The 72,089-nt window shown below is 46.7% G+C and overlaps 1 protein-coding gene across 1 annotated transcript; it reads left to right on the forward strand.

Moving 5' to 3' along the window:
* The first annotated feature begins 2,706 nt into the window (after positions 1-2,706).
* On the forward strand, positions 2,707-17,840 carry LOC147092036 (putative G protein-coupled receptor 139). Its single transcript, XM_085976409.1, has 2 exons — positions 2,707-2,917; positions 16,939-17,840. The coding sequence occupies exons 1-2, from the start codon at positions 2,707-2,709 to the stop codon at positions 17,838-17,840; spliced, it is 1,113 nt and encodes a 370-aa protein (XP_085832535.1).
* Positions 17,841-72,089: the final 54,249 nt, after the last annotated feature.

A 72,089-nucleotide genomic window follows, 5' to 3' on the forward strand; every position in this document is an offset into this window, starting at 1 on the left:
GTCCCGTGTGTTGCGTTAACAATCTTGTCAACTTGACCTGTCATCTTCAAAGGTTTGTGTACATGAACTCCCGGGTGTCTTTCTTTCAGTACCACCTTTGAAATTGTACAATTTTGTTTATATAGCCTCTCCTCATTTTCCTCCCACGTTTATCCTTCACACCTCTCTGCATTAAATTTCACCTTTCTTTTTATCATTTTTATTAATTCCAGGGATGTGGCCATGGCTCGCATGGCCAGCAATTATTGCCCATCCCTATTTGCCCTTGAGAACGTGGAGTTGAGCCGCCTTCTTGAAACGCTGCAGTCCGTGAGGCGAGAAGTTTCCCACAGTGCTATTACGGTAAGAGTTGCAGCATTTTGACCCAGCGACGATGAAGGAATGGCGATATATTTCCAAGTCAGGAAGGTGTGTAGCTTGGAAGGAAACTTGGAGGTTTTGATGTTTCCATGCATCTGCTGCCCTTGTCCTTCTAGGTGGTAGAGGTCGCGGGTTTGGGAGATGCTTTCGAAGGAGCCTTGCCGAGTTGCTGCAGTGCATTCTAGATGGTATACACTGCAGCCACAGTGTTACAGCGGTGGAGGGATTGAATGGTTAAGTTGGCGGACGGGGTGCCAGTCAAACATGTTGCTTTGTCCTGGATGAAGTCGAGCTTCTTGTCTGTTGTTGAAGCTGCACTCATCCAGACAAAAGGAGAGTATTCCATCACACTCCTGACTTGTGCCTTGTACATGGTGAAAAGGCTATGAGTTGTCAGGAGGCCCGACACTTGCGGAAGAATATCCAGTTCTGACCCACTCTTGTAGCAACAGTTCTTATGTGGCTGGTCCAATTATGCATCTGGTGAATGGTGATCCTCAGGATATAGATGGTGGGGAATTTGGCGATGGAAATACCATTGAATGTCAAGGGGAACTGGCTCTTGTTGAAGATCATGATTGGCTGGCAGTTGTGTGGAGCGAGTGTTACTTGCCACTTATCAGCCCAAGCCTGAATGTCGTCCAAGTCTTGCTACATGCGGGCATGGACTGCTTCATTATCGGAGGAGTTGCGAATTGCAGTAAACACTGCAAACTTAAGTGGACATCCCGACTTCTGACCTTATGATGGAGGGAAGGTCATTGATGTAGCAGCTGAAGATGGTTGGGACTTGGACACTGCCCGGAGGAACTCCTGCAGCGATGTTCTGGGACTGTGCTGATTGACCTGCAACAACCACAACCATCCTCATTTGTGCTAGGTATGACGCGAGCCAGTGGAGAGCTTTCCCCCTGATTAACATGGACTTCAATTTTATTCGGGCCCTTTTATGTCACTCTCAGTCAAATTCTGCCTTGACTTCAAGGGCCGTCATTCTCACCTCACCTATGGAATTCAGCTCATTTGTCCATGTTTGGACCAAGGCGGTAATGAGATCTGGAGCTAAGTGGTCCTGTCGGAACTTAAACTGAATTCCAGTGAGCAGGTTATTGGTGAGTAAATGCCATTTAATAGCATTGGCGACGACACATTTTATCACATTGCTCATTTTAACAGTACATGTCCTCCTGAAGCCTACTAGTATCCCCCTCAGTATTTACTACATTGCCGATTTTCGGGTCATCTAGAAAATTCAAGTTATGCCCTTCATATTCAAATAAGACTAGGTGATAAATATTTATCAATAGAATCAGTGGTCCGAATAGCAACCCATGGGGAACACCACTGTTTACTTCCCTCCAGTCTGAACAACATCCATTCACCATTCCTCATTGTTTTCTGTCGCTTAGCCAATGTCTGCTCCTCACTGCCACTGCCCATTTGGTCCTAACAAGTTTATTCAATGGACTTTATTTAATTATGTTTTAAAGGCCATATACACTACGTCAACCACACTACACTCATCAACCCTGTACCTTACTTCATCAAAAACTCAATCAAGATTGTCAGACACACTTTGCCGTTAACCTGTCCATGCTGGTTGTCAGTTATTAATCAATGATTTTTTTCCCAAGTGACAGATAATTATCTCCGAGAATTTGGCTTCTAGAAGTTTCCCCACAACCTTCGTTAACCTGACTGGCCTGTAGGTACAGGGTTTATCCCTCTGTCCTTTTTTAAACAGAGTTTTATCATTTGCATCCCTATAATCCTCTGCCACCAGTCCAATATCCAAGGAGGATTGAAAGATTCTGGCAAGCTCCTGTGCCATTTCCACCTTTCCTTCCCTCAGTAACCCTCATACATCCCATTCGGACTGCAGAAATGTTCTACTTTACTGTGGTACAAAACGTGCTGGATTGAAAGGAGTTAACTGATGTTGTTTGTTCACTGACTGTAATTAAGGCCAGTCTCTAAGGGTTAACTGAAGTTGTTTGTTAACTGACTGTAATTAATGCCAGTCTCCATGGGTTAAGTGAAGCTGTTTGTTCAGTGACTGTTATACACTGTATGAATAGATCTGCGTTTATGTGTTCAACCATAAATGTTTTTCGATGCTTTAGCAACATAAGATGTACCTTACATTGCCAATAAAGCGATTTGAATTGAATTGAATTGACTGTAATTAATGACAATCTCCATGGACCCTAATTGCAACAGTGCAGGGTTTCCCGCTTCTATTAATAAGGGATTCCTTTCAACGTGTTATCCCGCAGTGACAGTGAGAGCAGCACCTCTGGCACTAACAGGGATCAGCACGCTGCTGCACAGAGAGGTAGTCGGAATATGACAACAGTAGACTGGAATGTTACAAAACTGGATCAGAATCTGAGAACAATAGATTGGAATGTTACAACCATGGACAGGATTTACATCTGGGAGTTTAACCAACTTTCTGCATCTTATGATTGGCTAACATTAGAATTGCGGATATATTTCACACTTAAGATTATTCAACACTTTTACTATCCGCTCATTGCTGCTGTTGGTGTTCCTGGTAAGTCTTTCTGTCCAGCTTTTATACTAACCATGTTTAACTGCATTACTGTTCTTGCCATTTACTCTCCCCTCCTTGTTGCTGTTGTTCCCGGTAAGTCGCTGTATCCAACTATTAACTCTGCAAAGTGTTGCTAACTGCATTACTGTTCTTTTAATTTACTTGCTCATCTTTGCCTTGTTATGTCTCCATATCCAGCAATCAGATCTGTAATCCTCTGAATCACCACCTCCAGAATATCACCCGTCTTGGCCCCATCTCAGCCATTCCGCTGCATTAACCCCATTTGTTAAATCCAGGCTTGACTATTCCAATACTCTCCTGGCCGGCCTCCCAATTACAAGCCTCCATATACTAGAACACATCCGAAACTCTGCTGTCCATATCTTAACACGCATCATGACCCGTTCACATATCACCCATGTATTCGCTGACCTACATTTGCTCCCAATCCGGCAACACCGTGAGCTTAATATTCTTCTCCATGTGTCAAATCCCACCATGGCCTCACACCTCCAATTAATCTCATTCCCCTGCTCTTTTCCCATAGTCCTGCAAATTGTTCCCTTCAAGTCTTTATCCACTTCCCCTTTTAAAGGTAATTTACTTTTTCACTGTACCTCTCCCAGTCTTTCAGTCTCTTTTTTTCTTTCTCTCCTTCTCTTTCACACTCTCTATGTCTCCTTGTCATATAATCATAAAATGGTTTACCACAGTAGGAGGCCATTCGGCCCTTGTGTCCGTGCTGTCTCATTGAAAGAGCTATCTAATTAATCCTAATCTTTAGCCAGTGCCCTGTAAAAATTTCCCTTCAACAGATAATCCAATTCCCTTTCGAGACTTACTCTTGAATTTGCTACTATCACATTCTCAGACAGTGCAATGCAGATCACAACAATGCATAAAGACAATTTTCCTCATCTCTCCTCTGGTACTTTTGCCAATTACCTTCAATCTGTGTTCTCTGGTTACCCACCATTCTGCCACTGGAAACAGTTTCGACTTATATACACTATTAAATCCAACATGATTTTGACCATCATTATTGAAGCTCCCATTATGGAAAAGGACAAAGATAGACCATGGGTATAATGTCTGAATTGGGGAAAGGCTGATTTCACTAAGCTGTGATGTGATTTAGCAAAAGTGGACTGGAAACAGTTACTTGAAGGGAAGTCAATGCCAGCAGTGGGAAGCGTTCGAGGAGGAGGTATTGAGGTTTCGGAGCATTTATGTTTCCAAAAATAAATAGGATGTGACCCCTAATTCTAGAGTCCCCTGGATGTCAAGTACCATACACGTTCGGATAAGGAAAAAAATGGAATCATTTGACAGATACCGAGAGCTCAATACTAAAGAAACCCTAGAGGAGTCTAGAAAGTGCATGGTCAAATTTAAATTTGAAATTAGGAAGGCAAAGAATGGGGATGAAAAAATATTGCCAAGTAAATTTCAGGAAAACCGAAAGATGCTTTATAAATATATAACGAGCAAGGGCATAACTAAGGAAAAAGAAGGGCCTATTAGAGACCAAAAAAGTAACCTGCGTATGGAGGTGGAAGACGTGTCTCTGGTTCTTAATAAGAACGTTGCCTTTGTCTTCACAGCAGAGAGGAATGCTGCTGACATGGTAGTTAAGGAGGAGGAGTGTCAAATATTACATGAGATAAACATAGTGAGAGAGGAAATATTAAGGGGTTTAGCAGCTTTGAAAGTAGATAAATCACGAGGCATGTATTACATGGATCTCAGTCTGTTAGGAGAGGTAAGACAGGCAATAGCAAAGGCTCAGACTATCAATTTCCAATCCTCTCTCTCTACTGCCGTGCTGCCAGTGGACAGGAGGGCTGCTCAAGTTGTAACATTGTTTAAAGAGTGAGAAAGTGATCGTACAAATACAGGCCAATCAGCCTAACCTCGGTGGTGGACAATACTGGAAAAATTCTGAAGGCCAGTATACATCAGCATTTAGAAAGGCACGGATTAATCAAGGACAGTCAGCATGGATTTGTTAAGCGAAGCGTGTGTCTCACTAATTTGATTGATTTTTTTGATGAGGTAATGAGGAAGTTCGATAAGGGTATTGTATTTGATTTATTCCACATAGATATCAGCAAGGCATTTGGGAAGGTCCCACATGACAGGTTAGTCACAAAAGCAAATGTCCATGGAACCCAAGGGAAAGTTGCAAGTTGGATCCAAAATTGTTTCAGTGGCAGGAAGCCAAAGGCAATGGTCGACAGGTGATTTTTTGACTGGAAGGCTGTTTCCAGTTGGGTTCCGCAGAGCTGTGTAGTAGGTCCGCTGCTGTTTGTGGTATATGTCAATGAATAACTCTTCAAAGCTGATGCCATGTCTAAGAAGTTTCGAGATGAAAAAAAATTGTTCCAATGCTTGACGGTGAGGAAGACAGTTGTAAACTGCAGGAAGATATCAATGAACTGGTCCAGTGGGCAGAAAAGTGGCAAATGGAATTCACTCCAGAGAAGTGAGAGGTAATGCATTTGGGGAGGGCTAACAACGCAAGGGAATACACAATACATGCTAGGGTAATGAGAAGTGCAGAGGAACAGAGGGACCATGAAGTGCATGTCCATAGATCTCTAAAAGTAGCCGGACATGTAGATGGGGAGGTTAAGAAGGCATATAGGATACTATGCAGTATTAGCCTAGGCACAGAACATAAGAGCAGGGAAGTTATGCTGGAACTGTATAAAATACTAGTTAGGCCACAGCTAAAAGTACTGCATATATTTGTGGTTACCACATTACGGGAAAGATGTGACTGCACTGGACAGTGTACAGAGGAGACACACGAGGATATTGCCAAGACTGGAGAATTTAAGCAATGAGGAAAGAATGGATAGGCTGCGGCTTTTACTTTGAAGCAGTGGTGGCTGAGGGGCGATTTAATTAAGGTGCATACATTTATGAGCGGACTCGATCGAGTGGATAGACAGCATCCATTTCCCTTAGCAGAGAGGTCAATCACAAGCGGGCATAGAGTTAAATGTAATTGGGAGAAGGATTAGAGTGGAGAATGAGGAGATTTTTTCACCCAGATGGCAGAGCTGCAAAGTGGGATTAGGCTGGGTAACTTTTTCAACCGAATTACACAAGATGGGCCGAATGGCCTCCTTCTGAGCCACTAATGCCTATGATTCCATTTTTCTATTTCCTAACCCTCTCTGCTCTAAATAAACATCTCTACTTCACCAGTCTTTCCACGCAACTGAAGTCTCAGATCCCTGGTAACATTTTGGTAAATCCCTACAGCGTCTGTAATCCTTGACATGCTTGCAAAAGTGTAGCTCACAGAATTGGAAACAATGCTTCAGCTGGGGGTTAACCAGAGATTTATAAAGGGTTAGCTTTTCTAGCTGGATTTTGTTACACTGTATCTCTCTTTGTAAACCCAAGGACTCAATATGTTCTTTTAGCAGCCGTCGCAATTTGTCCTGCCAGCTTCACTGATCTGTGTAAGTACAGCCGACGTCTCTCTATTCGTACAGCCGCTTTAAAATTGTACCATTTAATTTATTTTGCCTCTACTCATACCTCATAACAAAATGTATCATTTCGCCCTTCTATGTGTAAAATTGTATCTGCCTTGCATCTGCCCATCTGTATCCACCTCAAGTCTGTTGCAGCCCTTCTGATTGCGTATTAACATTGCCTGAATTTGCTGACATCTGCAAACTTTGAAATTATGCACTGCATACCCAAGTCCATGGCATTGATTTATATGGAAAGAGCAATGCCCACTACAGCGGCTCCTGGGGAACACCACTGTATACTTCACTCCAGTCTGAAAAACAACTGGGAACCACTATTCTCTGCTTTCTGTCTCTTAGCCAAAATCCGAAACATTTTGCCACTGCTACTTTAATCACATGGACTTCAATTTTGGTATCATGTGGTACTTCATAAAACACCTTTTGAAAGGACAGCAAAATTGGGAAAATATGGGCGATAGCAATCATAGAATCATTGAATTTGTGAACCAAGTTCTGTTGATGCCCTGCTCTGATCATCGACCGTGCCTGGTTTCAATCAATGAATTACTAAATAATTAATTTCAATCCCATTTTATTATTTATATTAATTTATTCTCAGGATATGGTAATGCTGTCAAGGCAGGTATTACTTGCCCATTCCTAGTATCCCTTGAGAAAGTGCTGGCCCTTCATCTTGAGCCACTGCCGTCTGTGTGGTGAAGGTGCTCCCACAAAACTGTTGCAGATGGAATTTCAGGCTTATGATCCAGTGACGATAAAGGAATTGCGGTATGTTTGAAGGATATGGTAGCATAATGGTTATGATGCTGGACAAGTAAACCAAGATGCCTGGCCAAATGATCCTGTAGTTCAAGTCCCACCACCCGGGGAATTTAAATTCAATTACATAAACAATTCAGGAAGAAAAACTAGTGTCATTAATGGTGACCATGACACTATCAGATATTTGTAAACCGCATCTGGTTCACTAATGTCCTTTAGGGATGAAATTCTGCTGCCCTTACAGATTCTGGACGATATGTAACTCCAGACCCACGGCAATATGGTCGAGTATTAACTGCTCCTCTGAAATGGCCTAGCAAGCCTCTCAGTTCTATACGCTGGCTCACCATAACCTTCTCAATGGCAGGTGGGGAAGGGCAATAAATCCTGGCTTTGCCAGCGATTCCCACACCCCAAGAATGATGTTTTTTAAAGTCCATATCTGGATGCTGTGTGATTTGCAGGGAGAAAGTGGAGGTGGTGGTCTTTTGAGCTCCAGTCCGAGCCGAATTCCACCCCCTCACCTGTGCCTCGTCCCACTGATGCCAATTGTAGGAATCCAGCTGCACCCCTGGGGGTGAAAGGTACTTACGGTAAAATACTGAAAAGAAACAACCTAACCTTTGTCATTTGCTGGATACAAGTCCTTTACTGGAAACTTGGCAATGCTTTGGGGCTAAACACGAGGATGAGAATTTTAAAAACGAGGCATTGCCAAACCGGGAGACAATGTATGTTAGCGAGCACAGGGGGGATGAGTGAACTGGACTTGGTTTGAGTTAGGACACGGACAGCAGTGTTTTGGTTCAGAAAGAAATGCTAGTTATTAATTTTAGAGACAACTTTATATCTCTGCACCCCTGGAACATCTGTCATGGAAGATAACAAATGACTCAGAATGGTTTCAAACCGACCATTTGAGATGCAAAGTCTAAGCCCAAATCGTCAGCACGCTGTGCCGTTTGATATGTGCCGATGCCGGAAGACTTGGCCTAGAAATTCGTCTCTGGTGGTGGCACTAAATAAGCGGTGGCGCTAAACGGGCGGTATTGGACTATAACAACATAAGGAATAGGAGCAGCAATAAACCATGCGGCCATTCGAGCCTGCTCCGCCATTCAATTTTGATCATGGCTGATCTTGTAGCTCATCTCCACTTTCCTACACTATCCTCATATCCCTTCATTATCTTAATATTCAAAAATCTATCGATCTCTGTCTTGAATATATTCAGCGACTGAGCCACCACAGCCCTCTGGGGTAGAGAATTCCAAGTACTCACCACCCTCTGAGTGAATAAATATCGCCTCATCTCATTCCTAATTGGCCAACACCTTATTCTGAGACTGTGACCCCTGGTTCTAGAGTCCTCAGCCAGGGGAAACATCCTCCCTGCATCTACCATGTCAAGCCCTGTAAGAATGGTGCATGTTTCAATGAGATCACCTCTCAATCTTCTGAACTCTAGAGGATAAAGGCCTAGTCTGCTCAATCGCTCCTCAAAGGTCGAATCCCATAGAAACATAGAAGATAGGAGCAGTAGTAGGCCATTCGGCCCCTCGAGCCTGCTCCGCCATTCAATGCGATCATGGCTGATCATCCAAATTCAGTACCCGGTCCCTGCTTTCTCCCCATACCCCTTGATCCCTTTAGCCTTAAGAAATATATCCAACTCCTTCTTGACCATACTTAATGAACTGGCCACCACCGCCTACTGTGGTAGAGAGTTCCACAGGTTCACCACTCTCTGGGTGAAGAAATTCCTCCTCATTTCTGTCCTACATGGTGTACCTTTTATCCTTAGACTGTGTCCCCTGGTTCTGGACACCCGACCATCAGGAACATCCTTCCTGCATCTAGTCTGTCCAATCTTGTCAAAGGTTATAAATTTTATTGAGATCATCTCTCATTCTTCCAATCTCCAGCCAGTACAATTCCAATCGACCCAATCTTTCCTCATACTTCATTCCTGCCATCCCAGGTATCAGCCAGCTGAATCTTCGCTGAACTGCATCTATGGCTTGAACATCCTTCCTCAGATAAGGCGAAGAAAACTGCACACAATACTCAAGATCTGGTCTCACCAAGGCCCTGTACAACTGCAGCAAGATATCCTTGTTCCTGTACTCAAACCCTCTCGCTACGAAGGGCAACAAACCATTTGCATTCTTAACCGCCTGCTGCAGCTGCATGCTTACCTTCAGCGACTGGTGCACAAGGACATCCAGGTCTCGTTGCACTTCCCCTTCTACCAAACTGTTGCCATTTAGATAATAATCTGCCTTCCTGTTTTGCCAACAAAGTGAATAACCTCATATTTACCCACGTTATATTGCTTCTGCCATGTTTCTGCCCAATCACCCAACATGTCCAAATCATCCTAGAGTCTCTCGACATCCTCCTCACAGCACACACGCCCACAACCACAGCACACACGCCCATCGCAGGAGTCACTCTGGTGAAACTCGTTGAACTCCACCGATGAGGAGTACATCCTTCATTAGGTAAGAAGACCAAAACTGTACACATTACAGGTGTGGTCTCACCAGGACCCTATATAATTGCAGTAAGACGTCTTCACTCTTAAACTGGAATCCTCTTGTTATGAAGGCCAACATTCAATTTGCTTTCCTAAATTGTTGCTTTTCCTTCATGTTAACTTTCAGTGATTCATGTACTCGGACACCCAGGTCCCTCTGAACACCAACATTTCCCAATCCCTCGCCATTTTAAAAATGCTCTGCTTTTCTATTTTTCATACCAAAGTGGACAACGTCTCATTTCTCATCGTTGCATTAAATTTGTCATGTTCTTCCCCACTCACATAGCCAATCTACATCCCCTTGAAGCCTCTTTGCATGCTCCACACAATTTACAGTTCCACCCAGCTTTGAATCATCTGCAAAATTGTATATATTACATTTGGTCCCCTCTTCCAAATCATTGACGCAGATTGTGAATAGCTGAGGCCCAAGAACTAACCCTTGTGGTCCCCCACTACTTACAGCCTGCCAACCCGAAAATGACCCGTTTATTCCTACTCTTTGTTTTCTGTCCGTTAACCAAGCCTCAATCCATGCTAGTATATTATCCCCAATCCAATCCGGCCTAATTTTATTTGTTTACCTCTTGTGTGGCATATTATCGAATGCCTTCTGAAAATTCAAGTACACCACACCCATGGTCCCCTTATCTATACTGTTAGTTACAATCTCAAGATTTCTCAAACACAATTCATCTTTTATAAATCCGTGTTGACGCTACGCAATTCTATTATAATGTTCTAAGTGCCCTGATTTGACTTCCTTAATAATAGATTCAAGCATTTCCCTGCTACTAATGTCAAGCTAACGGGTCAGTAATTTCCTGTTTTCTCTCTCCCTCCTTTCTTACATAGTGGGATTACATTTGCGACCTGCTTTACACGCAGCTCCTGATATTCATTTCCACCGCAGTCAATGACGGATTTCTAGGCCTAGGTCTTCAATTCTTAACACTAATTTTCCAGAAAAGATTTCTCCGAATCCCTTTGAAGCCACTTATGTGTGAAAGAACTAGTCTCACTAATCTTGCAGCATCAACGCCCCTGTGGTCCCATAATGCAAGGTTCGCTGTTTTAAAAAAAATCCATTCCAGCTCTCTGTAACTTTCAATGAACACCTGAACAAGAGGCAGGAGCCACAGCCAGTGCCTCAGAATCATTCATAATGTATTTTTGAAGAGACTAGCAGTAAAACAAGTTTTCTAAAGTGACAAGACGAGTCAGACAGTCTTTTTAAAGAGAGAGGAACAGTCGCACGGGCTTTTTACAGAGACAGGACCAGTGACACTGGGTTTTTAAAGTGACAGGACCAGTCACACAAGCGTTTTACGGAGACAGGACCAGAGTAATAGTTGATAACATATAGAGCATCTTAATTTTTATGGTTATAATTTCTAATGCCTCCGTTGTGTATCAGGGAGTGCTAGAAACCAAGGGCCATTCAGTATATCATTTAATTGTAGTGTAATTAGTTTTATTGATTTAATTTAAATTAATTTAAATTAACTAAAGGTAAATCATGGCTGGACCACTCGGCCCCATGGCATGCTCCTCCTGCACTATGTGGGAAATCAGGGACACTTCCTGTGTCCCTGACCACCATGTGTGTGGTAAGTGTATCCAACTGTAGCTACTGACAGACTACAATGCAGCGCTGGAACTGCGAATGGATACATACTGGAGCATTGGCGATGCTGACGACATTGTGGATAGCACGTTTAGGGAGTTGGTCACACCGCTGGTAAAGGCTGCACAGGCAGGAAGGGAATGGGTGACCACCAGGCAGAATAGTATGCGCAGGCTGGTAGTGCAGGTGTCCCCTGTGGCCATCCCCCTCTCAAACAGATATACCACTTTGGATATTGTTGAGGGGGATGGTTTATCGGGGGAAGGCAGCAGCAGCGAACTTCCTGGCACCATGTGTGGTTCTGCTGCACAGGACGGGGGGGTAAAAAGCAGGAGAGCTATAGCGATAGGGGATTCCATTGTAAGGGGAAGAGATAGGCATTTCTGCGGCCGCAGCGAGACTCCAGGATGGTATGTTGCCTCCCTGGTGCAAGGGTCAAGGATATCTCGGAGCAGCTGCAGGGCATTCTGCAGGGGAAGGGTGAACAGCCAGTTATCGTGGTGCATATAGCTACCAACGATATAGGTAAAAGCGGGATGTGGCCTAAAATGCTGAATATAGGGAGTTAGGAGGTGAATTAAAAATAAGGGCCTCAAAGATAGTAATCTCCGGATTGCTACCAGTGCCACGTGCTAGTCAGAGTAAAAATAGAAGGATATTTCAGATGAATACGTGGCTAGAGGAATGGCGCATGGGGGAGGGATTCAAATTCCTGGGACATTGGAACCAGTTCTGGGGCAGGTGGGACCAGGAGAAAGTTTGCACATGGGCGGGACCGGAACTGATGTCCTAGGGGGAGTGTTTGTTAGTGCTGTTGGGGAGGGGTTAAAGTAATATGGCAGGGAGTTGGGAACCTGTTCAAGGAGACAGAGGAAAGGAAAGCAAGGAGAGAAACAAAAGACATGATGGAGAAAAGCAAAAGTGGAAGGCAGAGAACGCAAGGGTGTAAATCAAACAGGGCCACAGTAAATAAGAATTCTACAAGGACTAAGAGTGTTAAAAAATCAAGCCTGAAGGCTTTGTGTCTTAATGCGTGGAGAATTCCTAATAAGGTATATGCATTAGCTGTGCAAATAGATGTAAACAGATATGATATAATTGTGATTATGGTGACACGGCTCAAGGTGACGAAGACTGGGAGTTCAACATCCAGGGATATTCAATATTCAGGAAGGAAATGAAGAAAAGAAAACCAGGTGGCGTAGCATTGCTGGTTAAAGAGGAGATTAACACACTAGTAAGGAAGGATATTAGTTCTGATGATGTGGAATCTGTATGGGCAGAGCTGAGAAATACCATGGGGCAGAAAACGTTAGTGGGAGTTGTATACAGACCAACAAAGAGGAAAGCTGAGTTTTGGGATGGATTTAACGGGAAATTAGAGATGCATACAATAAGGGCACAGCAGTATCATGGGTGACTTTAAACTACATATAGATTGGCAGAACAAATTAGTAACAATACTGTGGTGTGGAGATGCCGGTGTTGGACTGGGGTGGACAAATGAAATAAGTCACACAACACCAGGTTATAGTCCAACAGTTTTATTTGAAATCACAAGCTTTCGGAGCGCTGCTCCTTCATCAGGGGAAGTGGAGAGATGCATAAAGACACAGCTTATATAGTCAGAGAATAAGGCCAGATGATTAAAGGTAATCTTTCTAACTCCCATTTATCACACCTCGGCAGAGAGATAGTCACAGCAATCAAAGGTGTGAATGGTATCCAAACAGGTTAGTCAGGAAAGCATTACATCAAAGAACAAAGAGGTCGGGTCAAAAGGGGTCAAATGTTGCAAATGCTGGGGTCTGTATGAAAAACAAAAAACAGACAAAAAAACATTTTTGGAGGAGGAATTGCTAGAGTGTATACGGGAGGGTTTCCTGGACCAATATGTCGAGGAACCAACTGGAGATCAGGCCATCTTAGACTGGGTATTATGTAATGAGAGAGGATTAATTAGCAATCTTGTTATGCGAGGGCCCTTGAAGGAGTAGCGATCATAATATGATAGAATTCTTCATTAAAATGGAGAGTGAAGTACTTAATTCAGAGCCTAGGGTCCTGAATTTAAATAAAGTAAACTACGATGGTATGAGCCATGAGTTGGCTAAGATGGATTGGGGAATTTTATTTAAAGGGTTGATGGTGTATAGGCAATGGCAAACATTTAAAGATCGCATGGATGACCTACAGAATTTGTTCATCCCTTTTTGGCATAAAAATAAAACATGAAAGGTGACTCAACCATGGCTAACAAGGGAAATTAGGGATAGCATAAGAACCAAGGAGAGGACAAATAAATTGGCCGGAAAAAGCAGCAAACCTGAGGATTGGGAACAGTTTAGGATTCAGCAATGGAGGACAAAAGAATTAAGTAAGAGGAGGAAAATAGATTATGAGAGTAAGCCGCAGGGGACATAAAAACTGACTTTAAAAGCTTCCATAGATATGTGAAGAGAAAAAGATTGGTGAAGTCAAGCGTAGGTCCCTTGCCATCAGAATCAGGGGAATTTATAATGGGGAACAAAGAAATGGCAGACCAATTAAATACATACTTTGGTTCTGTCTTCACAAAGGAGGACAACAATAACCTCCAAGAAATGTAGGGGAACATAGGGTCTATAAAAAGGGAGGAATTGTATGAAATCAGTATTTGTAGGGAAATGGTGTTAGGGAAATTGACGGGATTGAAGGCCGATAAATCCCCAGGGCCTGATAATATACATCCTAGGGTAATTAAGGAAGTGGTCCTAGAAATAGTGGATGCATTGCTGGCCATCTTCCAAAATTCTATAAACTCTGGAACAGTTCCCATGCATTTGAGCATAGCTAATGTTACCCAACAATTTAAGAAGGGTGGTAGAGACAAAACGGGGAATTATATACTTTTAAGCCTGATATCGGTACTGGGGGAAATGCTAGAGTCCATTATAAAAGATGTAATAGCAGCGCACTTCGAAAACAGTAACAGGATCGGACAACGTCAACATGGATTTACAAAAGGTAAATCCTGCTTGGCTAATATACTGGAATTTTGTGAGGATGTACATGGTAGAAAAGATAAGTGAAAACCAGTGGATGTGGTGTATTTGAACATTCCGAAGGCTTTCGATAATGTCCCGCATAAGAGATTAACGTGTAAATTTAAAGCACATGGGATTTTGGGTGAGGTACTGTCTGGGATAGAGAACTGGTTGGCAGACAGGAAGCAAACAGTTGGAATAATTGTTTATTTTTCCGAGTTGCAGGCAGTGACTAGTGGGGTTCCGCAGGGATTGGTGCTAGCACCCCAGCTATTCACAATATATATACATTATCTAGAAGAGGGAAGTAGATGTAATATCTCCAAGTTTGCAGACGACACAAAACTGGGTGGGCGTGTGTGCTGTGAGGAGGATGCAGAGAAACTCCAGTACGATTTGGACAGGTTGGCTGATTGGGCAGATGCATGGCAAATGCGTTATAATGTGGATAAATGCGAGGTTATCAGTGGCAAAAACAGAAAGACAGATTATTATCAGAACGGCAATAGATTGAGAGAATGGGAAGTGCACGAGACCTGGGCGTCCTTGTGCACCAGTCGCTGAAGGTAAGCATGCAGGTGCAGCAGGCGGCTCAAAAGGCAAATGGTATGTTGGCCTTCATAGCGATAGGATCTGAGTGCAGGAGCAAGGACGTCTTGCTACAGTTGTACAGGGCCTTAGTAAGACCACATCTTGAGTACTGTGTGCAGTTTTGGTCGACTTATCTGAGGAAGGATGTTCTTGCCATGGAGGGAGTGCAGCGAAAATTCACCAGACTGACACCTGGGAGGGCAGGATTGACCTATGAGGAGAGATTGGGTCAATTAGGCTTACATTCTTGAGCGTTTAGAAGAATAAAAGGGGATATCATTGAAAATTATAAAACTCTAACAGGACTAGACAGACTAGATGCAGGAAGGATGTTCCCAATGGCAGGGGAGTCCAGAACCAGGGGTCACAGATAAGCGGTAAGCCATTTAGGACTGAGATGAGGAGGAATTTCTTCACTATGATAGTGGTGAACCTATGGAATTCTCTGCCACACCGGGCAGTTGATGTCAATTCATTAAACATATTCAAGAAGGAGTTGGATATATTTCTTGAGGCAAAAGGATCAAGGGATATGGGGAGAAAGCAGGGACATTGTACTGAATTTGAATAATCTGTCATGATCTCATTAAATGGCAGAACTCCTGCTCCTATCTTCTATGTTTCTATCCGCAGTAATTTGCTTTTGTTTTCACCGGATGCTCGGTATGGTTACTGACAGAGCCACAGGAACAAATCCTGGCAGTTCACAGGCACATCGGTAAATGTCTTAAATATCCATCAATCATTCAGCTCCAGTCACGGTCTCCTTCCCTACCATCTCTAGATCTGCATTAGTGCCACTTCTTCTGATGGTTAAATAAGGATTACAAGGATAATTTACATTCTCAAAAAACGTTCAGTCAGCCATATTTCAATGCGCTTATTTCCAATCTTTGTTTTGAATTTACAATTGAAGCCCATGCCGGTCTGTCACAGTTCAGTGGATCTCTCAGTGAGGCCCAGACTGATTCTCTATTGCCTCCTGCTGTACTGCAGGATAAACAATCCCAGCTGATTGTAACTGAAGGACTGAGGATAAGAAAATCCTTTCACATTTTCCTGAATAATATCCTCTGCTCAAATTGGATAGCAACAGGTGAAAAAGTACAAGGAATAGTCTCTTCCATTTCTGTTCAGATACTTTACAAAAACATTCGGCGGCTCGTTGCCTGTGGGATAATCACGTGATTATGAAACTAAAAATTGCAATTCGTGGGATATTATCTGGTCAATGATAACTATTTATTTTAATTCAGCATCCAATTTTGCAAAGTTATTTGGAAAAGCTTCCTTTCAATGAGCTACAATTTGAGTATTTCAACAAAAGTGTAGAAAGCTCAAACTTCAAAACACTTCTCACAGCCGAGTTATCATTATAACTGCAGTGCACTTGTATGTATTATTTTACATTTGCCTATTACAGCCGTACATTTTAAATAAAATTGCCAGTAATTATTGCAACCAATATTGCAGTTTCTCTGTTTTGCCGTTGCATTGATTTTCAGTTCTAAATATAATGGATATTCTAACCAGTACCAGGAATTAAAGCGGGATTTGCTCCTCCCTAAAACAGTGGCACAGAAGCGAATTGCACCGTTCCAAATGCTGACTGATCCCGGGACACGAAGGCTTCCTGAGAGGTTCTGGTCCTTTGTTTCCCTGGTACCTCGGGCGGTGCATTTATCTTCTGGGCTATAGGCAGATCTTCCATTTAATCTCACATTGATCAAACATATGTTACTCTCATGTTATATATATCCCCGTTTCTTTTATTAATTCCAAAATGCATTCCAGATAATTCTTAAAATAAACCCTATATTCAGCTCCACGAGTAATAGAATTATATATAATTAAATGTCTGTATTGAGTTGCAGATTTCTCCCCGAATTCCATCAATTCCTGCTCCTGCTCCCAGCCTGATATATAATTTCCGTCTTTAATTCCCTTGCTCACAGTGAACCTAGTGACGATTGTGATCCTGTCTCGGGGAAAGTGCGGTCTCTCCAAGTGTGTCACTCGTTACCTGGTGGCCATGGCAGCGGCGGATCTACTGGTCATTGTCCTCGACCTGATACTGAAGCAGATTCCAATTGTTTATATGGAACATTTTCTGTTTTTGCTTTCACTCCCCGTGTGTAATATCCACGCCATCCTGCTTTATGCAGCCACAGACTGTTCTGTCTGGTTCACCGTCACTTTCACCTTTGATCGATTTGTGGCCATTTGTCGCCAGAAGCTGAAAACTAAATATTGCACCGAGAAAACAGCAGCTGTAGTTCTGGGAACAGTTACTGTGCTGAGCGGTTCAAAGAACATTTTCTGGTATTTTATGTTCACAGGTCTGTATCGCCTTCAGAACCTCCCCTGGTTTTGTCATATAAGAGGCGCTGTTCTGGATTCACGGGTCTGGGCAGCAATCGAGTTCCTTCACAATATTCTCACCCCGGGGTCCCCATTTGTCGTGATTCTGCTGCTCAATGCTCTCACCATCAGACACATTTTAGTGTCCAGCAGAGCCCGCAGGAGACTCCGGGGTCCCAGCAGTGGGGAGAGTCCCAGAGACCCAGAGATGGAGAGCCGCAGGAAATCCATCGTTTTACTGCTTGTTATCTCCGGCAATTTCATCCTGTTATGGGCAGTATTCGTCGTGTTTGCTATATGGAACCGGATGCGGTTTATGAGAATTCTGTCTGTAGATCCACCTCTTTATGTACAGGAATTGGGTTTGATGCTGCAGCTGCTGAGTTGCTGCACAAACACTGGGATTTATTCCGTCACCCAGACTAAGTTCAGAGAGCAGATGAAGAATGTTGGGAAGTATCCGTTCACTCTTATTGTAAAACACATTAAAGGATGATGTGAAGCGGAGAATTTGCAGACTGAGTGCTCCCTAGGCCTGATATAGTGGCGAGCCGCTCACCCCCGGGCAGGGCCACCCGCCGGCGGGGACATTCACATAACACAGATGGCGGCCCCGGTGCCTCACAGAAAAATGGCGGCCCTGGCGCCGCTAACAAAGGTGGCGGCTCTAGCGTCTCCTACAAAGATGGCGGCCCTGGCGCCCCTACCAAAGAGGGCGGCTCGAGCGTCGCTTACAAAGATGGCTGCCCTGGCGCCCCTATCAAAGAGGGCGGCTCGAGCGTCCCTTACAAAGATGGCGGCCCTGGCGCCCCTATCAAAGAGGGCGGCTCGAGCGTCCCTTACAAAGATGGCGGCCCTGGCGCCCCTATCAAAGAGGGCGGCTCGAGCGTCCCTTACAAAGATGGCGGCCCTGGCGCCCCTATCAAAGAGGGCGGCTCGAGCGTCGCTTACAAAGATGGCAGCTCTGCTGGCCCGCACAATGATGGCGACTCTGTTTACATCATTATAACCCTTTATAAATCATTATGATATGATTGTGTTACTCATTCTTGGAACATGGACGTCGCAGGCATATCCAGCATTTATTGTCCATCCCTAATTGCCCTGTAGAATTTGGTGGTGAGCCGTCTCAAACAACAGCGTGGATGGCTAAGTCAATTCAGAGGGTCGTTAAGAGTCAACCACATTGCGGTGGGTTTGGAGTCATATTTCGTCCAGAATGGGTAACGACGGCAGATTTCCTTCCCTGAAGGACATTAGTGAACCAAATGTGTTTTTAACGACAATCCAGTAGTTTCATCGTCACCGTTACTGACACTAACTTTTTACTCCAGATTTGTTTAATTAATTAATTTAAATTCCCCAGCTGCCGGGATTTGAACTACAGGATCATTTGTCCAGGCATCTGGTTTACTAATCCAGCAAGATAACCACTATCCCACTGAACCCTTCAAATATCTCAACGTTCCTTCTTCGTCATTTGGTCAAAAGCCTGAAGTTCCTTCCGTTATCGTATTGTGGGAGCAATTTAACCACATGGACTGCAGCGGTAAAGAGGAAAGCTCCCCATTTTATCATGGGTAACTGGGAATAGGCAAGTAATACCGGCCTTGAAAGAATCACCTATATCCTGAGAACAAATAAATATAAATAATGAAATGGGAATAAAATCACCGATTGTGAAATTTACTGATTGAAACCAGTCGAGGTCTGTGGTCAGAGTCGGGACTCAAGTTCCGCTAAACAAATTATCAACAAAGCTTGGCTCACCAATTCTATGATTTTCTGATTGATATTACTCACACTTTCACAATTTCCCTATACTTTGAAAAGATGCTTGAAAAATTAACACATATTACCAAAATTGAAGCCCATGGGATCAAAGTGGCAGTGACAACAGTGAGTGATGCGAGTTATATCAGTATTACAGTGACTGGTGTGGGGTGTAACGATGCAGAGTTTGGTGTGCTTAAGAGAGTTAACGTGAATGATGTGAGGTAAAGCAGGATATTATATTGAGGGTTAAGGATGTATCAGAGTGTCACATTGTGGGTTGCGGGGTATTTCAGTGTTATATTGAGGTGTGTGGGGTGTATCAGCATGGTAAAGTGAGGGGGGTGCGGTATATCAGAGATTTTTACAGTCAGGATGTGTGGTATATCAGAGTGTTACAGTGATGGGTGTGGGGTATATCAGTCTGTTACAGTGAGGGTTGTGGGGTATGTCAGACAGTTACAGCGAGGGGTGTGGGGTATGTCAGAGTGTTAGAGTGAGGGGTGTGGGGTATATCAGAGTGTTAGATTGAGGGGTGTGGGGTATGTCAGAGTTACAGCGAGGGGTGTGGGGTATATCAGAGTGTTAGATTGAGGTGTGTGGGGTATGTCAGACATTTACAGCGAGGGGTGTGGGGTATGTCAGAGTGTTAGATTGAGGTGTGGGATATATCAAAGTGTTAGATTGAAGGGTGTGGGGTATGTCAGACAGTTACAGTGAGGGGTGTGGGGTATATCAGAGTGTTAGATTGAGGGGTGTGTGGTATGTCAGACATTTACAGCGAGGGATGTGGGGTATATCAGAGTGTTAGAGTGTGGGTTATGGAGTATAACAGAGTGTGTTACAGTGAGAGGGTGGAGCAGATCAGGGTTATAGAGTGATGGGTGTGGAGTTTATCAGTCTGTTACAGTGAAGGGTGTGGGGTATATCAGAGTGTTACAGCGATCGGTGTGGGGTGTATGAGAGTGTTAGATTGAGCGGTGTGGGTGTATCAGCGTGTGTTGTAGTGAGGGGGAGGAGTATATCAAATTGATACAGTGAGCGGTATGGGGATATCTAAGTGTTATTTGGTTGTGGGATATATAAGAGTGTTACAGTTAGTGGTGTGGTGTGTATTAGATTGTTTTTTGAGGCATTTGGTTTTTGTCAGAATTTTACAGTCAGAAGTGTGGGGTATTTCAGAGTGTTTCAGTGTGGGGTGTTTCAGAGTGTTACAGTGTGGGTTGTGGAGTATATCAGTGTGTGTTTCAGTGAGGGGGTTGAGTATATCAGAGTGAGTTACAGTGGGGTGGTGGAGTATATCAGAATGCTTTACAGTGAGGGGGTGGAGTATATCTGAGTGTGTTACAGTGAGGTGGTGGAGTATATCAGAGTGTGTAACAGTGAGGGGGTGGAGTATATCAGAGTGTGTTACAGTGAGTGGTGCGAGGTAAATCAGTATTAGAGTGATTGGTGTGGGGAGTTACAGCACAGTGTGGGGCATATATCAGATTGTTACAGTGAGTGGTGTGGGTTATCTGGGGAGATAGCAGTAATATGGTATTGTGATAAAGGATCAGCCATGATCATATTGAATGGTGGAGTATGCTCGAATGGCCGAATGGCCTACTGCTGCACCTATTTTTCTATGTTTCTTTGTATATCAGAGAGTTATAGTGAGGGGTGTGGGGTATATCAGGGAGTTATAGTGAGGGGTGTGTGTACATCAAAGTGTTACATTATGATGTGTGGGATATATCAGGGTGTTCCAGTGAGGGATGTGGGGTATATCAGGTTGTTACAGTGAGGGGTGTGGGGTATATCAGTGTGTTACAGTGAGGGGTGCGGGGTATATCAGAGTGTTACAGTGAGGGGTGTGGGGTATATCAGAGTGTTACAGTGAGGGGTGCGGGGTATATCAGAGTGTTACATTGAGGGGTGTGGGGTATATCAGGGTGTTACAGTGAGGGATATGGGGTACATCAGATTGTTACAGTGAGGGGCGTGTGGTATATAAGAGAGTTAGAGTGAGGGGCGTGGGTATATCAAATTGTTACAGTATGATGTGTGGTGTATATCAGGGTGTTACAGTGAGGGGTTTGGGGTATATCAGATTTTTACAATGAGGGTTGTCTGGTATATCAGGGTGTTACTCTGAGTGTGTGGAGTATTTCAGAGTGTTACAGGGAGGGGTTTGGGGTATATCAGTGCTACAGTGAGGGGTGTGGATTGTATCAGTGTGTTGCGGTGAAGGGTGTGCGGTATATCAGGGTTTTACAGTGAGGGGTGTGGGGTATATCAGTTTTACAGTTAGACGTGTGGGCTATATCAGGTAGTTACAGTGAGGGTTGTGGGGTATATCAGTGTGTTACAGTGAGCGGTGTGGCGTATATCAGTGTTAGAGTGAGGGGTGTGGGGTATATCAGAGTGTTACAGTGAGGCGTGTGGGGTATATCAGAGTGTTACAGTGAGGGGTGTGTGGTATATCAGACTGTTACAGTGAGGGATGTGAGGTATATCAGATTGTTACAGTGAGTGGTGTGGGGTAAATCAGAGTGTTAATGTGAGGGAAGTGGGGTATATCAAAGTGTTACAGTGAGGGGTATGTTTATATCAAAGTATTACAGTATGTTGTGTGGGGTATATCAGCGTGTTACAGTGAGGAATGTGGGGTATATCAGGGTGTTACAGTGAGGGATGTGGGCTATATCAGATTGTTACAGTGAGGGATGCGGGCTATATCAGATTGTTACATTGAGAGGTGTGTGGTAAATAAGAGAGTTAGAGTGACAGGTGTGGGGTACTTCAGAGACTTACAGTGAGTGGTGTGCCGTATATTACATATACATAGTGCGTGTGTGGGTATATCAGGGTGTTTTAATGTTGAGTGTGTATATCAGCATGTTGCAGTGAGTGCTGTGGGATATATAAGGGTGCTTCTGGGGTGTGGCATGTATCTGAGTGTTACAGTGAGATTTCTGGGGTATATCATAGTGTTACTTTGAAGAGTGTGAGGTTTATCAGAGTGTTACTTTGAGGGGTGTGAGGTATATCACCGTATTACAGTGAGGGGTGTGGGGTATTTCATAGTGTTAAATTGATAGTTGAGGGGTATATCGGCGTATTACAGTGAGGGATGTGGTGTATTTCATAGTGTTAAATTGATAGTTGTGGGGTATATCAAATTGTTACAGTGAGGGGTGTGGGTATATCAATGTATTACAGTATGTTGTGTGGGGTATATCCGTGTGTTACAGTGAGGAATGTGGGGTATATCAGAGTGTTACAGTGAGGGGTGTGGTTAGATCAGGGTGTTACAGTGAGGGATGTGGGCTATATCAGATTGTTACAGTGAGGGTTGCGGGCTATATCAGATTGTTACATTGAGAGGTGTGTGGTATATAAGAGAGTTAGAGTGACAGGTGTGGGGTACTTCAGAGACTTACAGTGAGTGGTGTGCCGTATATCAAATGTTCATAGTGCGTGTGTGGGGATATCAGGGTGTTTTAATGTTGAGTGTGTATATCAGCATGTTGCAGTGAGTGCTGTGGGATATATAAGGGTGCTTCTGGGGTGTGGCATGTACCTGAGTGTTACAGTGAGGGTTCTGGGGTATATCATAGTGTTACTTTGAAGAGTGTGAGGTTTATCAGAGTGTTACTTTGAGGGGTGTGAGGTATATCAGCGTATTGGAGTGAGGGTTGTGGGGTATTTCATAGTGTTAAATTGATAGGTGTGGGGTATATCAGAGTGTTACAGTGAGGGGTGTGGGGTTTATCAGAGTGTTACAATGAGTGGTGTGGGACATACCAAAATTTTAAGTTTCTGTGGGCTATTTTAGAGTGTTACGGTAATTGGTGTGCGGTGTATCAGAGAGCTTTTCTGTGAGTGGTAAGGGATATATCAGAGATACAGAGTAAAGCTCCCTCTACACTGAACCATCAAACACGTCCAGGGTACATGCAGCTCTGGTGACACACAGAGTATAGTTTCCTCTGCAATGTCCCACCAAACAATGCCACGATAGGTACATCATGAGTCAGAAAGCGTATAAACCACCCTCTACACTGTCCCATCAAACACTCCCAGGGTAGGTAGAGCATGGTTTACATACAGAGTAATGCTCTCGCTATACTGACCCATTAAACCTCCCAAAGCTGTTAAAACACTGGTACGATACATTGTATTCCTCACTCTATAGTGTACTATCAAACACTCCAAGGGCAGGTACTGAACGGGTTAGATACAGAGTAAAGCTGCCATTACATTGTCACTTCAAACAATCCCAGGCACGTCCTGCTCTGGTGAAATACTGAGCCACGCTTCCCCTGCACTGTCCCAGCAAACACACCGACGATAGGTACAGCATGAGTTAGATAGAGAATAAATCTCCCTCTATATTGTCCCATGAAACACTCCCAGGGCAGGTACAGCAAGTGTTAGATAAAAAGTGAAGCTCCACCTACATTGCCCCATCAAAAACAGCCAGGGCAGATACAGCACAGTTTAGATACAGAGTAAAGCTCCCTCCACACAGTCCCAGCACACACAACCAGGGCTGGTACAGCACGGGTTAGATACAGAGTAATGCTCCCTCTACATTGTACCATTATACACTCCCAGGGCACGTGCTGCTCTGGTGAAACAGAGATATATCTTCCTCTGCACTGACCAACCAAATACTCCCACAATATGTACAGCACGGTTTAGATACAAAGTAAATCTCCCTCTAATCTGTCCCATCAAGCAAGCCCAGCACACATAAAGCAATGTTTAGATAAAGTGTAATGCTTCCTCCACATTCTCCGATCAAACACTCCCAGGGCAGGTACAGCACAAGTTCAATTCGGAATAAATCTTCCTCTGCTCTGTCCCATCACGAAAACCAAACGTAGGTCATGCACTGGTGAGATACAGAGTCAAGCTTCTGCTACATTGCCCCATCAAACATTCCCGGACAGGTGCAGCACGGGTTAGATACAGAGTAAAGCTCCCTGTACACTGTCCCAGCAAACAGTACCAGGGCAGGTCCAGCACGTGTTAGATAAGTAGTAAATCTCCCTCTACACTGTTCCATCAAACACTCGCAGAGCAGGTACAACACGGGTTTGAGACAGAGTAAAGCACCCTCCACACTGTCACATAACACACTTCCAGGGTAGGTACAGCACGGTTTAGATACAGAGTGAAGCTCCATCTACACTGTCCCATTAAACACTCCCAGGGCTGTTACAACATGGGTTAGATACAGATTAAATCTCCCTTTACAGTCTCCCATCCATCACTCCCAGGGCACATACAACACTGGTTAGATACAGAGTACATTTCCCTTTACACTGTCCCAGCAAACACTCCCTGGGCAGCGTCAGCACCGGTTAGGTACAGAGTAAATCTTCCTCTGCAAAGATCTATCAAGCATTCCCTGGGCAGATACAGCACGAGTTAAATAGAGAGTGATTCTTCCTCTGCACATCAAGGCCGCATTTGGTCGAGTGTGCCATGAAGGTGCCCTGGTGAAATTGAAGTAACTGGGAATCACGGGGAAAGTTCACAACTGCCAGGATTCATACATAGCAAAAAGGGAGATGGTTATGGTGATTAAAATCAATCATCACAGCCCCAGGGCATCGCTGCAGGAGTTCCTCAGGGCAGTGTCCTAGGCCCAACCAGCTTCAGTTGCTTCACCAATGAACTTCCCTCAATCATAAGGTCAGAAATATGGATGTACGCTGCAGCCTGCACTGTTTTCAGTGCCATTCACAACTGCTCAGGTAATGAAGCAATCCATGCCCGCATGCAACAGGACGTTAATGACGTTCAGGCTTGGGATGATAAGTGGCAGGTAACATTCGGGCCACAGAAGTGCCTGTCCATGACTATCTCCAACAACGAGAGTCTCACGACCGCCCCTTGACATTCAGTGGCATTAACATCGCTGAGGCCCCCACCATCAACATCCTGGGGGGCACCATTGACCAGCAACCTAACTAGACCAGCCACATTATACTATCGCAAGATCAGCATGTCAGAGGCTACTTATTCTGCGGCGAGTGTCTCACCTCCTGACTCCCCAAAGCCTTCCCACCATCTACAAGGCTCAAGTAAGGAGTGTGATGGAATGCTTTCCACTTGACTGGATGAGTGCAATTCCAGCAACACTTAAGAAGATTTACACCATGCAGGACAATGCAGCCTGCTTGACTGGCAGCCCATCCACCACCTTAAACATTCACTCCCTCCACCACCGGCATAACGTCGCTGCAGTGAACACCATCTACAAGATGCACTGCAGCAACTCGCCAGCGCTTCTTCTGAAGCACCTTCCAAACCCGCGACCTCTACCACCTATAATGACAAGCCCAGCAGGCGCATGGGAACTCCACCACCTCCAAGTTCCCCTCCAAGTCACACACCATCCTGACGTAGAAGTATATCTCCGATCCTTCATCATCGCTGAGTCAAAATCATGGATCTCCCTCCCTAACAGTACTGTGGGAGTACCTTCACCACACGGACTGCAGCATTTCAAGAAGGTGGCTGACAACCATCTTCAACGGCAATTAGAGATGGGCAATAAATGCTGGCATTGCCAGTGACGCCCACATCCCATAAGCAAACGAGTAGAAAATAAACTTTGTCCCATGAAACAGTTCTATGGCAGTTCCAGCACGGGTTAGATACAGAGTAAAGCTTCCACTTCACTCTCCCGTCAATCACTCCCAGCGCACGTTCAGCACTGGTTAGATACAGAGTAAAGTTCCCTCTACGCTGTCCCATGTAACAGTCCCGGGGCAGGCACAGCACGGGTTAGATAAAGAGTAAATCTCATTTCACCCTGTCCCAACTAACTGTCCTAGGACTTGCAAAGCAATGGTTAGATTAAGTGTAAAGCTTCCACTACATTGTACCATCAAACTCTCCCAGGGCACGAACAGCACTGGTTAGATACAGAGCAAAGATCCCTCTGCACTCTCCCAACATGCAGTCCCAGGACAGGTACAACAAGGGTTAGATACACAGTGAAGCTCCCTCTACGCTGCCCCATCAAACACTCCCACGGCATTTACAGCATGGGTTAGATACAGAGTAAAGCTCCCTCGAAACTGCCCCATCTAACATTACCAGGGATGGTACAGCACGGGTTAAATAAAAACTAAATCTCCCACCGAACTCTCCCATCAACACTCCCAGACCATGTGAAGCAATGGTTAGATAAAGAGTAATGCTTCATCCACATTGTCCGATCAAACACTACCTGGGCACGTACAACACTGGTTAGATACAGAGTAAATCACCCTCTGCACTGTTTCATCAAGCACTACCAGTGCACGTGCAGCACTGGTGAAACGCAGAGTAAAGCTTCATCTGCACTGTCCCATCAATCAATCCCAGTATAGATACAGCATGAGTTGCTGGAGAGGAAAGCACCTTGTACACTGTCCATTCTAACACTCCCAAAGCAGGTAAAGCACTGATTAGATACAAAGTAAAGCTTCCACTATACTGTCCCATCAACCAGTCCCTGGGCAGGAACAGCACTGGATAGATACAGAGAGATGCTCCATCCAAACTATCACTTCAAACACTCCCAGTGCAGGTACAGCTCGGGTTAGATACAGAGTAAGTCGCCCACTGCACGGCCCCATCAAACACTCCCAGCGAAGCGAAAGCAACATTGACTCCGGACCCCATGAAGACATATAGCTTCAGGTCAAGCATGGACAAGGAAACGTCCTACTGATTTCCACATACCACCCTCCCTCAGCTGATCGATCACTACTCTTCCATGTTGAACATCACATGGAAGAAGCACTGAGAGCATCAAGGGCACAGAATGAATTCTGCGTGGGGGACTTCAATATCTATCACCAGGAATGGCTTGGTAGCTCCACTACTGACCGAGATGACCAAATCCTGAAGGACATAGCAGTCTCGGCCTGCGACAGGAATTCAGAGAACCAGCATGAGGCAAAAATTTACTTCACCTTGCCCTATCGCAGATGCACCTTTCCACGACAGCATTTGTAGATTTGACCAGCACACAGGAATTGTGGAGACGAAGTGCCATCTTCCCACTGAGGACACCCTCCATCGTGTTGTGTGGCACTACCACCGTGCTAAACTGGATAGATTCAGAACAGTTCCAGCATCTCAAAACTGGGCATCCATGGGGCACTATGGGCCATCATCAGCAGCAGGATTGTAGCCACCACAACCAGTAAACTCATGGCCCGGCATATATCTTACTCTACCATTACCATCAAGCCAGGGGACCAATGCAAGTTCAATAAGGAGTGGAGCAGAGGATGCTGGGAGTATCACCAGGCATACGTAAAATTGAGTTGCCAACCTGGGAAGCTGCAACACAGGACTAAATGCATGCTCAAAAGCTGAAATAGCATGCTGTAGACAGGGCGAAGCGATCCCACCATCAACGGATCAGATCAAAGCTCTGCAGTCCTGCCATATCCAGCCGTGAGTAGGGGTGGACCATTAAGCAACAAACGGGAGGTGGAGGCTACATGAATATCCCCATCCTCAATGATGGTGGAGCCCAAGACGTGAGTACAAAAAGATAAGGCTGAAGGATTATTAACCATCTTCAGCCTGAAGTGCAGAGTGGATGATACATATCGGACTCCTACTGAGGTCCCCTCCAACACAGACGCCTGTCTTCAACCAATTCGATTCACTCCACGTGACATCAAAAAAACGACTGAGTGCTCTGGATACAGCAAAGTCTGTGGGCCCGGATAACTTCGTGCTGAAGATTATGCTGCAGAATTAGCCGCGCATCTAGCCAAGCTGTTGCATTGCAGCTACAACATTGGCATCTATCTGACAATGTGAAAAACTACCCAGGTTTGTCCTGTCCTCAAAAAGCAGGACAAATCTAACCCGGCCATTTACCGCCACATCAGTCTACTCTCAATCAACATCCAAATGCTGGAAGGTGTCATCGACAGTGCTATTAAGCGGAATTTAATCACCAATAGCCTGCTCACTGAAGCCCAGTTTCGGTTCCGCCAAGACCACTCAGCTCCCGACTTCATTACAGCCTTGATCCAAACATGGAAGAAGTAGCTTAATTCCAGTGGTCAGGTGAGAATGACTGCCCTTGACATCAAGGCTGCATTTGACCGAGAGTGGCATCAAGGATCCCTAGTAAAATTGAAGTCATTCGGAATCAGAGGGGAAACGCTCCACTGGCTGGTGTCATACCTAGCCCAAATGAAGATGGTTGTGGTGGTTGAAGTAAAGGGATAATTACTAGTCGTAGCCCCTTTCGGGCCACCCTGGATTAGGTGTATTCCCCAGACTTTCACTTTCAACTAATGTTAGAGAGAGCCGAATCATAAAACACGCTTAATTGGGCCTAAAGATCCAGACTAACTCTCCCTAAAGGAAAGAAACGAGCTGAAGATGTTACCGTCCTCCAGATAGCACTTTTAATAAGGTTAACTGGACTGTAAACTTCCGGGCATTATGAGTGTCTGGATATCTCCCCCAGAATTCTGCAACTCCTCACCAAAGAGTGTACAGAGACTGAGTTTGCGAGTTTAATACAGAAGTACTATGTGAGACAATTCTAAAAATATATAGATTCATTAAAGCACCGACATGTAATTACAGCAATCGCAACTTTCAAAGTTCCAAAAACAAATAGCGTTCAATTTTTATTCTCAGAGATTCTTATTTTCAAATTTTAACTTCGTTACATTTTTACATTTCTTAGTTCATATTCCAGGATATCCACCACAATCAAATACCTTTGATACCCGAGACCCAAAGGGTTGCGTCCTTAGGGTGCCTGCCTCTGAAGCCAAGAATCGCTTTGCCCCTTACAGCGAATTCTGTCTTCCTATTTGTGTGTTCTATATTTATACCATGTTTTCAGTGGTATAACCTTTGAGGTTTTCTGCTGATGTAAGCTAATTATCTTAAGTCATTTTTTTGTTGACACCTGCTATTATTAAAGTCAGTTCAGCTTGTATCATTCAGACTCGTGAATCTCCATTAAGTGTTCAAAAATTATCATGTAAACAATGTGACAGCAGTGGTTCTACTTGATGTCATTATCATGAACGTCTTCTGCTTGTATGTTTTAAAAAATGTAAATTAAAACCACTTCAACTGGCTACATCAATGTCTTCTTAGCTACCTCAGTTGGTTTTAACACAGACTTCGTATCTCCGTGTTTCACTTGATGTCATATTTATGAAGGCAAATGTTTCTTTAATGTTCTGTTTGTCTGTTTCCCGAAGTTTTAATTTTTGACACCTTAACATTATACCATTGTGTTCTTCCCAAAACTTCTTACTTTCCAAAAGCTCTAACCCTCTGCTTCGATAGGGCTATTGTTTCAGTGACAACAACTTATCTTATCTCAAAAGACTGTATGTCGTTTCAGCGTTTCCATCGTTGAGGCTTTTTGATTCTCAATCTCAGTTTGTCATGTTTAATAAAGCTACAATTCTATATATGATGGTGTATTTTCTGTAGATGGCCATTCCTTAACAGATGTTCAGTCATCACAGCCCCAGGACTTCGCTGCATGAGCTCCTCAGGGCAGTGTCCTAGGCCCAACCATCCTCAGCTGCATCATCGATGAACTTCCATCCAACATAAGATGAAAAATGGGAATGTTCGCTGATGACTGCACAGATTTTCTTCCATTCACAAAACCTCAGATAATGAATCAGTCCATGCCCGCATGCAACAAGTCCTGGACTATGTTCAGGCTTGGACTGATTAATGGCAGGCAACACAAGCCACAGAAGTGCCAGGGAATGATTATCTCCAAAAAGCGAGAGTCTTATTACTGCTCCTGACAGTCCAACTGCGTTACCATCACTGAATCCCCCACCATCAACAATTGGGGGTCGGCAGTGACCAGAAACATGTCCGGCAGCATATAGGTACCAACGCTATAGGAAAAAACGGGATGAGGTCCTAAAAGCTGAATAGAGGGAGTGAGGAGGTATCTTTAATAATAGAATCTCAGGAACGCGACCAGTGCCACATGCTAGTCAGAGTAGAAATAGAAGGATATTTCAGGTCAAAACGTGGCTACAGGAATGGAGCAAGGGGGACGAATTCAAATTCCTGGGACATTGGAACTGGTTCTGTGGCAGGAGGGACCAGTACAAATTTTATGGATTGCACCTGGGCGGGAATGGTACCGATGTCCTAGGGGGAGTGTTTGCTACTGCGGTTGTGGAGGGTTTAAACTAAAATGGCAGGGGGTTGGGAACATGTGCATGGAGACAGAGGAAAGGGAAGCAAGGATAGAATCAAAAGACAGGAAGGGAAAAAGAAAAAGTGGAAGGCTGAGAAACCAAAAGTGTAAATCAAAGAGTGCTACAGTAAATAATAATTCTAAAAGGACTAAGTGTGTTAAAAAAATCAAGCCTGAAGTCTTTCTGTCTTAATGCAAGGAGCATTCGTAATAATGTGGATGAATTAGCTGCACAAATAGATCTTAACGGATATGATATAATTGGGATTACAGAGACATAACTCCAGGGTGACTGAGACTGGGAATACAACATCCAGGGGTATTCAATTTCAGGAAGGACAGGAAAAAAAGGAAAAGAAGGTAGAGTAGCATTGCTCGTTAAAGAGGAGATAAATACAACCGTTAGGAAGGATATTAGCTCTGATGATGCGGAATCAGTACGGGTAGAGCTGAGAAACACCAAGGGGCAGAAAACGTTAGTAGGAGTTGTACACAGATCCTCAAAGTGTAATGCTGAGGTTGGGGATGGCACTAAACGGGAAATTAGAGACGCATGATATAAGGGCACAGAAGTTATCATGGGTGACTTTAATCTACATATAGATTGGGCTAACGAAATAAGCAACAACACTGTTGAGGATGAATTCCTAGAGTGTACACAGGATGCTTTCCTGGATCAATAGGTCGAGGAACCAACTAGAGATCAGGCCATCTTAGAATGGGTATTAAGTAATGAGAAATGATTAATTAGAAATCTTTTTGTGCGAGGCCCCTTGGGGTGGAGCTACCATAATATGATATAATTCTTCAGTAAAATGGAGAGTGAAGTATTTGACTCAGAGACTAGTGTCCTGAAGTTAAATAAAGGAAACTATGATGGCACAATGCACGAGTTGGCTAGGATGGATTGGGGAACGCTACTTAAAGGGTTGACGGTGGATATGCAATGGCAAACATTTAAGGATCGCATGGATGAACTATAGAATTTGTTCATCACTGTTTGGCATAAAAATAAAACAAAAGATTTGACTAAACCGTGCTTAACAAGAGAAGTTAGGGATTGCATAAGATCCAAGGAGAGGACATGTACTTTGGCCAGAAAAAGCAGCAACCTGAGGATTGGGAGCAGTTTAGGTTTCAGCAAAGGGGGACAAAGGGATTAATTAAGAAGGGGAAATAGATTATGAGAGTAAGATTTCAGGGAACCTAAAAATTGACTGTTAAAGCTTCTATAGATATACATGAAGAGGAAAAGATTGGTGAACTCAAGCGTAGGTCCCTTGCAGTCAGAATCAGGGGAATTTATAATTGGGAACAAAGAAATGGCAGGCCAATTAAATATATACTTTGGATCTTTCTTCACAAAGGAGGACAGAAACAACATCCCAGAGATATCAGGGATCATACGGTCTAATGAGAGGGAGGAATTGAATGATATCAGTATTTGTAGGAAAATGCTGTTAAGGAAATTGACGGAATTGAAGGCCAATAAATCACCATTGCCAGATAATCTACATCCTCGGGTACTTAAGGAAGTGGCTGTAGAAATAGTAGATGCTTTGCTGGTCATCTTCCAAAATTCTATAGATTCAGGAACAGTTCCCATGAATTGGAGAATAGCTAATGTAACCCCACTACTTAAAAAAGGTGTTTAAGTGAAAATGGGGAATTATAGACCGATAACCTGACATCGGTAGTGGGGAAAATGCTAGTCCATTGTAAAAAATGTAATAGCAGTGCACTTGGAAAACAGTGAACGGATCGAACAGTCAACATGGATTTACAAAGGGTAAATCAAGCTTGATTAATCTACTGGAATTTTTTGAGGATGTAACTGATAGAATAGATAAGGGAGAACCATTGGATGTGGTGTATTTGGAGATTCAGAAGTCTTTCGATAAGGTCCCGCATAAGAGATAAGCATGAAAAGTAAAAGCACATGGAATTTGGAGTAAGGTACTGTCTTCAATAGAGAACGGGTCTTTTTCGAGTGGCAGGCAGTGACTAGTGGGGTACCGCAGGGTTCGCTGCTAGGACTCCAGCTATTCACAATAAATATACTCAGAATATATATAAATGATCTAGACGATGGAACTAGATGTAAAATCTCCAAGTTTGCAGACGACACAATGCTGGGTGGGCGTGTGTGCTGTGAGGAGGATGCAGATAAACTCCAGTATGATTTGGACTGGTTGGGTGATTGTGGCAGCTTCATGGCAAATGTAGTATAATGTGGATAAATGCGAGGTTATTTACTTCGATGGCGAACACAGGAAGACAGATTATTTACTGAACGGCAATAGATTGGGAAAAGGGGAAGTGCAACGACACCTGGGTGTAATTGTTCACCAGTCGCTGAAGGTAAGCATGCAGATGCAGCAGGCGGTTAAGAAGGCAAATGGTACGTTGGCCTTCAGAGCGAGAGGATTCGAGTACAGGAGCAAGGATGTCTTGCTGCAGATGTACAGGGCATTAGTGGGACCACACCTTGAGTATTGTGTGCAGTTTTGGTCGCCTTATCTGAGGAAGGATGCCCTTGACATGGAGGGAGTGCAGCGAAGATTCTCCAGGTTTATACCTGGGATGGCAGGAATGAAGTTTGTGGAGAAATTGGGTCGATTAGGCTTATATTCACTACTGTTAAGAAGAATGTGAGGGGATCTCATTTAAACTTATAAAATTCTAACAGGACTAGACAGACCAGATGCAGGAAGGATGTTCCCGATGGCGGGGGAGTCCAGCACCAGGGGTCACAGTCTAAGGATAAAGGGATAAGCCATTTAGGACTGAGATGAGGAGGAATTCCTGCACCCAGACAGTGGTGAACCTGTGGAATTCTCTACCAATCAAAGCAGTTGAGGCTAATTCATTAAATACTTTCAAGAAGCAGTTAGATATATTTCTTCAGTCTAAGGGGATCAAGGGATATGGGGAGAAAGCAGGGACAGGGTACTGAATTTGCAGGATCAGCCACGATCTAATTAAATGGCGGAACAGGCTCGAGGGGGCGAATGGCCTACAATTGCTCCCATCTTCTGTGTTACTGTTTTTCTAAGTTAACTGGATCAGCCACATAAATACTGTGGCAACAAGTGCAGGTCAGAAGCTACGTATACTGTGGCGGTGTCTCACATCCTGCCTCACCAAATCCATGCCACCATATACACGGCACAACTACTGAGTTTGATGGAATACTCTCCAATTGCCTGGATGAGTGCAGCTCCAACAACACTCAAGAAACTCGAGTCTATCAAAGACGAAGCTTTCTGCTTGATTGGCAACCCATTCGCCACCATAAACATTCACTCCCTCCACCACCGGCATACCGTGGCTGCAGTATGTACCATCTACAAGATGCACTGCAGCAGCACACCAAGGCTTCTTCGGCAGCACCTCCCAAACCCGCGATCTCTACCACCTAGAGGGACAAGGGCAGCAGACACATGGGAGCACCACCACCTACAGATTCACCTCCACGTCACCAAGGATCCTGACGTAGAAATGTAACGCCGATCCTTCTTTGTTGCTTAGTCAAAAAACTGGAAATCTCTCCCAAACAGCACTGTTGGAGTACCTTCAGCACATGGTCTGCAGGGGTTTAGAAGGCGGCTCACCACCGCCTTCTCGAGGGCAATTATGGATGGGCAATAATTGTTGGCCTTTCCAGGGACGCCCAAGTCACAGAAATGAATCCCAGCAGCGCCCCAATAGTACTATCCCACCGACAGTGCAGCACTCCCTCAGTACCGCCCCTCCGACAGTGCAGAGCTCCCTCAATACTGCCTCACCGACAGAGCAGTGCCCCCTCAGTACCGCCACTGCGACTGTGCAGCGCTCCCTCCATACCAAACATTCGGCAGTGCAGCGATCCTACAGAACTGCCGCTTCGACTGTGCCACGCTCCCTCAGTACTGCCCCACTGACAGTCTGGAATTCACTCAGTACTGCCCTCCGACAGTGCACGCTCCCTCATTACTGCTACTCCGACAGTGCGGCACTCACTCAGTACTGCCCCACTGACAGTGCAGCGCTCCCTCAGTACTGCCCCTCTGCCAGTGCAGAGCTAGCCAGGGCATGTAGTAAAGCCCGCTTTAGATCACTATAAGCCATATCTTGCTCCTGTCCCCATTTTCCCGGGGTGCTCGGTGGATGGCCCCCTTTAAATAGCTTCTGAATGTGGTCTGCCTTTTCGGCGAAACCTTCCACAAAATTCCTGCAGTAATTAAACAAGCCCGCCAACATCTGTTGGTCTTGGCATTCCCTCAATAGACCTTTTATGGTCTTCGGGCATGCTGCGCTGCCCCTGGGCGATGTTATACCCCAGATAATGCTCCTGACATTTGCCTACCTCGGCTTTCTTGGGACTGGCCATCAGTCCAGCCTCGTCTAAGAATTCTCATATGGTCAGCAGAGCTCGCACATGACCATTGTTGGCTATGGAGGCTTTTAGTAAGTCGTCCACATATTGGATATCTGTACGCCCGTTCTCCAACTGGACACTTTCTGGTACTTGGTTCATTAATCTGTGGAGTAAAGCCGGGCTATTGTTGAATCCTTGTGTCAAACGGATCCATGTATATTTTTTCTCTCCTACCGTAACGGGAAAATTATTTTGTGACTCCGGTGCCAATGGAATGGACCAAAATCCATGAGCTATGTCCAATACTGTGGGGGCTAGATACTATGGGGTATTCTCTTGGTATCACCTCATTCAAGGCGGTGTAATCTATCATTAAACGGTGTGAAACGTCCGGCTCTCCCACCGGCCACACAGGTGAATTCGTGGTGGATTGGCTTTCTCTCATTACTCCTCGTTCTTCGAATTATTTCACTATTCTAACCATCGCTTCCTGTTCTTCCCTTTTAATAGTGTCTTGTTTGCGTGGGGTGTGCTCTGGCCCAGAGACATGAAGTGGATCCATTCCCACATTCCCACAATCCATTTTATGTTTTGCCCACACCCCACTAACTTGTAGACACAAGTTTCCCCAGGGTCCATGATGTTCCCAAGGGTTTCCATTACTGGCTGTTAAGGCGTCCACTGTGCCTCGCCACCCCTTTTTACAATCAGGCGTATGTACGAATATCCTGCCCCCTTTTGGGTCTGTAATGGCTGCTAAATTTCTTCATAGGTCCATCCCTATGATAGTAACTTAATTATTCTTACATACGCAGATGCGGCCTGGAATTGTTATCCCGGCCGCTTCCAGGAGTACTGGTTCATTTATCTTAGCTTTAATGTTACTTCCCCCCACTCCAGTCACCAGAATAGTTTTTGCGGTGGTCTGGAATCTAAATCTGTAATTCTGACTGATGTCCCCAATCTACTAACCTCTGACAATGGTGGCCCCCCAGATTTGCTTAGTGAGTCCGGTTTTGGGTCCAGAGATCCTTTGGCCCCTTTTGCCAAGGTTCCTGTCCTTCATTACATCCGCTAAGTTATTCCAGTCAATGTCATCGTCATTGTCACTACTGTCATATGGATGCAACAATGCGGCTACCTTTTCTGTCGTTTCTTGGGTTTCGTGGAGCCGATTTTATTTTACTCGTCTACATTGTCCTAATTACAGATTGGTGAGTATTACCACAGCTTTCCCTTCCTTGTCCTTCTTCTGTACTACCCACCATGCTTTCTGGGCTTCCAGGAATCCGTCCGGGTCCCAACCATCTTTTCTCATTTTCTCAATTTTTCTAATTCTTATCCACCAGATAACCCGTTATAGAACCCTCGGGGCCCCATCCGGGTCTGACTTTTCTGTCTGTGACATGGCTACTTCTCTAAATTCTCTATTACACATCCAGGCCTGCGTGGCATGTAACCGGAGCGTGACGTCTGCAACTCGCCTGGTTTACTCAGACCAGTGTCTGCAACCCACCTGGATTCACTCTAACCAGAATCTGCAACCCGCCTGGTTTTACCCTAACCAGCATCTGCAACACGCCTGGTTTTACTCCAACCAGCGTCTACAACCCACCTGGTTTTACTCTAACCAGCGTCTGCAACCCGCCTGGTTTTTACTCTAATCAGCGTCTGCAAATCGCCTGGTTTTACTCTAACCAGCGTCTTCAACCCACGTGGTTTACGCAGACCAGCTTCTGCAACCCACTTGGTTTTAATCTAACCAGCGTCTGCAACCCGCCTTGTTTTACTCTAATCAACGTCTGCAACGAGCCTGGTTTACTCTAACCAGTGTCTGCAACCCGCCTAGATTTACTCTAACCAGCGTCTGCAACCCGCCTGGTGTTACTCAAACCAATGTATGCATCCCACCTGGTTTTACTCTAATCAGCGTCTGCAACTCGCCTGGTTTTACTCTAACCAGTGTCTGCAGCCCGCATGGTTTTACTCTAACCAGCGTCTGCAACCCGCTTGGTTTTACTCTCATCAGCGTCTACAACCCGCCTGATTTTATACTAACCAACGTTGCAGCCCGCCTGGTTTTACTCTAAACAGCGTCTGCAACCCGCCTGGTTTTACTCTAAACAGCGTCTGCAACCCGCCTGGTTTTACTCTAAACAGTGGCTGCAACCCGCCTGGTTTTACTCTAAACAGTGGCTGCAACCCGCCTGGTTTTACTCCAGCAGCATCTGCAGCCCGCTTGGTTTATCTCTAACCAGCATCTTCAGCCCGCTTGGTTTGACTCTAACCAGCATCTGCATCCCACCTGGTTTTAATCTTACCAGCGTCTGATGCCCGCCTAGTTTTACGCTAACCTGCGTCTGCATCCCGCCTGGTTTTACGCTAACCAGCGTCTGCAGCCCGCCTGGTTTTACGCTAACCAATGTGTGCAACCTGCTTGGTTTTACTCTGACCTTCTGCGCCGGCTCGGGTCTCTCGGCCTCTCACCGTGTTCAGTTCTGAGCACCTCTACCTTATCTTTGTGGTTCAGAACATCTCCCTCGGCAAGTCTGCCTCGGCCTCTCACCATGCGTCGGTTCTTTCACCTCTGTTTACCTTTGTGGGTCTCACCACCTTCCTGGGCTAGGATCACTCGGCCTCTCACCATGGGTCGGTTCTGAACACCTCTGTTTTATCTTTGTGGTCCTCACCACCTTCCTCGGCTAGGCTCTCTCGGGTTCTCACCGTGGATTATTTCTGACCATCTCTATGAAGCGCCTCAGTCTCTCTACCATCCGACGCTGCCGGTCCCCACAAGTTACAGGTTCACGGATAAACTTTCGTTATCCATCCCACCGTTCTGATCAAGTAAGGCATAAAAATTATACTTACTCGACCGCCAGTCTTGTGGATCCAAGAAGGGTATCTTGCCAACTACGACAAAACTTTATGCTTGAAAAACAACAAAGGTCAACATGTTGATTTTGCACGTAACAATTACTTAGAAAAACCACGGACAAGTTATTCTCTGTCACCTGAGCTGTCTACACACTTTGTGGTTTCTGTTATCTGGGTCAGCTTAACATTTTAGGCGCATTAACAGTGGTCAAAAACCATTTACAATCAAACACCCACAGGAGGCTATAATCAGCTTCAGGAACTTACACACAATGACCAGGGGGCCTGTCTCGAGCCCTTCACCCACAGTGCCCTGGAACAGTGACTCTTTAACCACAATGCCCAGGGGACCTGTCACGAGCCCTTCACCCACAGTGCCCTGGAACAGTGACTTTTTACCCACAATGCCCAGGGGGCCTGTCTCGTGCCCTTCACCCACGGTGCCCTGGAACAGTGACTCTTTACCCACAATGCCCAGGGGGCCTGTCTCGTGCCCTTCTCCCACAGTGCCCTGGAACAGTGACTCTTTACCCACAATGCCCAGGTCATATTTCACATCGTTCAGTCGAGGTTGAATACATTCAATGGAAGTCGTGAGAGGCTTCATTGCAGTTAAATTTGAAATGTTATGTACATTTACAATAAAGCAATTTGAAATATAAGGCCCGAGGGGGATTTCCCACTGTTTCCAGCCCCTCAGTGTACAATGGTGGGAGCGCCGTAAACACTGGCCTTTCCCCACTGAGCCTAAACTGATAATAGGTTGTTCTTATTTCAAATTATACTTTATTCATAAAATTGGTCAAAATCTATTTGAATATTTGTCAAAATAAATTACAATACAATCCAAAAATCATGTAACATAGAGCACAATACTGAAGAAAGCAGTACATTGTACATCATCACGTAGTGACACTTGCTGTTTGCCGACCGAGGGTGAATGGAATAAAGAATAGGGCGGCCCAGTTGCCAAAGATCATGGCTTAGCGTTTGATGCGATTTCCCTTGGCTCCCGATGCCAGTTCCAAATGGTCGCAGTTGCTCTGCAGTCTTCAGACCGACAGTGGAACCAAGCAAAAGACATTGACGTCTTCCACGTACAAGGAGACGCTGACCTGAGTGCCTCTGCTGCCTGGGATCATCACCCCTCTTATGGCCGCCTCCTTCCTGAAGGACTCAGCAAAAGCTTCGATACAACACAGGAACAGGACAGAGGAGAGAGGACAGCCATGCCTGACACCAGATTTAATCTGACAGCTTTCCGAATCACACCCGTTGATTAGAACGGCGTTGATGATGTCTATGCAGAGCAGTTGTATCCAATTACGGATTCCCTTCCCAACCCCATTTTGGAGATCGCATCCATCATGTACGTGTGCGAAATTCTGTCAAAGGCCTTCTCCTGTTCCAAGATGATTAAGCAGGTGTCCACCCATCTGTCACACACGTAGGCGATCATAGCCCTGATTAGCGCAAGTGTAGCAGAGATCTTCCTGTCGGGTACGGTGCAGGTCTGATCAGGGTGAATCGCCAGCTGCAGAGCAGCCTAGACACGATTGGCGATGACCTTGGACAGAATTTTGTAATCCACATTAAGCAGCGAAATAGGCCGCCACTTGCTGATTTGTTCCCTCTCCCATTTCTGCTTGTAGATGAGCGTGATGATGCCTTTCCTCATGGATCCTGACATGCTGCCAGCAAGAAGCATTCCCCGTACACTTCCAGCAGCTCTTGACCATTCCAGTCCCAGAGAGCCGAATATAACTCGACCGGTAAGCCGACGCTTCAGGGAGTTTTACTCATCTCGAAGGACAGGATGGCCTTTGTCAGCTCGTCCAGAGTTAGCAGATAATCCAGACTCTCCCACTTGCTGTCACATAAACCCTACAAATAGAAGACAGGAGGGAGTGGGATGCCACGCAATTGTGGGCTTCGCATCGTTCAGCCTGGCATAAAAGGATTTGCTGACACTTAGTGCGTCAGGTTGTGATGACGTCATAGAACAGTCTTCATCCTTCAGGCTGCTGATCACACAGTCTATATACGTTATGGAAAGTGAAACACAAGCTCGGCTCATGCTCCTCCATGGAGCGGATTCTGAGACAAAGGGCGAGGCTTGAAGATAGAGAGAGAGCCTAGGGAGAGGTTGTGAGAGAAACTGGGGGAGACAGAGAGACTTGGGAGAGGTAGAGAGAGACTACGGGAGAACATAGGAACATAAGACACAGAAGCAGGAGTAGACCATTCGGCCCTGCTCCGCTACTCAATGAGATCATGTCTAACCTTCTGCCTCAACTCCATTCACCGGCCCTGTTGCCATATCACTTGATGCCATTACTAGTCAGAAATCTATCAACTTCTGCTTTGATTATACCCAATGACTGAGCCTCCACAGCCCTGTAGGGTAGAGAATTCTAAAGATTCACCACGCTCTGTGAGAAGAAATTTCTTCTCATCTCAGTCCTCAGTGGCCTTCCCTATATCTTGAGGCTCTGGCCCCTGGTACTAGACTCCCCACCAAGGGAAACAATCTCCCAGCCTTCATCCTATCAAGCACTGTAATAATTGTGTCTGATTCAATGAGACCCTCTCTCATTCTTCTCAATTCAAGAGAATACATACCTAGTTTACTCAATCTCTTCTTATACAACAGTCCCGCCATCCCAGAAATCAATCTTGTGAACTTTCGTTTCACTCCCTCTATGGCAAGTGTATTCTTCCTGAGGTCGTCGTTGTACGTGTCTTCTCACTGTTCCCTTTGGGGACCTGTATGAATCTATAGAATGTTGGAAGATGACAAACAATGCGTCCACCAGTCCAATGGCCACCTTTTCAAAACCTTGGATTTATCGACTTTTAGTCCCATTAATTTTGCTGGTAATTTTTTTAACAATAACAATTTCTTTAAGTTCCTCATTCTCGTCACGACTTTGGTTTTCTCGTATTTCTGGGAGTTACTTTGTGTCTTCTGCTATGAAGAGAGAAACATAGTATTTCTGTAATTTCTCATCCATTTCCTCACTCCCCATTATAAATTCTCCCGTCGCTGACTGTGAAGGACCTACATTTACTTTTGCCAGTCTTTTCCTTGTCACATACCTATCGAAGGAGAGAGAGAGAGAGGGAGGGGGAGGGGGCGAGAGAGAGACCTGGGTGAGAGAGAGAAAGATTGGGGTACAGAGAGCTAGACTGGGAGAGAGAGAAAGACGGGTAAATAGAGAGTGAGGAGAGAGAGAAAGAGAGAGAGAGAGAGAGAGAGAAACTGGAGAGAGAGACTAGAGATAGAGAGGCTGGGTAGAGAAAGAGGGGGGAGAGAATGAGACTGGGGAGAGAGATAGAGAGACTGGGGAGATACAGAGAGATTGGGGAGATAGAGAGAGACTGGGGGATGGAGAGAGAAACTGGATAGAGAGACTGGTGTGAGTGAGAGAGTAACTTGAGGAGAGAGAGAGAGACCTGTTGAGAGTGAGAGACTGCTGGAGCGAGAGAGACTGGAGAGATTGAGATAGCAACTGGGGGAGAGAGAGTGAGACTGGGGGAGAGAGACTGGGGGACAGAGCGACTGTGGATAGAGCGACTGCTGGAGAGAGACAGAGAATGCTAGAGAGAGAGAAAGACTGGGGCGAGAGAAACTGGGAGTGGGAGAGTGAGAGACGGGAGAGAGAGTGAGACTAGGGGGGCAGAGAGACTGGGGAGAGAGAGATTGTGGAGATAGAGAGAGACTGGGGGATTGAGAGGGAAACTGGAGAGAGAGAGACTGGAGTGAGAGAGAGAAACGAGGAGAGAGATACTGGGGGAGAGTGAGAGACTGGTGGAGGGAGAGAGAATGGGGAGAGTGAGATTGCAACTGGGGGAGAGAGTGAGTCTGGACAAGAGAGACTGGGGGACAGAGCGACTGTGGATAGAGCGACTGCTGGAGAGAGACAGAGGCAGCTAGACAGAGAGACAGGCTGGGGTGAGAGATAGACTAGGAGAGGGAGAGTGAGAGATGGGAGAGAGAGACAGGGAGAGAGAGAGACTGAACGGAGTGAGAGAGACTAGGGGAGAGAGAGAGTGAGTCTGGGAAGAGAGCGTTTGTAGATAGAGCGACTGCTGGAGAGAGACAGAGACTGCTGGACAGAGAGACAGGCTGGGGTGAGAGATACTAGGAGAGGGAGAGTGAGAGACGGGAGAGAGAGGGAGATGGGGGGAGAGAGAGACCGGGGAGAGATGCTGCGGGAGACAGAGACTTGTGGTGAGAGACTGGTGGCGCGATAGAGTCCGGGGAGAGAGAGACTGGGGAGAGAGAGCGAGACTGAGGAGAGAGAGAGAGAGAGTGGGGGAGAGATAGATTGGGGAGAGACAGAGACTGGGGGAGAGAGAGACTGGGGAGAGAGAGAGACTGGGGAGAGAGAGAGAGACTGGGGAGAGAGAGAGTTTGGGGAGAGAGAGTGTGACTTGGGGAGAGAGAGACTGGGAGAGAGAGAGAGACTGGAGAGAGAAACACTTGGGGAGAGAGAGACTGGGGAGAGATATATTGGGGAGAGAGAGACTGGGGAGAGAGTGAGCGAGGAGGGTCGTTTCACATTCTCGCCACTTTCTATTTCTAAATTGAAACGATAGGGAAGAATCTATTAAGACACTTCTGCAAATATATATATTTTTAAGTATGCACAACGCGCTTCAACAATATATTCCCACAAAATCGGAATCATTTCCATTTGAAGTTTGTTTCCTGAACCAGGATCTTCCTAAACACTCGCTCCGGATCCGTATCGTCAATCACCGGATTGTGCACCGCCCATCGCAAATCCCATTGGCTGCCGTGCAAGACCGGTCGCACCGATTGGCTGGGTCGGCTGTCAATCACCCGCGGCATCAATCACCCGGTGAAATCCGCTGGAAACTTTTCCCAGAGCAGCTGTTGGCGTTTGGAATCTGCCTGAAGTGAGCCTGCTTGCGAGATTGACCAGGAATTACCACTGCTGCTGCATTTCAATGGAGCGCCTCACCAACCCACTGCACGACTGGTTAAATATATCATGTATTTATTTCTTTAAACTTTGTTTGGGAATGTGGCAATTTAAGCAATCCTTTCTCCTCACCTCAAAAATCAGAATTCGCTTGAAACCCTCCAAAGTTTAAGTCAGGGGAAAATTGTTGTAGCTTTAAAATCTGCTATTGGGAGCTGGGGTTGCGGTGGAGGAACAGCCTAAGACTCACTGCCAGCATGGTTTGCCCAAGCGGTTCCTCCCTGGGCAGCAGTGTTCTCACTGGCAGCTCTCAGCAGAAACAGCTGGCTTTTCCCTCGCTTCCTTCACTCTGCATTTCTTACATTTGCACAAAGAGCCATTTGCTCTGAACCCGCCCTTAAGATCATAAGAACATAAGAAATAGGAGCAGGAGTAGGCCATTTGGTCCTTCGAGCCATAATCGCCATTCAATAAGATCACATCCCTTGATTCCCCTAATATTAATATATCTATCGACCTCTGCCTTGAATATACGCAATGACAGGGCCTCCACAGCCCTCTAGGGTAGAGAATTCCAAAGCCCTAAATGGCTGACCCATATTCCAAGACGGTGACCCTTGGTTCTAGTCTCCCCAGCCAGGCGAAAAATCCTCCCAGCATCTACCCTGTCAAGCCCTATAAGAATGTTATATGTTTCAATGAGATCACCTCTCATTCTTCTAAACTCGAGGGTAAACAGGCCTAGTCTACTCAATTACTTCTCATAGGACAATCCTCCCATCCCTGAAACCAGTCTGGAGAACATTCGTTGCACTCCTCCGATGAGGAAATATCGTTCATCAGGTAAGGAAACCCAAACTGTACACAATACTCCAGGTTTCTCTGCTGGTGTATTTCCGTATCACAGTACTCAGTCTACATTTACCTATCTCCCTTTGCTGGTGTCTAATTGTATCACTGTAATCAGTCTCAAATTTATCCAGCTTCCTCTGCTGCTGTGTCTCTGTATCACAGCATTCAGTCTCACCTTTATCTATCTCCCTCTGCTGGTGTCTCTCTGTATCACAGTACTCAGTCTCAGCTTTATCTATCTCCCTCTGCTGGTGTCTCTCTGTATCACAGTACTCAGTCTCAGCTTTATCTATCTCCCTCTGCTGGTGTCTCTCTGTATCACAGTACTCAGTCTCAGCTTTATCTATCTCCCTCTGCTGATCTCTCTCTTTATCACTGCTCACTCAGCTACATAGCTCTCTCTGCCTGCCACTGCTCCCTCTACACTGTCCCGCCAACACTCCCAGGGTAGGTATAGCACGGGTTAGATAGAGAGTAAGGCTCCCTCAACAGTCATAGAATCATATAAATTAAGAGCACAGAAGGAGGCCATTCGACCCATCGTATCCGTGCTGCGGACAAAGAGTTATCCACCCTAATCCCATTTCTCAGCACTTGGTCCATAACCTTGCAGGAAATGGCCCTTCAAGTGCACATCCAAGCACTTTTCAAATGTGATCGTGGTCTTTGCATCAACCACCCTTTTATGCCGTGACTTGCTGACCCCATCAATATGAGGGTGAAAAAAATTCTCCTCAAATCCCCTCTAAACTTCCAAACAATTACGTTAAATCTCTGCCCCCTTGGTATTGACCCTTCACTTAAAGGAAATAGGCTCTTCTATCCACTCTCTCTGGGCCCCTCATAATTTATTCACTTCAATTAGGTCTCCCCTCAGCTTCCTCTGTTTCCTCTGATATAGAGGCACTGGAGAAGGTGGTAGAACGATTTGCAAGGATGATCCTTCAACTTAGAGAATATACTTATCAGGAAAGGCTGAACAGGCTGGGGCTCTTTTCACAAGCTAAAACATAATGCTGATGGCTGACCTGAGAGAGTTCTTTCAGGTTATGAAAATGTTATAAAGGGTGGTCGTGGTGAAAATATTTCCACTTGTGGTAATCTAAAACTAGATGCCATCAATATAAGATAATCATTAATATATCCAACAGGTAATACAGCAGCATCTTCCTGATAGTGGTGAGAATGTGTAATTCGCTAACACATGGTGTAGTTGAGGCTAGTCCCACTGCCCCACTCTGTCCCCATAGCGCTGTATCAATCAAAAACTAATACCGCTGCCCTGTGTCCCCCTAGCCCGGTATCAATCCCAGACTAATCCCAATGCCCCGCTTTCTCCCCATAGCCCTGTACCAATCCCAAACTAATTCCACTGCCCCGCTCTCTGCCCATAGACCTGCATCAATCCCGAACTAATCACACTGCCCCGCTCTCTCCACACAGCCCTGTATCAATTCCAAACTAATCCCACTACTCCGCTCTAACCCCATAGCCGTGTATCAATCCCAAACTTATCCCTCTAGCCTGCTCTATCCCCATAGCTCTGTATCAATTCCAAACTCATCCCACTGCCCCGTTCTTTCCCCATAGCCCTGTATCAATCCCAAACTAATCCCAGTACCCCGCTCTATCCCCACATCCCTGTATCAATCACGAACTAATCTCACTGCCCCACTCTCTTCCCATAGGCCTGTATCAATCCCAAACTAATCACACTGCCCCGCCATCACCCCATAACTCGTTATCAATCACAAACTTATCCCACAGCCCCGCTCTCTCCCCATAGCCGTGCATCAAACCCAAAACTAATCCCACTGCCCGGCTCTCTCCACATAGCCCTGTACCAATCCCAAAACTAATACCACTGCCCCGCTCTCTCCCCGTAGCCCTGTATCAATCCCAAAGTAATCCCACTACCCCGCTCTATCCCCATGGCCCTGTATCAATCCCAAACTAATCCCAATGCCCCGCTCTCTACCCAAAGCACTGTATGAATACCACACTAATCGCACTGCCCGCGCTCTCCCCATAGCACTGTATCAATCTCAAACTAGTCCCACTACCCCGCCCTATCCCCATACGCCTGTATCAATCCGAAACTATCCCCACTGCCCCGATCTCTCCCCATAGACCTGCACCAATCCTGAAACGAATCCCACTGCACCGCAGTCTCCCCATTGCCTTGTATCAATCCCAAAATTATCCCAACTGTCCCGCTCGCTCCCCATAGCCCTGTATAAATCTCAAATTAATTCCACTGTCCCGCTCTCTCCCCATAGCTCTGTAGCAATCCCAAAATAATCCCACTGCCCCGCACTCTCCTGAGAGCCCTGTATCAGTCCCAAACTAATCCCAATGCCCCGCTCTCTCCCCATAGCCCTCTATCAATCCCAGACTAATCCCAATGCCCCGCTCTCTCCCCATAGCACGGCATCAATCACAAACTAATCCCACCCATCCACTCTCTCCCCATAGCCCTGTATTAATCACAAACTAATCCCACTGCCCCGCTCTCTCCCCATAGCACTGCATCAACCACAAACTAATCCCAACCATCCGCTCTCTCCCCATAGCCCTGTATTAATCACAAACTAATCACACTGCCCCGCTCACTCCCCATAGCCCTGTATCAATCACAAACTAATCACACTGCCCCGCTCTCTCCCCATAGCCCTGTATTAATCACAAACTAATCCCACTGCCCTGCTCTTTCCCAATAGCCCGGTATCAATCACAAAATAATCACAGGCCCCGCTCTCTCCCCATAGCCATGTTTCAATCACAGACTAATCCCAATGCCCGCTCTCTCCCCATAGCCCTGTATCAATCACAAACTAATCACACTGCCCCACTCTCCCCCATAGCCCTGTATCAATCCCAAACTTATCCCACTGCACAACTCTCCCCCATAGCCCTGTGTCAATCCCAGACTAATCCCACTCTCCCGCTCCCTCAACATAGCACTGTAACAAACCCTAACTAATCCCACTACCCCGCTCTATCCCCATAGCCCTGTAACAATCCCAAACTAATACCACTGCCCCACTCTCTCCCCATAGCCCACTATCAATCCAAAACGAATCCCACTGCCCCACTCTCTCCCCATAGCCCTGTATCAATGGCAATCTAATCCCTCTGCCCCGCTCTCGCCCCATTGATCATTTTCATTCACAAATGATTACCACTGCCCCTCTTTCCCCATAGCTCTGTATCAATCCTAAACTAATCCCACTGCCCCCTCTAACCCCATAGCCTTGTATCTATCCAAAACGAATCCCACTGCCGAGCACACTCCCCATAGCCCTGTATCAATCCCCAAACAAATCCCACTGCCCCGCTCTCTCCCCATGGCACTATATCAATCCCAATCTAATCCCACTGCCCCGCTCTCTTCCCAAACCCCTGTAACAATCCCAAACTAAACCACTGTCCTGCTCTCCCCATAGACCTGTCTCAACCACGAACTAATCACACTGCCCCGCGCTGTCCCCATAGCCCACTATCAATCCCAAATAATCCCAACGGCCCTGCTCACTCCCAATTGCCCTGTATCAATCACAAACTATTATCACTGCCCCTCTCTTTCCCCATAGCTCTGTATCACGCACAAACAAATTTCACTGCCCCGCTCTCTCCCCATAGCCCTGTATCACTCCCAGACTAATCTCACGGACCCACTCTCTCCCCATAGCCCTTTATCAATCGCAAACTAAATCCTACTGCCCCTCTGTTTACCCATAGCCCTGTATCAATCCCAAACTAATCCCACTTCCCCGCTCTCTCCCTATAGCCATGTGCCGGTCCCCAAACTAATTCCACTGCCCCGCTCTCCCCCCATAACACTGTATCAATCACAAACTAATCCCACTACCCTGCACACCCCATAGCCCTGTATCAATCGCAAACTAATCCCACTGCCCCGCTCTCTCCCCATAGCGCTGTATCAATCCCAAACTAATCCCATTGCCATGCTCTCTCCCCATAGCCCGGTATCAATCCCCAAACTAATCCCACTGCCTTGTCTCCCCATAGCCCTATATCAATCCCACTTTAATCCCACTGCCCTACTGTCTCCCCATAGGTCACAAAGTTATCACAGTGCCCCTCTCTCCCCATAGCCCGGTATATATCCCCAAACAAATCCCACTGCCCCGCTCGCTCCCCACAGCCCTGAATCAATCTCAAACTAATCCCACTGCACTGATCGCACCCCATAGCCCTTTATCAATCCCAAACTATTCCCACTGCCCCGCGTTTTCCCCATAGCCCTGTATCAATCCCCAAACTAATCCCACTGCCACGCATTCTCCCTATAATCCTGTTTCAATCCCAACCTATTGCCACTGCCCGCTTTCTCCCCATAGCCCTGTATCAATCCCCAAACTATTCCCACTGCACCACTCTCTCACAATTGCCCTTTTTCAATCCCAAACTATTACCACTTCCCCTCTGTTTCCTCATAGCTCTGTATCAATCGCAAAACAATCCCACTGCCACGCTCTCTCCACATAACTCTGCATCAATCAAAAACTGATCCCACTGCCCCGCTCCATACCCATAGCCCTGTTACAATCCCAAACTAATCCCACTGCTGCACTCTATCCGCATAGCCCACAAACAATCCCAAATAATCCCAAAGGCCCTGCTCGCTCCCCATAGCCCTGTATCAATCCCAACCTATTCCCAATGCCTCGCTCTCTCCTCATAGGCCTGTCTCAATTCCAAACTAATCTCATTGCCCCGCTCTCTCCCCATAGCCCTGCATCAATACCAAACTAATCCCACTGCCACGCTCTCTCCCCATAGCCCTGTATCAATCCCAAACTATTCCCATTGCCCCGCTATATCGCTATAGCCCGGAATCAATCTCAAACTAATCCCATTGCCCTGCTCGCACCCCATAGCCCTTTAGTAATACCAAACTATTGCACTTGACCTGCTCTCTCCACATAGCCCTGTGTGAATCCCGAGACTAATCCCACTGCCCCACGTCATCCCCATAGCCCTGTATCAATCAGCAAACTAATCCCACTGCCATGCATCCTCCCCATAATCCTGTATCAATCCCAAACCATTCTCACTGCCCGCTTTCTCCCCATAGCCCTGTATCAAGCCCCAAACTAATCCCACTGGCCCACTCTCTCCCAATTGCCCTGTTTCAATCCCAAACTATTACCACTGCCCATGACTTTCCCCATAGCCCTTTATTAATCCCAAACGAATCCCACTGCCCCGCTCTCTCCCCATAATTCTGTAAAAATCACAAACTAATCACACTTCCCCTCTCCATACTCATAGCCCTGTATCAATCCCAAAGTAATCCCGCTACACCGTTCTCTCCCCATAACCCTGCATCAATCCACAAACTAATCCAACAGCCCCGCTCTCTCACCATAGCCCTGTATCAATCCCATACTAATCCCACTGCCCCGCTCTCTCCCCATAGCCCTGAATCAATCCTAAACCAATTCCATGGTCCCCCTCTGTCAACATAGACCTGTAAAAATTCAAAACGAATCCCACTACCCCGCTCTATCCCCATAGCCCTGTAACAATCCCAACCTAATCAGACTGCCCCGCTCTCTCCTCATAGCCCACTATCAATCCCTAAATAATCCAAATGCCCCGCTCTCACCCCATAGCCCTGCATCAATCCCAATCTAATTACACTGCCCCACTCTCTCCCCATAGCCATGTATCAATCACAAACTAATCCCACTGCCCCGTGTCTCCATAGCCCGGTATCAATCCCAGACTAATCCCAATGCCCGCTCTCTCCCCATAACCCTGCATCAATCCCAAACTAATCCCACTACCTGGCTCTAAACCCAAAGCCGTGTATCAATCCCAAACTAATCCCAGTAGCCCTCTCTAGCCCCATAGCACTGTATCAATCCCAAACTAACTCCACTGCCTCTCTCTATACCCATAGCCCTGTATCAATCCCAAACTAATCCCAATACCCTGCCCTACCTCCATAGCCCTGTTTCAATCACAAACTAATCCCATTACCCCGCTCTATCCCCATATCCCTGTATCAATCCCAAAATTATCTCACTGCCCCGCTCTCTCCCATTAGGCCTGTATCAGTCCCAAACTAATCCCACTGCCCTGCTCTCTCCCCATAGCACCGTATCAGTCCCAAACTAATCCCATTGCCCCGCTCTATCCCCATACCCCTGTATCAATCCCAAACTTTCTCCCCATAGCCCTGTATCAATCACAAACTAATCACACTGCCCCGCTCACACCCAATAGCCCTGTATCAATCTCAAACTATTATCACTGCCCCTCTTTCCCCATAGCTCTGTATCACTCACAAACAAAGCCCACTGCCCCGCTCCCTCCCCATAGCCCTGTATCAATCCCAGACTAATCTCACTGACCCGCTCTCTCCCCATAGCCCTGTATCAATCACAAACTAAATCCTAATGCCCCTCTGTTTACCCATAGCCCTTAATCAATCCCAAACTAATCCCACTTCCCCGCTCTCTCCCCATAGCCATGTGCCAGTCCCCAAAATAATTCCACTGCCCCGCTCTGTCCCCATAACTCTGTATCAATCACAAACTAATCCCACTGCCCTGCACACCCCATAGCCCTGTATCAATCCCAAACTAATCCCACTGCCCCACTCTCTCCCCATAGCCCGGTATCAATCCCAAACTAATCCCATTGCCACCTCTCTCCCCATAGCCCGGTATTAATCCCCAAACTAATCCCACTGCTTTGTCTCCCCATAGCCCTATATCAATCCCAGTTTAATCCCACTGCCCTACTCTCTCCCCAGAGATCACAAAGTAATCACACTCCCCTCTCTCCCCATAGCCCGGTATATATCCCCAAACTAATCCCACTGCCCCGCTCTCTCCCCATAGCCCTGAATCAATCTCAAACTGATCCCACTGGACTGATCGCACCCCATAGCTCTTTATCAATCCCAAACTATTCCGACTGCCCCGCTCTCTCCACATAGCCCTGTTTGAATCCCGAGTCTAATCCCACTGCCCTGCGTTTTCCCCATAGCCCTGTATCAATCCCCAAACTAATCCCACTGCCACGCATTCTCCCCATAATCCTGTATCAAACCCAACCTATTGCCACTGCCCGCTTTCTCCCCATAGCCCTGTATCAATCCCCAAACAATTCCCACTGCCCCACTCTCTCACAATTGCCCTGTTTCAATCCCAAACTATTAACACTTCCCCTCTCTTTCCCCATAGATCTATCAATCGCAAACCAATCCCGCTGCCACGCGTTCTCCACATAACTCTGCATCAATCAAAAACTAATCCCACTGCCCCACTCTCTCCCCATAGCCCTGTATCAATCGCAAGCAATTCCCATTGCCCCGCTATATCGCTATAGCCCGGAATCAATCTCAAACTAATCCCATTGCCCTGCTCGCACCCCATAGGCCTGTTTCAGTCCCAAACTAATCACACTGCCCCGCTCTCCCCCATAGCACTGTATCAATCCCAATATAATCCCACTACCGCGCTCTATTCCCATACCCCTGTATCAATCCCAAACTTTCTCCCCATAACCCTGTATCAATCACAAACTAATCACACTGCCTCGCTCTCTCGCCATAGCCCTGTATCAATCGCCGAACAATTCCCACTGCCCCGCTATCTCCCGATAGCCCTGTATCAGTCACAGACTAAACTCACTGCCCCGCTCTCTCCCCATAGCCCTGTATCAACCACAAACTAATTCCACTGCCCCTCTCTTTACCCATAGCCCTGTATCAATGCCGAATTTATCACACTTCCCCACTCTCGCCCCAAGCTGTGTGCCAATCCCCAAACTAATTCCACTGCCACGCTCTCTCCCCATAACTCTGTATCAATCACAAACTAATCCCACTGCCCTGCTCTCCCCATAGCCCTGTATCAAACACAAACTAATCCCACAGCCCCACTCTCTCCCCATAGCCCTGTGTCAATCCCAAGCTAATCCCACTACCCGGCTCTAACCCCATAGCCGTGTATCAATCGCAAATTAATCCCACTAGCCACTCTATTCCCATAGCCCTGTATCAATCGCAAAATAATCCCAATACCCCGCTCTATCTCAATAACCCTGTATCAATCCCAAACTAATCCCAATACCCCGCTCTATCCCCATATCCCTGTATCAATGAAAAACTAATCTCAATATCCCGCTCGCTCCCCATAGCCCTGTATGAATCCCAAACTAATTCCACTGCCCTGCTCTATCCCCATAGCCCTGTATCAATCCCAAACTAATCCCAATGCCCCGCTCTCTCCTCATAGCCCTGTATCAATCCCAAACTAATCACACTGCCCAGCTCTCTCCCCATATCCCTGTATCAATCACAAACTAATCCCACTGCCCCGCTCTCTCCCCATAGCCCTGCATCAGTACCAAACTAATCTCACTGCCCTGCGTTTTCCCCATAGCCCTGTATCAATCCCCAAACTAATCCCACTGCCACGCATTCTCCCCATAATCCTGTATCAAACCCAACCTATTGCCACTGCCCGCTTTCTCCCCATAGCCCTGTATCAATCCCCAAACAATTCCCACTGCCCCACTCTCTCACAATTGCCCTGTTTCAATCCAAAACTATTAACACTTCCCCTCTCTTTCCCCATAGATCTATCAATCGCAAACCAATCCCGCTGCCACGCGTTCTCCACATAACTCTGCATCAATCAAAAACTAATCCCACTGCCCCACTCTCTCCCCATAGCCCTGTATCAATCGCAAGCAATTCCCATTGCCCCGCTATATCGCTATAGCCCGGAATTAATCTCAAACTAATCCCATTGCCCTGCTCGCACCCCATAGGCCTGTTTCAGTCCCAAACTAATCACACTGCCCCGCTCACCCCCATAGCACTGTATCAATCCCAATATAATCCCACTACCCCGCTCTATCCCCATACCCCTGCATCAATCCCAAACTTTCTCCCCATAACCCTGTATCAATCACAAACTAATCACACTGCCCCGCTCTCTCGCCATAGCCCTGTATCAATCGCCGAACAATTCCCACTGCACCGCTATCTCCCGATAGCCCTGTATCAGTCACAGACTAAACTCACTGCCCCGCTCTCTCCCCATAGCCCTGTATCAATCACAAACTAATTCCACTGCCCCTCTCTTTACCCATAGCCCTGTATCAATGCCGAATTTATCACACTTCCCCACTCTCGCCCCATAGCTGTGTGCCAATCCCCAAACTAATTCCACTGCCACGCTCTCTCCCCATAACTCTGTATCAATCACAAACTAATCCCACTGCCCTGCTCTCCCCATAGCCCTGTATCAATCACAAACTAATCCCACAGCCCCACTCTCTCCCCATAGCCCTGTGTCAATCCCAAGCTTATCGCCACTACCCGGCTCTAACCCCATAGCCGTGTATCAATCCCAAATTAATCCCACTAGCCACTCTATTCCCATAGCCCTGTATCAATCGCAAAATAATCCCAATACCCCGCTCTATCTCAATAACCCTGTATCAATCCCAAACTAATCCCAATACCCCGCTCTATCCCCATATCCCTGTATCAATGAAAAACTAATCTCAATAACCCGCTCGCTCCCCATAGCCCTGTATGAATCCCAAACTAATTCCACTGCCCTGCTCTATCCCCATAGCCCTGTATCAATCCCAAACTAATCCCAATACCCCGCTCTCTCCCCATAGCCCTGCATCAGTACCAAACTAATCTCACTGCCGCGCACTCCGCCATAGCCCTGTATCAATTCCAAACTAGTCCCACTGCCCCGTTCTCTACCTATAGCACTTTATCAATCCCAAACTATTCCCACTGCCCCGCTATCTCCTTATAGCCCTGAATCAATCTCAAACTATCCCATTGCCCTGCTCGCACCCCATAGCCCATTAGCAATCCCAAACTATTTCCACTGAATAGCTCTCTCCACATAGACCTGTGTGAATCCCGAGACTAATCCCACTGCCCCGCGTTATCCCCATAGCCCTGTATCAATCCCCAAACTAATCCCACTGCCACGCATTCTCCCCATAATCCTGTATCAATCCCAAACCATTCTCACTGCCCGCTTTCTCCCCATAGCACTGTATCAAGCCCCAAATGATTGCCACTTCCCCACTCTCTCCCAAAGGCCCTGTTTCAATCCCAAACTATTAACAGTGCCCATGTCTTTCCCCATAGCTCTTTTTCAATCCCAAACTAATACCACTACACCGCTCTATCCCCATAGCATTGTATCAATCCCAAACTAATCCCACTGCCCCGCTATCTCCCGTAGCCCTGCATCAATCCCAAACTAAACCCAGTGTCCCGCTCTCTCCCCATAGCCCTGTATCTATCCCAAACTAATGCCACTACCCGACTCTAACTCCACAACCGTGTATCAATCCTAAACTAATACCACTAGCCCGCTCTATCCTCATAGCCCTGTATCAATCCGAAAATAATCCCAATACCCCGCTCTATCTCAATAGCCCTGTATCAATCCCAAACTAATCTCTCTGCCCCGCTCTCTCCCCATAGGCCTGTATCAATTCCAAACAAATCACACTGCCCCGCTCTCACCCCATAACTCGTTATCAATCACAAAGTAATCCCACTGCCCCGCTCTCTCCCATAGCCCTGTACCAATCCCCAAACAAATCCCACAGCCCTGCTCTGTCCACGTAGCCCTGTATCAATCCCAAATTAATCCCACTACCCCTTTCTATCCCCATAGCCCTGTATCAATCCAAACTAATCCCACTGACCCGCTCTCTCCCCAAAGCACTGTATCAATCCCAAACTAATCCCAATGCCCGCTCTCTCCCCAGAGCCCTGTATTAATCCCAAACTAATCCCACTATCCTGCTCTATCCCCATACCTCTGTATCAATCCCAAACTAACCCCACTGCCCCGCTCTCTCCCCATAGACCGGTACCAAACCCCAAACTAATTCCACTGCACCGCTCTCTCCCCATAGCCGTGTATCAACCCAAAATATTCCCAACTGTCCCGCTCACTCGCCATAGCCCTGTATAAATTCCAAACTAATTCCACTGCCCCACTCTCTCCCGATAGCTCTGTATCATCCCAAAATAATCCCACTGCCCCGCACACTCCTGATAGCCCTGTATCAATCCCAAACAAATCCTAAAGCCCTGCTCTCTCCCCATAGCCCTGTATCAATCCCAAACTAATCCCACTGCCCCACACTCTCCCCATAGCCCTGTATCAATCATTAATTAATCCCACAACCCCGTCCCCCGATAGCCCTGTATCAAACCCAGACTAATCCCAATGCCTCGCTCTCTCCCCATAGACCTGTATCAATCCCAAACTAACCCGACTGCCCAACTTTCTCCCCGTAGCCCTGTATCAATCACAAACTAATCACACTACCCCGCTCTCTCCCCGTAGCCCTGTGTCAATCGCCGAACTAATCCCACTGCTCCGCTCTCTCCCCATAGCCCTGTATCAATCACAAACTAATCACACTGCCCCGCTCTCTCCCCATAGCCCTGTATTAATCACAAACTAATCCCATGCCCCGCTCTCTCCACATAGCCCTTTATCAATCCCAGACTCATCCCAATGCCCCAATCTCTCCCCATAGCCCTGTACCATTCCCCAATCTAAGCCTACTGCAACGCTCTCTCCCCATAGCCGTGTATTAATCACAAGCTAATCGCACTGCCCCGCTCTTTCCCCAAAGCCTGGTATCAATCACAAACTAATCCCAGGCCCCGCACTCTCCCCATAGCCCTGAATCAATCCTATACAAATCACACTGCCTCCCTCTCCCCATAGCCCTGTATTAATCCCAGACAATTTCACTGTCCCGCTCCCTCGCCATAGCACTGTAACAATCCCTAACTAATCACACCCAACCCGCTCTATTCCAGTATCCCTGCAACAATCCCAAACTTATCCCGCTGCCCCGCTCTCTCCCCATAGACCACTATCAATCCCAAACTGAGCCCCTGCCCCGCTCTCTCCCCATAAACCTGTATCAATCGCAATCTAATCCCACTGCCCCTGACTCACCCCATAACTCTTTATCAATCACAAACTATTAACACTGCCCCTCTCTTGCTCCATAGCTCTGTATCAATCCCAAACTAATCCCACTGCCCCGCTCTATGACCATAGCCCTGTATCAATCCAAAACTAATCCCACTGTCCCGCTCACTACCCATAGCCCTGTATCAATCCCCAAAATAATCCCACTGCCCTGCTCTCTCCCCATAGCCCAGTATGAATCTAAAAAATATTTCCAGTGCCCCACTCTCCCAATAGGCCTGTATGAATCCCACACTAATGCCACTGCCCCGCTCTCTCCCCAAAGCCCTGTAACAATCCCAATCTCAACCCACTTTCCTGCTCTCCCCATAGCCCTGTATCAATCCCAAACTAATCCCACTGCCCGCGCTATCCCCATAGCCGACTATCAATCCCCAAATAATCCCAACGGCTCCGCTCACTCCCAATAGCACTGTATCAATCACAAACTATTATCACTGCCCCTCTCTTTCTACATAGCTCTGTATCAGTCCCAAACACATCCCAGTGTCCCGCTCTCTCCCCATAGCCCTGTATCAATCACAGACTAATCTCACTGCCCTGCACTCTCCCGATAGCCATGTAAGAAGCACAAACTAATCCCACTGCCCCTCTATTTATCTATAGCCATGTATCAATCCCAAACTAATCCCACTTCCCCGCTCTCTCCCCATAGCCGTGTGCCAATCCCCAAACGAATCCCATTGCCCCACACTATCCCCATAGCCCTGTATCAATCACAAGCTAATCCCACAACCCAGTCTCCCCATAGCCCTGTATCAATCCCAGACTAATCCCAATGCCCCGCTCTCTCCCCATAGACCTGTATCAACCCCAAGCTAACCCCACTGCCCCGCACTCTCCCCATAGCCCTGTATCAATCGCCAAACTAATCCCACTGCCGCACTCTCTCCCCATAGCCCTGTATCAATCACATACTAGTCCCACTGCTCCACTCTCTCCCCATAGCCCTGTATCAATCACAAACAAATCACACTGCCCCACACTCTCCCCATAGCCTTGTATTAGTCACAAACTTATCCCACTGCCCCGCTCTTTCCCCATAGCCCGGTATCAATCATAAACGAATCCCAGGGCCCACTCTCTCTCCATAGCCCTGTATCAATCCCAGACTCATCCCAATGCTCCGCTCTCTCCCCACAGCCCTGTATCATCCCCAAACTAAACCCACTGATCCGCTCTCTCCGCATAGACCTGTATCAATCCAAAACTAATTCCACTGCCCCGCTCTCTGCCCAAAGCCCTGAATCAATCCCGAACTAATCCCACTGCCCCGCTCTCTCCCCATAGCCCACTGTCAATCCCAAACTAATCCTACTGCCCCACTCTCTCCCCATAAACCTGTATCAAACGCAATCTAATCCCACTGCCCCGCTCTCGCCCCATATCTCTGTATCAATCACAAACTATTACCACTGCCCCTCTCTTTCCCCACAGCTCTGCATGAATCCCAAACTAATCCCACTGCCCCGCTCTATGCCCATAGCCCTGTATCAATCTAAACCTAATCCCACTGCCCCGCTTTCTCCCCAAAGCCCTGTAAGAATCCCAAACTAAACCCACTGTCCCGCTCTCCCCATAGTCCTGTAAGATTCGCAATTTTCAGCAAAAATTACGCAAGAAAACTGGATAAAATAAGACTGTTTATTGACCAAAGTAAGCTTGCACAGAAAAACCTTTGATAAAAGGGCATACAAAATGGCCGCCAGGCCCCGTGATCAGTTTATGAACCATTTTATTTCTGTTACTGCAAGCCAGACAGGCTTGTGGATTGAAGACAGTGAGCCCACGAAAGCCAGTCTCTGGGAACCGAAACTCAGAGCAACAGCATACATATTCAATGGATTATAAGTACAGGATGGGGCCCATCAAGATATGTGCGGACAATGTAAAAACACTTATACCCATTTATCGTACAAAGGAAAAACCGTTTAGCAGCCATCAAGGAAAATGTCCGGACCGATCAATATGCGAACCGAGCCACGGTGACAATGCAAAAGACATTGAAAGACATTATCGGCCAGGAAGGCCAGTTTAAGTTATCACCGGCTCCGTTACAAGACAAAGCGCCCCTGCAGAGATTTCTGCCCGCCAAAATTAATACAAAGACAGGACTATGATTTGGCAGGAGATAAGACTGTCCCAAAAGAGTATAACTATGGATTGAAAGTCCATCTAAGTTACTTCGGACTTCGGGTTACTTGAACAACTTCTTCTTCACTGCCACGGCTTCTTGTTGGGCGACTTCAGGCTTCCATTTCTTCAAGAACTTTCTTCTACGAGGAACGAACGAAGGGCGGACGGTGCCCGGATCGGCGCCTCTTCCACTTCGGCAGATCGATGAAAACGTTTTCGTCTTTTTAAAGACGGACGGTTTCGGTAAAAGGACAACGTGGTCGGTGTTCAGCCAAACAAGGCTCGGCCACGACGAGAAGATGACGAGGGTGGCCCGGGTACTGGGGTCGGGCGATCATCGACGACCCAGGCCGACGGAGAAGAAACCTTCTGGAGGACTGGCGATCTGGGCCACAAGATTCTCCCAAGTGCATAGCCTGCATCTGGGTCTGCTCCATGAACCCAAATCGACTTAGTAGATCTCAACCTTAATGAGCGCTCATCGAGGCTGGGTCTACCCCACCGCCTCGCGGGAGGAGAGAATATTGACTGCGCCAGAAGTTTCCAAATCCACGTGACGACGGAAAGCGGTGCCAAAAAGTCTGCGAACCCCCTTTCTCGCGATTTCGAGAGTGGTGAGCATGATCCCAAGTTCCCCAGGTCGAAACTTAGTTTAGGTATAGGGGAGGGAGTTAAGGGAAATCGTAATGTGTTTCCCTTTTTACGATGTGCCGTGTGTTCCCCATTTCCATAGAGTCAAGTTCATAAATTTGTGCATGATTGTAGTAACTTTAATCTGTGCCTATGACATGTATTTTGTAATGCTTCAAACTGTTTAAAAATAAAAGCATCCATTTCGTGCTATTCAATCTGGTCTATTGAGATCTTTCTCTGCACTACTGTTCTCTGCACCTAAGTCCAAGGTCTAGAACCGTAGGGGGAGTGGGTCGAACCACTGAAGGGTAATTATTGCACGAAGCCTGGCAGGAGACCAGAAAGAGCAAGAGAAACCCCCTACAGAAATGGCGACCGCGGCAGGACCTTGGCAGCAGGAAAGTAGTGTGTTAGATCAAGATCTGAATAAACGAAATGTGATGGATGAAAGAATAGCAGATTATGATTTCGGAAAAGTCAACCTCACAAAACAATGGATATCTGATCTACTAAGGGATAGGCGCCCGCTAGACGCAGCCATCAAGTGGACAGCGGGTAGAGAGCATAAGAAATCTGCAGAAAAGGCGGTCTGGCTGATGTGCTACAAGAAGCAAGTCCAGCTTTTGGACCAGGTAGTTGCAGCACAGACAGTCCAGATCAACGGCTTGCTTAAAGGCGTAGAGGAAAAGGTTGCGGGAGGTCAAAAATTGATTGAATCGCTTGACGCGCTGAACCAGGAACGCCGCTCTGTAATTCGCTGCCACGAAACCCGGGTAGAATATTTAAAATGTCAGGTCGTTGAGGCCAAGGCCAGTGAAGGTAGAATGAGAGAGAGAGGTGTTCCCGTCTAGCCAAACAAGTAGATGCCCAAGAGGAAAAGCTCCTGGGAGCCAGGGCAGCATATAAGATGGCCATGGAGGATAGATCTGAGAACACCGACCACAGCACTTGCCGCCGGGAGCTCGAGGACCTGAGAAAGGCCCTAGCGAAGGCAAACGGGTTGGTGTGTCTCATAAATCCACCAGCGAGTCAGCTGTTGCTAGCCAAGGAATCCAAAAGACCGATTCCACAAGAGGCAGTTGGGGTACCAACCCCCGAACCTTCTGCACCTCCTCCCTATTAGGAGTCTTGGACTCCGGGACAGGAGACGGAGACGGTAGAGGAAGAGAGCCCTGATGTAGAGCAACCCCAGACAGTAGAGTCGGGGTCGGCGCCAATGTGTCCAACGAGACATCGGAGGATCGGTCCAAATGAATAAAATGGCGATGACGGACCCCTTGAGAGTCAGATCATAATGCCTCATAGCGCACGACAGCTAAGAGAGATGATAAGTCACATCCCAAAACTCTCCGAGTCAGGAGATCCCTCCGTGCATTTCAGGGACGTGGAGCAGACCGCAGCAGTCAATGACTGCGACGGGGTTGAACAGTCTAAAATGCTGCTGTTCTCCCTGGACAGTTCGCTCCTCCAGTGTCTCCCTGACGAGATCAAGAGAGGGCACAGGGACTATGAGTTGCTACGGGATGAGATTCTGGAGATCATGGGAGAGGGGGCCGGAACTCCGTTCCTCCGTTTAGAAAAGACAGTGCAGCTAGAGGGAGAACCCCCACGGGTTTTCGCCAACAGGTTGTGGCCAGTGTATCGGCGCAGCTGCCCGGGCGGGCCGGCCCGGGCCGGGCTGGATGGCGAACAAAGGGCTCACTGGCTTCGTTGCCTGGTAGCAGGTTGCCTGCCAGTAGTGAAGGAACAGGCCAAAGCATGGTTTGACCCCACTAACGCCCGCTCCACGGGGGAAGTAGTACTAGATCAGCTCACGATCAGTTATAGAAACAACAAGGGCAAGAAAACGCCTGTTGTGAAAGGAAAGGTGCATGAGGTGAGACCCGCAGCCTCTGCTAAAAAGGAATGGCGTCAGGAGGGAAATCGCCATCCCCAAGCAAATAGCAGTTGTTACGGGTGTGGGAAGGAGGGTCATTGGCGCAAGGACTGTAGGAATCCTTGGAAGGATAAGAGGGAGAGAGTGTTCGCCGCAGCCCAAGATCAAGCCCAAGCCCGAGTCGCCAACGGCCCGAGAGTTTACCCAACACCAGCACAACCACAAGTGCAGGCCGCTGCCCCAACACCAGTCCAGAACCCAACCGTAGCCTCTGCCCTGAATAAAGGGGGTGGTGAGGTTGTGGACCCCGCTGCGATCGAGTCAGTCTTGGAGACTATGCGGTCTCTGATGACCTGGCAGGGGAAGGTAGCGGTTGCTAACAGCCCTATCGCCCCCGAGACCCCAGCCGAAACACCTAAATGACTGACGCCCGTGCAGCCCATCTACTTGTGTCCGCTCCGCTATGACGCTTGGAGAAGACCTGTGGTGGAGATGGAGGTGGAGAAACAAAGGGGTAGTTACCTGTTGGATACGGGAGCTTCGTGTACCGTGATCCACACGGACAAACCTTTTGCCTCACCTCTGTCCGCCCAGGCTCCATATTTAGTAGCGGGTTTCACAGGTAGAGCACAGGCTGGCGCGCACTCCCTCCCGCTCTCCATTCAGTTGGGAGCGCTCCACACCACATGGACGTGCATCCTATTGAAGTGGAAAGAGGGGGGGGGGAAAGGCATCCTCGGGGCTGATTTCTTGGTGGAACACGGGACCCTCGTGGAACTGAGAAATCACTGTCTCTGGGGAGCCGAGGGCGGTTTAGGTAAGCTAGTCGTAATCCCGGGGAAGGAAGAAAAGGGGGCCCTGTGCACTATGAAGCCATCAGGAGGTTACGATCTCGAGCTCATGGTAACAAACGTCCCAACGGACTTGCAGGCGCGTGTGTCAGAAAATCTGACCGCGTTCGCCACCCACAAGCACGACTGTGGGAGAGTCACTGGGTTCGAAGTCAGCGTAGACGGGGACCCCATGATCCGACCCCAAAAGCAGTATAATTTCCTCAAGGAGGCAGAACCCGACATGGAGACAGCAATATCTTCATTGGTACAGCAGGGCGTGTTGAGGACGATAGCCACCCACGTGAACTCCCCATTATGGCCGGTAAAGAAACCGGACAATTCGTGGAGAGCCACGGTGGACTATGGAGTCCTCAATAGTAATATCCCAGCCTGCGCGCCCATGGTAGCAGCAGTTGCAGACTTAATAGGGAGTATTCCAGCATCGGCGACCACATTCACGGTGCTGGACATCTCGAACGGTTTTTGGTCCATTCCGCTGCGGCGGGAGGACCAGTACAAGTTTGCCTTTACTTTCAAAGGGCAACAGTACACCTGGAATTGCTTACCACAGGGTTTTCACAACAGCCCCAGCATTTTCCATCAGTGCATGGCGGGGAGTTTGAAAGAGTTCAGCCAGCCCAACCAGATAGTGCAGTATGTGGACGACTTACTCCTGTTCACAGATACAAGGGAGCAGCACGGCCCACTGTTAGCCGAATTGTTGGAACTGTTAGAAAGGAAGGGTTTCAAAGTAAACCCAAAGAAAGCCCAGATCGGCCAGCAGGAAGTTAAATTCCTGGGTCTGGCCATCCGCGCTGGGGAAAGAGCCATAGATAAGGCCAGATGGGAATCTATGCAAGATCTGCCGATTCCCAACACAGTAACGGGTGTAAGGTCCTTTTTGGGGTTGACCGGGTACTGCAGAGATTTCATCGAGGACTATGCTGCCACAGCGGCCCCGCTACTTCGACTCTTACACAAGGGAGTCGAGTGGTCTTGGGACGAGGGGTGCCAGGCAGCATTCGAGAAGTTGAAAAGAGATCTGCAGACCGCGCCAGCCCTAGGGGCCATAGATGGGGGAGAGGAGTTCTTTCTGGAGGTAGCCGCTAGTGGGGACAGCCTGAGCGCAGTGCTGCTCCAAGAGCGGCACGGCAAGCTAAGACCAGTAGTTTATTCCTCCAGGGTGCTCACGGATGTGGAGAGGAGTTTCTCCAATTGCGAACGGCATCTCCTGGCCACGCATTGGGCTGTGAACAGATCAGTGATCTTCACAGGGACCTCTCCCATTACGCTCCTCACCCATCACACCCCCACGAAGATGCTTCTGGACGGGAGGATTAAGGATGGGACCATAAGCAGCGCTCGGATTGCGCGCTAGACCCTCCTCCTTTCCCAGATGGATCTCAAAGTTATAGGCCTCTGCGCGCCAAGGCTCGCAGCCAATATGGCATGTCCCGGGACAGCCCATCAATGTTCCGTAGAAGGGGTATGGGAAGTTAACATCGGTTTACGGGCCGGGATACATCCCACGGGCCGTGAGATCTACGTAGACGGTTCTAGCACTGCAGCTGACGGCAAGCGACTCACAGGGTGTGGAGTTTATGACCCTGCGGCAAACATTGCCCTTGCAATTAAGCTCCCCAGCACTATGAGCGCGCAGCAGGCTGAACTGTCCGCGGTGGCGTACGTGGTTACCCACCCCGAGATTTTCCCAACCCCATACACGATTTGCTCAGACAGCATGTTCACGTGCAATTTGTGTACAGAGTACCTCGCCATCTGGTCCCGACGTGGGTACACCTCCGCGGACGGGCGGCCTTTAACAGTTAAGCTCTTGCTGGAGAAGATCCTAGCAGCTGTGGGGGAGAAAGGAGAGGTGTTCATCCATAATGTGAAGGCTCACTCCATTACAGAACCCCGCAGTCAGGGCAACCAGCAGGCGGATGCGCTAGCCAGGGAGGGAGCCCGCAACGGCATTCTCTGGGACCCATACGAACCCGGGCCCGTGGCGGCGATCCAAGGCAGGGAGGGAATTCCCGGGAACACAGGGGTGACACCGCCCCCAGACCTAAAGACCGTCCAAACCCTGGATCCCGCCCTAAAAGCAGTCCTAAAAGCCATCACAGAGGGCAAACAGGTAGAAGGTCCGTACAGTACGGCAGCCCTCACAGTCAAAGAAGGTATGCTGTTCCGAAAGGAGCAGTGGGTTGTGCCGCAGCAGCACCAAAGGGAATTCCTGCAATTGGCCCACGAGGGTCCAGGAGCGGGACACCCCGGACCTGAGGTCACCTGGCAACGGGTGGAGCAGGCGGGATGGTGGCCGGGACTTCGGGACGATGTCCGCGAGTTCTGCGCAAGCTGTCTTGTGTGTGCTGCTAACAACCCAGACCCCCACAAAAGGAAGGTGCCCATGGGGCACATCAGGAGGGTAGAGGGACCATGGCAGTCGATTCAGGTCGACTACATAGGGCCTCTGCCCGCCGCCCAGGGAGGCTATAAGTACTGCCTTGTCCTTGAGAATATAGAATGCAAAAATAAGGTAACAACTCGCTCCGCATGGCCAAGGACCCTGCCAACCTAAAATGGAGGACCCTGTTAGCCTAAAATGGTGGTGCAATGTCGACATCGCTGAGTCACTTGCATATTGTGAGAGATGATCATGTTAATTCAAGAAACTGAAGGCAGCAGGAAGTAAAATGCTAATATGGCTGGCACCCACGATGTCCTACCTTGCTGGTGGAACAATGTAGGGTGGAGTGCAAAGGGTATACTGACAAAAGGCGATCCGAAAACACATTACCATGCATTACCATAATGATTAGGTGATCGTGAAACCATTACCTGCATATTTTCTATATTATAAACTATTCAGTGAACTGTGACTTCTTTATTTCAAACTGCCAGGCCAGGACATCACTTTAAACTGTGTACGTGCCTCGCTCGGGATTGGTGTAGAATGTACGATGTGTTAATGTCTTTTCAAAAGTAAAGTATAATAATGTGACCCACTGTATGAAAGATTGCTTGCTCTGGTGGAACCTGTCGAGACTCTGCTGGAGTCAGAACGGTGCTGTATCAGAGTAAGTCCCCCGGGACAACAGAATAAAACAACTGTTGAACTAAACCAGTATTCGACTCAGTGTTTGTACTGAACCAGATTGAGGACCAAAAAAATCCGTTTCAACATTTGGTGTCAGAGGTGGGATCTCAACGGACGATCACCGAGAATTCGCGAAATTAAGAGCCGAACTAGTTTTGGACGTGAGAGGAGGAAATGGGCCCCCGGAGTGAGTATGTTTAAATTTACCACTTCGGTTTTCCTCTGATCCGTAAGTCCGATAAAAGTTTTGCCACTCGCTAATTCTTGTGTGGTGTCCCGACGAGATCTGGGTCAATCTGGCGAATACTGTGTAAACTTAGGAAATAAGTATCCAAGTCGGGTAAAGCGCCGGCCTCGTATTTCACTTGGCCCACTCAGGCTCCGATTGGACTAAAAAGTAGATAAGTGATTTTAAAGAAAGAGAAAAGGAATACTTGAAAGCAAGTAAAAAGAGAGAGTCGGGGACTCTAGAGCTATAGCAACTTGTACTCGGGGAGTGCAAGATAAGGGTCGTATAAGTAGAATAATTAGGCTAAGAATACCTGTACCAGGTGGTGACAGAGGCTAATAATACCTGTACCAGGCGGTGACAGAGGCTAAATTTACGATTTGAATAATTAGGCTAAGAATACCTGTACCAGGTGGTGACAGAGGCTAAGAATACCTGTACCAGGCGGTGACAGAGGCTAAAATTACTATTTGACTATAGACGACTCACTGTGTTTTTGTTAAGTCTAAGTGTTGTACTGTGTTTTTGTTAAGTCTAAGTATTGTAAGTATTGTAGTGTTGCGTTTCATTTTGTGTGCCGGTATCCGTGAAATATATAAGACACGTGCAAAAAGTAACTCGAATCCTGAAAAAGAACCCTTAGTGTAAGAGAACCATGGGTAATTACCTAGGCACAACGAGTGACGAGGGCAGTGCCTTACAAACCTTATGTGACCAATACCCGGACAAAGCCCAACAATTGAGACAACTCTCAGGGGGTTTAAATAAAAAGTTAGGCAGCGAACAATGGCCACTAGGGGGTCCCAAAAGCTTAGAAACGGTTAAACAAGCTCAAGAAGTGATTTGGAAAAAGAATATGGGAAGCAAGACTAAGAAACTAATTGGACTCTGGCGACAGTACTGCCAAGAAATTAAAGACAGTTCCCTATTAGCCAGCTGGCAAGAGAACGCTGTTAAGTTAGGAATAAAGCTAACTGAAGGAGGGAATCCTAAACCCATTGAAATACTTAAGAAAGAATGTGCACATGAGAAAAGGTCAAAATCTGAAATGGCGCCAGATAAAAAGGATAAAAATGAACTACGTAGTTCAATGGTTGGCCTTAGGTTGAAAGAGGGAGACGGAACAGATGAGGACTGAAACAATTGGACAATTAGAACTCCTACCGCGCCACCTCCTCAGCCACCCCAATATAATAACATTTATCCCGACCAACCTCTTACAAATCAGACTGGCTTGATCCCTATTACGTCCGTTACCAGTCCACCGACACCCTCCCTTACTGTCCCAAGTCACTCCCCAATCACGCCGATTTCTGATGTTTATATAGACCCTGTTGCTTGTCGAACCCGATCGAAAGATCCAACAAATCCCAAGAAAGACGTGAAACCGGGGAATACCCCTAGTCTGAATTGGCAGAAGAAGAAACGTAGACCCAGACAATTAGTACAACATAAACCAGCAAAAGCAGATGACACTGACTCATGTAGTGACCTTACTGATTCTGAAGACAACCTTTCACCCTTAAACAGTTCCGACTCAGAACCCAAAATTAGCCTTACTAAACCAAAATGAACGCCCAGAAATCTGCCGGTAAGAACAATGCCAAACCCGAATGCAGCGGCTGCCGCAGCCAACCCCACCATAGATGTATTTTTCCCTTGGAAACCTAATGAGATAATGGCTATCCTAACCGGTATGCCAGACAGGAAAAAGGCGCCGGCTAGGTTTGTGGACTTTCTTTGAACCACGATACAGGTGTACAATGCAGACTCCCGAGATCTATGGGCTTTGATTCAACAAGTTTTAACCCCTTCCGAACACACTAGATTTTTGGAACGCCTGACTCACCCCAATCATGCCGCTTTAGAGGCCGCCCACGCCCTCACAGCTGATAGGGAGCGACACATGTTTGCAGCACTCAATGCTACACTCCAAAAACCTATCAATATATCTAATGTCCTAGATACTAAGCCAAAGAAAGATGAGGGACCTGAGGAATTTTTGGAAAGATTCTGTGAGGTTTATCAGGGACAGTCGGGGGACACCAATTATCAAGGAGGAGCCAATTCACCCCAATTCTGCGCCATTCTGATGAACTGTCTCCCGGCTGCTGTGGCGACAGCCGTTAAAACCAATAATATGAACTGGGCAGAAAATACTCCAACTCAAATGGCTAGAGCCGTAAAGTATCATTGGAAAGAGGGTAAAGGAGGGGGGAACCAACCCCAGAAGACAGTCAAAACAGAATATGTCGTGAAGGAAGTCCCAATTCAACCACACACGATAGACAAGACAGGGTATCAGATGGAACCTCAATACTGTAACCCTGGAGGGGTAGACTCTCAGAATTATGGATATTACCCTCATCCAAACGGCTTCAATGCTACTGCATACGGCCAACCCTACGCCACTCCACAACAGAATTACGGAGGTAGAGGAAGGGGTAGAGGACAAGGACGGGGATACCAAGGTCAAAGACAAGGGCAGTGTTATAACTGTGGAAAGGATGGACATTGGGTCAGAGACTGCCCATCCTTAGCCTCTGGAGACCCACCTAGGAGAGGCAGGGGAGGATGGAGAAGAAACGGAGGAGGACCTAGAGGCAGGGGAGGATATACCAATTTCTCCCAGAATAATCCATTCCCACAGAATTGACTAGCTAATCTAGTGACCAGCAGTTCACAGTCGGCCCAAGAACCCTTATTAATGTTGCAAATCCAGGATCAATGGTACCCCTTTTTAGTAGACACTGGAGCCGCCATGTCCTCTGTCCAATTGGACCTTAAACTTCCCCGATCCAACAAGACCCAGGAATTATCAGGCTTCCAAGGTCAAAGGACCAAGTATGCTATGTCAGAACCAGTTCAGGTGACCTACAAAAATCAATCTGCAACCCACCAATTTGTAATAACTACCGGCTTGGACTGCAATTTAATGGCCAGAGACTTACTATGTGCATTCCAACTCAAACTTGATTGTGGTGATGAAGGAATAGCAATAGGACATTGGGCAAATAAAAGGCAATGTTATGTTTCGACTACACCTCAATGGTGGTCACTCGACCTCAATGCATCCTCCTATCATGTGACACTGGCATATGATCGAAGTGGAAAGGATAGGACCCTTGAGGAGTATTTTAAAAATCAGGAAGGTACGGAATGGACAATCTACCTCAAGGCTGTAGTAACTGGACCTGAGGGAAAAGCAGAGTTTGTGCAGGTCCCCTTACACTTGTGGAAGCAGCCTTCGACAGTGGCCCCTCAGATCACGCGGGAAGTTAACCAGTCTTTCCACGCCAAAGATTTGGGGCCCATGGTAAAACGAGCGATCGATCAGGCAAACCCTGAATGCCACCAGCCGCAACAGTTACCCGGAGGTCTGATGGTCCAATTTTACCAAAACCCTGAGCCTAGCCTGACAGTGGTGCACCGTCATGTAGGGAAAGATATACTGGAGTATGTGAATCCCCAGGTATGGGCCGAAGACCCAACGCATGTAGGTCTAACCGGCATACATCCCATTGAGATCCCAGTGAAGGAAAATGTGACCTTGCCAACGGTACGACAATACCCTTTGAAGCAGCAAGCTATTCCGAGTATAGATAGGCAAATTAAGGGATTGTTGGAGCAGGGAATTTTGGTAATATGCCAATCCAGTTGTAATACACCCATCCTAGCTGTTCCGAAAACTGGTAAGCCTGACCAGTATCGCCTAGTGCAGGATTTACAAACAATAAATGCAATTGTTCAGCCACTTCATGCACTGGTACCTAATCCAGCACACATCTTGGCCTCGATACCTGCTGATGCTAAAGTTTTTGCGGTAGTCGACCTCCAGCATGCCTTTTTCTCCCTGCCACTGGCCGCTACTAGCCAATACCTTTTTGCCTTCACGTACAATGGCCAGCAGTATACGTGGACTCGATTACCCCAGGGCTTTGTGAATTCACCCACCCTGTTTTCGCGGTGCCTTCAACAGCAATTACAGACACTGACATTAAATCGTGGCTCTAATCTGATCCAGTATGTGGATGACCTTCTCATTGCCAGCCCTGATGAGCTAAGTAACAGAGAGGACACTATTCAGTTGTTGAACTATCTCTCAGAATTGGGATATGTGGTATCTCCAGCTAAAGTACTAGTGGCTAAGAAGACAGTTAAATTTCTTGGAGTTATGTTATCAGCAGAGAACCGCAGTCTGGAAACCAGTAGAATACAGCCAATATGCGAGACACCAGCCCCTAAAACGGCCAAACAAGTCAGACAGTGGCTGGGAATGGTTAATTATTGTCGACAGTGGATACCTAATATTGCAGTATTAACCAAACATCTGACTCCCTACACAGCTAAAGAGGGAGAGTTTGAGCTGGAACTAGAGGCACAGCAGGCATTTGAGGAATTAAAACAGGATCTGGTCCAAGCACCAGCCCTGGGACGACCCCTGTACGATAGACCATTCCAGTTATACTGCACAGTAATGAACGATTGCTCAACAGCAGTCCTGACCCAGAAGCATGGAGATAAGCATCGACCGGTAGCTTATTATTCATCAAAAATGGATCCGGTAGCTTTAGGACATCCCTATTGCATCCAGATCCTTACAGCCGTCTACAACAGTCTACAGTCAGCCGCTAACATGACACTTCAACAGGATATTACTGTGTATAGCTGTCACTCAGTCACTGCGTTACTGGGGCAATTGCAGACCCAACACCTGACTACCGCCAGGCAAAATAAGTATGAAATATACTTACTGAACAATCCTAGGCTTACATTTAAACACTGTAGCACTATCAACCCTGCCAGTTTCATTGCAAACACGCCTTCCGAGAGTGATGAACCAAGCCATGATTGCTTACACCTCATTAAGGATGATACCTCAGTCCGACCTGATTTGTTTGACACTCCTATTACGGATCCCGGTATTACCATGTATACGGATGGCAGTTCTTCAATTGATGACATGGGAAAACGAATTTCTGGTTATGCAATTGTAAATCAGGAAGGTGTCACCTTAGAATCAGCAGCCTTTGAATCCCCTTTTTCTGCCCAGCAAGCCGAACTGTTTGCACTCATACGAGCTTGTACTTTGGGAGAAGGATTACGAATCAATGTATATACAAACTCCAGATACGCCTTTAGAGTAGTTCACGACTTTGGACAATTGTGGAAAAATAGAGGATTTCTAACCTCCTCGGGCAGTCCGATCTCACACCGTCAGTTAGTTTCAGACCTCCTGCAAGCCCTTTTACTCCCCAAACAGATAGCGTGATTAAATGCTCTGCCCATACCACTGGCCAAAACCCAGTAGATATAGAGGCGGCCAAAATTGCTTCTAGGAGTCACCAAATGATTGTGCCCCGAATTATGAGGCAGACTAAAAATTCCAACAAGAATCAGTCTACCTCGGAAAAACTAATGCCAACAATCCAAGAGGTGATTAAGTTGCAGGAGGACGCTCCTAATAGTGATAAGCATTTGTGGGGAGAATTGGGATGTGTATATAACCCTTTATCAAAACTCTGGACTACTCCCGCGGAACAGGCTTGCATGTCTGATGAGCTAGCTGTTTGCGTTATTGAATGTGTACACTTTGCAACTCATTGTGGTGCCAGGGCAGTGAGTGATGTGCTTCTAAGTACTTGGTGGCATCCAAGGCTTCAAGCAATAGCACAGAACATTAGCGATCGATGCCTGACTTGTCAACAACACAACCCTGGAAAGGGAGTGTCTTGCAAATGGGGAAATACCCCTTTACTGGAGGGTCCCTTTGAGACCCTGCAAATGGACTACATTGAGTTGGAAAGATGTCAGTGTTACAAATACGTACTTGTCATTGTAGATGTATTTAGTAAATGGATCGAGGCATATCCAACCACAGACAATAAAGCCTCTACTGTTGTTAAGGTATTGCTGAGAGAGATCATACCTCGGTATGGTATTCCAACTCGGTTAAGTTCTGACAACGGTCTTCACTTCACTGCCGAAGTGAACAAGGAACTTTGTAGCCAGTTGAACATTCATCAGCAATTGCATTGTGCTTATCGACCACAGGCTGCAGGACTTGTCGAAAGAACCAATCAGACTCTGAAGAACAAACTTGCTAAACTGGTAGCCGAAACCGGCTTAACCTGATTGAAATTGCTTCCTGTGGCTCTCTTTCAGATCCGCACCACACCCGCGGGTAAAGCACGACTTACCCCTGCTGAGATTATCTATGGTAAACCACTCAAGACTCCCTGGAACCAAAATGCTGCTACAACGGTGCATTTTCACCATATGACTGAAGAAATGACGACCTATGTCTTGGCTCTTACTAAGGTTTTACGTGGGCTGCATTCACAAGTCCGTGCTGCATATGGTGAACTTCCTGACTTATCTGGTTCTCTAAAAATTGAACCAGGTTCGTATGTGATGGTTAAGAACTGGACTCGTAAAAATCTAGATCCAAGGTGGGAAGGTCCATATCAGGTCTTACTAACAACCCCGACTGCAGCTAAGGTCGAGGGAAGAAGCGCATGGGTGCACTTCCACCATTGTAAATTGATTGGAGAAACCAATCAAAAGGGGGGAGATAATCAGTAGATTTCAGTACAGTATAGAGTAGATTTTACGAACAATCATTAATTTTATTTTAATTGATAAGAGACTACAGAACTCATGCTCGGCCTTGATAAAGGTGACTGCAGTTTTACGAGGTCTGGTGTTGTGTTTGGATTGTTTTGGCCTGCCAAAATCCTACTTTTATTATACTTATTATACGATTTTTAATTTTTGATTTTTAAAATTTTAGCTTTAAGTTTTTAACTTTGGATCTTGTGTAAGCAGTTTGTTTTCCAGATTAATAACTAATAAGTCGCATTGATTGATCACGGAGGATCAAGATGAGGACCTTATTACTGCTTCTGAGCATTATCCTGCTCGCGGGCGGGGCGTTCAATCAACTGAAGAAATGCAAGAAAATCACACCTGGAAAAACCGTCCACCTGTGCCGAAGAGATATTCTCCAGTACAAAGACAAGAATCTTAAAGCTTTCGGATCCTGGAACGTGACTAAATGGGAATTCTGTAATGGACTATTAAAACAGGAACATCGGGAAGTACATTTGGACAATAGAAACAGATGGGGTTTGCCATGCTGGCACCAAAAATGCACTTGTAGGACCAACAAAGAAAAGGGAAAGGAATCATGGATGATGTATAATGGAGGATGTTACAGAGAGGCATTAGTTAAAGAACCATGGTTGCAGGAAAGGGATCCACCGAGATGCTTAGGGTTTAGAAAGAAAAGGGAAGTTAGGAGAAAGAGGGAATTACATATCAACACCTTTTTGTACATGTCCTATGAATACGCCAAAAGCTGTAACTTAACAAACTGTTGGGTCTGTAGCCATATACCAATCCACTCTAGAGGGGGAATCCCTCTTAGACCCATACCATTGAATATAATTCAAATGGCTGAGTGGGTAGTTAGTAGAAACAATACGAGCAGTAGTACTAATGGTAAGGACACCCAGAGCAGAAACCGGGAGGAACAAAGAGTACAGTTCAGGAGTGCCAGATATCCCTTAAACATGTTTGAAGGATGGTACAAACTCATGCATAATACAAGCAAAAAGCCACCGTACCTTATCCTCACAAACACAACTGGGGTAGGAAGACCCGTTGGGGCGATATGTTGGATAAGGAATGTAAGCAAGGGAGAAGAGGGGAATCTGGAAGCCGGAAACAGTCATTGTAAACATAATTGGACAATCCTCAAACAAGGTTCACCCTTAGAGGTTTGGTGGTTTAACACAACTGGTTTAACAAACCTCACTAGTGGGGGGAAATGGAACGAAAGCACAAGGAGT

This window comes from Somniosus microcephalus, unplaced genomic scaffold (genome assembly GCF_052327205.1).
Source record: "Somniosus microcephalus isolate GS21.2 unplaced genomic scaffold, FLI_Smic_1.0 unresolved_chr2, whole genome shotgun sequence".
In the NCBI taxonomy this organism is placed as follows: domain Eukaryota; kingdom Metazoa; phylum Chordata; class Chondrichthyes; order Squaliformes; family Somniosidae; genus Somniosus; species Somniosus microcephalus.

What these genes read in the sequence shown, in the direction of transcription:
- LOC147092036 (XM_085976409.1), top strand. Translation starts at nt 2,707, where the DNA reads ATGACAACAGTAGACTGGAATGTTACAAAACTGGATCAGAATCTGAGA. An exon ending in TGCTGCTGTTGGTGTTCCTG is followed by an intron (nt 2,918 to 16,938) that starts GTAAGTCTTTCT and finishes CCTTGCTCACAG; the next exon opens with TGAACCTAGTGACGATTGTG.